Source organism: Callospermophilus lateralis, chromosome 8 (genome assembly GCF_048772815.1).
Source record: "Callospermophilus lateralis isolate mCalLat2 chromosome 8, mCalLat2.hap1, whole genome shotgun sequence".
Lineage (NCBI taxonomy): Eukaryota > Metazoa > Chordata > Mammalia > Rodentia > Sciuridae > Callospermophilus > Callospermophilus lateralis.
The window spans coordinates 108,044,140-108,111,486 of NC_135312.1; the positions used below are offsets into that span (position 1 = coordinate 108,044,140).

Consider the following 67,347-nt stretch of genomic DNA (forward strand, 5'->3'; position numbering starts at 1 on the left):
AGAGAGATTGAAGGAGGAAGTGAAAGATGGGAAAGGGGAGGAAGGTAATCGAGTAGGGAGGTACTGAAAAAGGGACAAGATGTGGACAATTTTTAGAACTAGCTGAAGAGTATTTAGTATTTAGTACTTTAAAAATTTCAAATCTAGGCTTGTTGTTCAAAATTTCAATGAATTCAAAATTTTGCAAAATAAAATTTGATATGGTTAAAAGAACACTTGGTGAGTTTGTAAAAGAGAAAGCCCAACCCTTCACTATCTCTGAGATGCCAATTTAGTAGGTCCTGGATCTGCTTGTGTGACAAGGACTATTATTCTATTGTTATGGTTTAGATTTGGAGTGTCCTTCAAATTCCAAGAGTTGAAGACTTTGGTTGCCAGTCTGTGGTATTACCGGGAGATGTAGGAATCTTTAGGAGGTGGTGCCTCATGGGAAGAAGTAGGGTTAATATGGGCATGCACTTGAAGGGGATGTTGGGGCCCTGGCCCCCTTTCTTTTCTTTCACAGCTATCCTCAGGCAAATAGCCCTCCTCTGCAGCTTACTACCATCTATATGTTGCCTGACCATAGGTTCAAAGTGGTGGAGCCAAGTGACCATGGACTGAAACTATGGAAAAAAAAAAAAAAAAACCCTCTTTACATCTCAGATATTTTGTCACAGCGCCAAAAAACTAACTAACACGTAAGATTAGTACCAAGAAGCTCACTTTTCTTTAGCTGTACTTCATGATGTGATTAAGAAGCCTTTGGAATTGGTTGCTGGGAGGAGTTTAAAAAGGTTTGCAGAAGCAGGATAGAGAAAGCCTAAAATGCTCCAAACAGAGCTTCAGGAGTGATCTGGTGGGAGCTCAGAATACCAGAATGCTGATAAGAATGTGGAGAGTAAAGACCAGGCACATGAGGTTTCTGGTGAAAATGAGACCTCTACTGGGAATTTTTTCCGGAGGCAATTCATATTATATTCTCACAGGGAACTTGTGTAAACTTTGTCTCTACCTGGACACTTTGTGGGAGGCTGAATTTAAAGGTGATGGACTAATTAATCGGGCAGGGGAAATTTTAAAGCGGTACAGTATTCAGGATGTGGCATGGGTATTAATGAGTATATCAGCCAGATTTAAAGTAAAAAATCTGGAGCAAAAAGCAGAGTGGAATAATTTGAAAAACTTGCAGTTTGTCCAGAAAAGGAACAAATTTGAAGTTTCAGTAAAGGAGGGTGCAGTTGTTGATTAGCACCATTAAAAAGAAGTCAAGTACTTTTCAAACTTATTGTTTGATAAGAAAGCGCAGGGTGCCTCACTCACACAGAGCCACCTAGGGAATTGTTTTGCCAGGAATTTTCTCTATTCAGGCACTTATAGTAGGGCAAAACAACTGTGGCCCAAAGTGATGGTGGTTTGTCAGGCATGTGTAATGCAAGAGTTGTCATGGAGGAATCACCAAGATTTTGCAGACCAGGCTATGTGTGACAGGGTCAGAGTCCCTGCAAACAGCTCCAAAAGGGTGATGCAATGAAGACCTCAAAAAGATCAAGATGCCCGGAAAGTGGAAGACCTGCCAAGGGAAACTGGGGGAAAAGAGTAGCTATGTAGATTGCAGCCAGCAAGGCCACAGGAATAAGACTTTCTATGCCTGTGAGGGCCCACATCTTGTCACTATTTACTCCAGATGCTAGAATGGGGCTGAAGTAGTTAGTGTTTTCCCTGCTGGATTTTGGTTTGATCCCTCTTTTCCATGCACTTTTTTTTTTTTTTTAAATTTCTATAGGGTCTCCCAACTAAGATTTTGCCTTGAGTTTAGGGAACACTTTCAACTTGGGCTTTCTAGCAATGTTGGAAATGTTCAGACTTTGGGGACTCTTGTAGATGGACCAAATAAATTTTGCTTTAAAAGGCAGACATGAGCATTTGGGGGACAGGGTTGGGATATTGAATTTTGAGTATGGAATCTTCTCCAAAGTCCCATGTGTCAAAGGCTTGATTGCTGACCTGTGGTACTAATGGTGGCTTTAGGAGGTAGTGTCTAGTAGGAGGAAGTCACCATTAGGGGCATACCTTTTTTTAAAAAATTTTTTATTTCTTTTAATTAGTTATGCATGACAGTAGAATGCATTTATGCACTTTGATAAATCATACATAGATGGAATATAATTTCTTAGTTTTCTGAGTGTACATGTTGCAGAATCATATTGGTCATGCAGTTACATATATAAATACAGCAATAATGACTGTTCCAATCTACTATCTTTCCATATCCTCTCCCATCACTTTCCTCTACCTAATCTAAGGTAATGCTATTCTTCCCTATTGCCCCTGCCTTATTGTGAATTAGCATCCACATATGAGAGAAAACATTCAGCCTTTGGTGCCGCAGTCTGGCTGGGCACCAATCACGAGCCACTGAAGCAGGAACAAACTTTATTTCTGAACTCCACCAGCACACTCCACACACGCTCCCCAGGGAACTCTCCCACCCGCCACGCAAACCAACAGCCTCCTCCAGGAACCAACAACCGGAAATCCCTCTTCCAGAAATCCTCCTCCCTCACTTCTCCAACCAATGGGAACTCTCTGGGAATCCCCAAGAGAACTCCAAAGTAGCAGGCCGAGGCGGATAGTAAAGGTCTAATATACAACCGAATCAATCCAGCATCGTCTTAATGGCTAGCCTCTCAACCAATACTATTGGCAAAATGCCAGGGGCCATTCAGACTCAGCTGTGGCTCTCAGCACTTTGGTTTTGTGGGATTGGCTTATTTCGCTTAGCATAATATTCTCCAACTCCAACCATTTACTGGAAAATGCCATAATTTTACTCTTCTTTAAAGCTGAGTAATATTTCATTGAGTATATATACCACATTTTATTTATCCATTCCTCTATTGAAGGGCATCTAGTTTTCTTTCACAGTTTAGCTATTCTGAATTGAGCTGCTATGAACATTGATGTGGTTGTGTTACTATAGTATGCTGATGTTAAGTCCTTTGGGTATAGACTGAGGAATGGGATAGCTGGGTCAAATGGTGGGTTCATTCGCAATTTTCTGAGGAATCTCCATACTGCTTTCCATGGTAGTTGCACCAATTTGCAGTCCCACCAGCTATGTATGAGTGTACCCTTTTCACCACATCCTCACCAACATTTATTGTTGCCTGTATTCTTGATGATTGCCATTCTGACAGGAGTGAGATGAAATCTTAGAGTAGTTTTGATTTGCATTTCTCTAATTGCTAGAGATGTTGAACACTTTTTCATATATTTGTTGATCAATTGTATTTCTTCTTCTGTGAAATGTCTGTTCACTTCCTTAGCCCATTTATTGATTAGGTTGGTCCAGTTTTTTTCTTCTCAGCTGTAATGAATTTAACAGATATCTTCCACCCTTCACTCTCCACCATGATATTCTGACCCATCACACACCCAAAAAGATAGGTCTGTGTGACCACAGACTGAAACTATGAGTTAAAATTTTACTCTTTAAAGTTTTTTAATCTCAATTGTCACACTGACAGAAAGCTGACTAAAACATCCGTGCAACATGGTTTTAGAAACATTGCATCTAATGTGCTTCATTTTTTTTTTTTAAATGAAGAAAAGCCCTTGTGCTTTCTAAGTTACCAGGGGGAGAGAGGGTCACAAAACATAAATTACATGAGTGAAGTAATTAAAAAGAAAAAGATAACATAAAGTAAGGTAAAGGATTCAAAAACCAAATATACTGCTTATAGAAGTAAATATAAATAGGGTAAACTCATTTATTAACTAAAAAGACTTATACAGATTTAAAACTCAACTGTGAACTGATTTTAATCAACAAATCCAAAGTTAAATTGAAGAAAGTATTACAAAAGGCAAAGAGTACAGTTTTATCAAGATAAAGTTTACTGTCTGTATTAAAGATCTAATTGTAATAAATCTGTTAAGCCTCAGAATTCAAGAAGCAAACTATAGGAAATACAAAAGCAAATTAATTAAAAATAATATTTTGAGGAAACATTAACTAGCAGATTAAAGTGAGGGAAAAATGGCTTAAAGGATGTGAAAAAGACAACAAAACTGTTTTAATGAGAATGTTCTAATTTCCATTAAGTATTTTCAGAAATAAATTCTACATTAGTGCACAAAAATTCTTTCATAAATTTTGATAAATATAAAGTATACAGATTATATAAACAAATGGAAAGTAGTTATTAAAAAGTAAAAATTCAAAAAACTAAACCACCTCAAAATTTAAAAGTGCAACATTAATTATTTTTGTGTAAAATCTGATACTAAAACAGTGCAGAATATCTGGAAAATTAACATAAACTATGAATACCCAAACTTATGTGACTTGTCTAAAAGTGTATTAATGAAAACATTAATGAACCTAAGTACTTATATTTACTAAAAGACATAGAATAAAATATTCTATTAAGTATTTAGGTAGATTAAATATAAAAGAAAATCTGAAGAATTCAAGAGAGAAAACTAATGCAAATGATGGTTGTTTTTTGGAAAAGATCAGTAATATGAATAAGCCTCAAACCAGGGTAAGAAAAGAGAGAGGATACAAATTATTAATATCATAAATGAAAGAGGAGATACTACTACAGATCTCATGGACATTGAAAGGATAATTAAAGAATACTATGAACAATACTATGTCTACAATTTGATAACCTAGATTTAATGGATCAATTCCTTGAAAGATACAATTTGCCAAACTCATACAAGAAGAAATATAGAGTCTCCATAGGCATATATATATAATAATATATATATATTTATATCTCACTTCAATCCAGGAAGCACTAGTTCCAGATGGTTTATATCAATTCTCTACAATCTTTTTTTTTAGAAGATAGAAACAGAGGGAATGTTTCCTAACATTATATGATGCTAGATATTGTATGATTTCAACATATTTTGATACCCTTGTATTAAAATAAAACAAAGATATTACAAGAAAAGGAAATCAGAAACTCATGAACATAAATGCAATAATCCTTTAAAATTTTAGCAAATTAAACACAAAAACATCTAAAAAGAAATTTTCTCCATCTATGCAAGGCTAGTTCAATGTTCAAAATTTCTTGTTTCCCTTTTGATTGGCACATTATAATTACATGTAAGAGTGGGATTTTTTATAATATATTCATATGTGCACACAATAAAACAGTATAATTTGATTAATTTCACTTCCCAGTCCTCCCCTTTCTTTCCCCTCCCTCCCCAGATCCCCTTCTTCTATTCTACTAGTCTCCCTTTATTTTTTTTAATTTGTTGTAATTAGTTATACATGACAGTAGAATGCATTTTGACACACTGTACACAAATGGAGTGAAACTTCTTGTTCCTCTAGCTACACATAATGTAGAGTCACACAAGTAGTGTAATCATACATAATGTAATTTATCACATTGAAGGCTAAAGAAGAAAAATCACGAGATAATATCAATAGATTCAGAGAAAGCATTTGACAAAATACAACACCAACTCATGATAAAAACTCTCAGTGTAAACCGGAAATAGAGGGGAACTTCCTCAAATTCATAAAAATGTATTTACCAAAAAACCCCTACAGTTAACATCATATTTAATGGCAAGAAACTAGAAACTTCCTCACTAAAATCATGAATCAGATAAGAATTCTCTCTCCTACTATTCCTTTTCAACATCAAAAGGAAGTTGATTAAAAGGAAAAATAAAACTGTCTCTGTTTGCAGATGAAATGATCATCTGCAGAAAATTTTTAAAATCAACAGAAAAAGCAAACATACCAAACCTTTCTGGAACAACAAAGTGATCAGAGCAATGTTACTTGATATAAGGTTAATAAAATAAAGTAAATCACTTTCTTACATGCCAGCAATGAGCAAGTTTTATTTGAAATTGAAATCATGGTACCATTATATTAGCACTCCACAAATGAAATATTTAGGTAAAAATCTAACAAAATAAACATAAGCTGGAAAATGAGAAATATTGGCAAAACAATACAATCAAATAGATCAGTAGAGCACAATACAAAGCCCATCAATAGTCCCATGCAAGCATACATATTTAATTGTATATAGACAACTGATATTTGATTTTTTAAAAAAGCAAAGGCATTATAATGGAAACAAAGTGGTCTTTTCAGCAGATGAAGCTAGAATAACTGGATATCCAAGTTAGAAGAAAAAATTTAAACATCCCTATGCTCTCCACAAAAAATTAACAAAAACATGGATTTTAGTCCTAAATAAAAAATACAAACTATGAAATTCTTAGAAGAAAATGTGTTAGAAAAATCTATATGGCCTAAGTCATAGTAATTACTTTTTATATGCAACATTAATGGCACAATCCATCAAAGAAATAGTTGCTAAGCTGGACTTCCTTAAAATTAAAAATTTCTATTCTGCAAAAGATATTGCAAAAAACTGAAAGAAAAGCCACAGACTGAGAGAAAATATTTATGATATACCTTCCAGACAAATGATAGTCATTAAAAAATATATTTACAGACTCTTAAAACTCAATAATGAGAAAGTAATCTATCTGATCAAGAAATAAGCAGAAGAGCTTAACAGATACCCAAACAAAGAAAATATGCAGGTAAAAAAAATAAGCACTTGAAAAGATATTCCAAGTCATATGTTATCAGATTAAAATTAAAACAATGAGAAACCCTAAAACAAGAGAAGTAAATCAAAATCAATAAATGAGATGACATCAAACTAAAAAACCTTCAGAGCAAAGAAAACAATCGAGTATGAAGAGAGAGCCTACAGAATGGGAGAAAATTTTTGCCACCTGCACCTCATGGTGTTAATTTCCAAGATATACAAAGAACTCAAAATAATAAATAACCCAATCAATAATTGGGCAAAGGAACTGAACAGGTACTTCACAGATGAAGAAATATGAATGGTCAAAAAATATTTGAAAAAACATTCAACATCTCTAGCAATTAGAGAAATGAAAATTAAAACTACACTGAGTGGGATGGTGGGAAGATGGTGGAATAGAGGGGTTAGTTCCCTGATGGCTCCATGATGTGAACCAAGAAAAACAGATAGGCAGCTTTTCAACAAGGTGGGTGAATGATCAAGAATTCGGGGGGGACTTTACTAGAATTTAATACAGGACACTCAAACCAGATCAGGAACTCAGGAGATATTGTATAATAAAATAAGAGGTAAAGATCCCCAGCCCCACAGCTGGGGTAGCAGCTGGATGTGCAAGTCAGAAAAGTCTCCACATGAATTCAGTAAAGCAATAAAGGAATTAAAGGAACCCCCATTCTCATGAAGACTGAGGTGTGTCAGGGTACAGAGAACTTAGAGATTAGAGACACTGCTTGAAAAAACAGTAAGCTGTGTAGCACAATATCCATGTATGGGAAGGAAGCTGCCATCTCTCTTGGCTGCATTTGAGGAGGACAGCAGAAGGAACCATTTTGCAGCTCAGGGGCCAACAACTGGGGAAGCTAACTACTGGAAGACTGAAGTCTGGTCCAAACATGAGCTGGACAAATCCATGCTGCAGATCAGAGAGTGTGCCTAAGTGACCAGGAAAAAATCAAGCATGGAGAGAGGTTCACACAGGGGAACACTGGTTGCAGAAACCCACCTAGCTTCCTCTTTCCCCATCCCCTCCAATCTGGCTGTTTGCAGAACTGGCTGAGAGAGAAGAGCCTGACTGGGAATTTGAAGGGGCAGGTGTGGGAGAGATAAGTTTGGAGGTGGAAATCAGAGACCAGAAATCATGGGGTATGCAGGTGAGGTAGTGGGCTAAGAACAGGCTCCTATACCACATGAGTGGAAACCAAAGGAGATTCCTGGGTGCAGTCTTTCAGTGTGGACAGGCAATTGCTGGGCTTTGGAGGTGCACTGACTTAAAATCTCCAGATTAATTGGCACCCAGCAAAAAGACCAGAGCATACACACTGCCTCCAGTAATTCTGACTCCTGGAATAACCCTCTCACCCTAGCAACCCCAATCATCCTGAGGGTGGAGGTAGTATCAAACTTCAGACAACTCCACCTAACTTCTGAAAAGGGAAGCTGAGAAACTTTGAACTCCAACCAAACCAATTGTTCAATTTTTCATTGAGATCCCCCCGCCTCTTTTTTCTTTTTTCTTTTTTTAACATTACTACCATTTTTAAAACCAAATATTTTTCATGCACCATTTTATTGAAGACTCAGATGTCTGAATAGTATATTAATGTTTTGCTGTGTATTCTTTTATTTTTCCTTTTACTTTTTTCTTTAAAATTTTTGTTTTTTATTTGTATTTTTCCTCTCACTTATCTGTTTCCCTAGATTCTCTTTCTCTCTTTTCTCTTGCTAAGAACCAACACATGTTAATTCCTCCCTCACTCTTTCTATAATTTTTTTACCTCTATATTCTCTCCTTCTTCATAAACATCACATCCTACACCACTTCTATTCTTTGTCCAACATTTGAAGTTGTAAACACTTTTGCAAACTTACTGTTTACATTGTAGACAATAATTGAACACACTGTTTCTTTTCATTGCAGCAAAACTGTAAATGTCTTAATAGGAGCTATTTGGTTTAAGGCTATATATTGTTTGCATTGAGTGCTCTTATAATTTGTCTGCCCTTTAAAATCAAGGTATTGGAAACCTTCAGGGACACTGTAAGTCCACAGGGTAGAAACTATAATGCCTCAGATCACTGCTGGATGGGCAGACACATAAACAACATGAAAAAACAAGGGAACAAAATGCTCCAAACAAACCAAGATCCTCTAATGATAGAATCCATTGACAATATGGTAGAAGAAATGTCAGAGAAGGAGTTTAGAAGGTATAGTTAGAATGGTCTTCAAAATAAAGGATGATATCAGAAAGAAAATACAGGAAGTGAAAGATCACTTCAATAAAGGGGTGAGATTATAAAAAGGGAATCAAGCAGAAATCCTCAAAATGACGGAAACAATAAAACAAATTAAAAATTCAGTGTAAAGTATCACTAACAGTCTAGACCACTTGGAAGATGGAACCTCAGGCAATGAAGATAAAAATATATAATCTTGAAAATAAAGTTGACCACACAGAGAAGATGTTAATAAACTATGAGCATGACTTCCAAGAATTATGGGATAACATGAAAAGACTAATTTAAGATTTATTGGGCTAGCAAAGGCACGAAGATACAAACCAAAGGAATGCACAATCTTTTCGATGAAATAATATAAAAAATTTCCCAAACCTCTTTAGGTTTGGGAAATTCTTTAATGAAATGGAAAATCAAATACAAGAGGCTTATAGGACCCCAAAATGTGCAAAATTAAAACAGATCCACACCAAGACACATTATAATGAAAATACCTAAAATACAGAATAAAGTTAGAATTTTAAAGGTTGTGAGAGAAAAATACCACATTACCTACAGGGGGAAAACAATTCAGATCTCAGCTGATTTCTCAATCCAGACCCTCAAAGGTAGGGGGTCCTAGAATAATATATACCAAGCTCTGAAAGAAAATGGATGCCAACCAAGAATTCTATATGCAGTAAAATTAAGCTTCAGATTTGAATATGGAATAAAAACCTTATATGAGAAACAAAAATTAAAAGAATTCACAACTAGAAAGACTGCACTACAGAACATTCTCAAAAAAAAAAAAAAAATCCGATGAAGATGAAATGAAAAAAAGTGGAAACCAGTCAAGAGAGGAACTGTACTAAGAGAGGAACTATACTAAGGGAATATTCAATCAAAAGAGAAAATAATTCAAATTAAAAACCAGAAATAAACCAAAATGACTTGGAATACAAATCACACCTCAATAATAATTTTTAAGATTAATGGCCTAAACTCATCAATCAAAAGACATAGACTGACAGATTGGATTAAAAACACAAACCAACAATATGCTATCTCCAAGACTCACTTCATAGATAGACATATACAGACTAAAGGTGAAAGGATGGAAAAAAAAACAAAAACAAAAACATATTACTCATATGAATTGCATAAACAAACAGGAATTTTTATCCTCATATCCGATAAAGTGGATTTCAAGCTAAAGTTAATCAAAAGGGACAAAGAGTGATATTTCATACTGCTTAAAGGAATTATTCATCAACAAGACATAATGATTGTAAATATTTATGCCCCAAACAATGGGACATCTACTATCATCAAACAAACCCTTCTCAATTTCAAGAAGCAAATATACAACAACACAATAACACTGAGTGACTTTAACACATATCTCTCACTACTGGATAGATTCTCCCAACAAAAAAATAAACAAATAATCTATAGAACTAAATAATATAATTATTTACAATAATAATAATTCAGACTTAATGGACATATGCAGAATACTTTATCCATCAACAAGTGAATATACTTCCTTATCAGCAGCACATAGATTCTTCTCTAAAATAGACCATATCTTATGCCACCAAGCAACTCAGCAAATACAAAAAAAAATAGATATAATATCCTGCATTCTATCAAATCATAATGGAATTAAATTAGATATCAATTATAAAATAAAAAATAAAAGATACTCTAATACCTGGAGACTAATTAATACACTATTGAATGATGAATGGATAGCAGAAGAAATCAGGGATGGAATAAAAAAATTCAGGTAAATGAGAACACTGATAAAACACACCAAAGTCTCTGGGACACTATGAAAGCAATACTAAGAGGAATATTTATTGCATTGAGCTCATTCATTAAAAGAATAAAAAGCCAACAAATAAATGACCTAAGATTGAATCACAAATCCCTAGAAAAAAGAAGAAATCAACACCCAAAGCAGTAGAAGATAGAAAATAATTAAAATCAGAGCTGAAATAAATGAAATTGAAACAACAACAACAACAACAAATTTCAAAAAAATTTACAAAATGAAAAATTGGTCCTTTGAAAAAAATAAATTGACAAACCCTTAACCATGCTAATGAAGAGAAAGTGAGAGAAAACTCAAATTACTAAAATTCATGATAAGAAAGGCAATATCATGATGGACACTATTGAAAGACAGAAGATAATCAAAAACTATTTTGAAAATTTATACTTCAATAAAATAGAAAATCTTGAGGACAATGACAAATTTCTAGAGACATATGACCCTACAAACTGAATCAGGAGGACATACATAATTTAAACACATCAATTTTAAGCAATGAAATGGAAAAACACCATCAATAGTCTACCAATTAAGAGAAACCCAGGACCAGATGGTTCTCAGCCAAGTTCTTACATGACCTTCAAAAAAGAATTAACACCAATGCTCCTCAAATTATACAATGAAATAGAAAAAGAGGGAACACTTTAAAGGTAGCATCACCCTGATACCAAAATCAGACAAAGACACATCAAGGAAAAAAAAAAAACCAAAAAACTTCAGACCAATATCCCTGATGAGCAAAGATGCAAAAATTTTCAATAAAGTTCTGGCAAATCATATACAAAGATCAAGTTAAAAAGATAGTGCACCATGATCAAGTGGGGTTCATCCCAAGGATGTAAGGTCGATTCAACATATGGAAATCAATAAATGTAATCCATCACATTAATAGACTTAAAGACAAGAATCACATGATTATCTAAATAGATGCAGAAAAATCATTGGGCAAAATACAGCACCCCTTCATGTTCAAAACACTAGAAAAACTAGGGATAGTAGGAACATATCTCAACATTTTAGAAGCTATATACACTAAACCCAAGGCTAACATCATTCTAAATGGAGAAAAACTCAAAGCATTCCCTCTATGAACTGGAATAAGACAAGGATGTCTCTTTCATTAGTTCTATCAATATCATCTTTGAAACTCTGAAACTCTAGCCAGAATGTCTTCTTTGATATAATGAGAGCAACTAAGAACAGAGCAGGGAGGAAGAGCAGGAGGAAAAGAATAACATTAAACAGAGACATGAGGTGGGAGGGAAAGGGAGAGAAAAGGGAAATTGCATGGAAATGGAAGGAGACCCTCATTGTTATACAAAATTACATATAAGAGGTTGTGAGGGGAACGGGGAAAAAACAAGGAGAGAAATGAATTACAGTAGATGGGGTAGAGAGAGAAGAGAGGGGAAGGGAGGGGGGATAATAGAGGCTAGGAAAGGTAGCAGAATACAACAGTCACTAATATGGCATCATGTAAAAATGTGGATGTGTAACTGATGTGATTCTGCAATCTGTATTTGGGATAAAAATGGGAGTTCATAACCCACTTGAATCAAATGTATGAAATATGATATGTCAAGAGTTTTGTAATGTTTTGAACAACCAATAAAAAAAATTGAAGTCACATTACCATGTGATAATTATTCAGATTGCTTTGTCCATAGGAATCACTGAAATGAATTGCTTTTTTTCTTTTTGAAATGAATTGCTTTTGAAAATACATACTCTTTTTTATGATGTTGCTACAAATGATCCAAAGATTTGGTGGTATGGCTTCATGGTGTTTTTTGTGGGGTTGGGGCATAAATGCTGCCAGGGCTCAAGGTGACCAGATCTCTTCTAGCAGGAAGACTCTCCCAGCCAGATGAGAAAATTCTTACCTCTGAACACTGAGGTCCTTGTATGCATTCCTCTAGCAGTGTTTGCCTCAAAGACAATAGTTTTGTCAGATTTTATTAACTTAAAAGACAAAAATACAATTTTATGATTATCAAGTAATCATGATATGTTGAGAACTGTGTTAAATATATTTTTAGATAACACCCTCATATTTCTGTTAGAAAACAATATTAAGAGATTTTTGAAATGTAGGGGGAAAGAAAATTCCTTTTTGTTTTCCTTTCTAGTGTAATCAAAGTTTACCTGTTGGGATCCGTGTCTTAATCATTGTCTTTGAGCTATTTTTAACTCTGAAAGGTGTAGATAATTGATAGCAATGCAAATAATTTTTATACTTTAAAATGCAAATAAATCATGTTTCTTGAAGATGTAATTAATTATTGTTCAGTGATTATTTTTTGCAATCAGTATTACTGAAGGACCACTTAGTGTTCTTTGAATTCTACCTTCATTCGGATGTCACATCTTACATGTTTCCTGGTTAACTAATGAGTTAAATAAAATAGAAGACACATTACTCAAAAAATGAGTATTAAAATGATTAAGGCAGAAATACAAAAATTAGATAAATAGTTGAATTGACAAATAAAACCAAGAATTGGTACTTGAATAAAACAATAATAGAATAGAAAACCATGTGGCAGTATAATGGCAGTATAATGAAAATGTTACAAAAGTGTGCAATAATATTGAGTCCTATTTAATAGGAAAAGTCAGTATTTTAAAGATATCAGTTATTGCTAAGTTAAATTTGCAAATTCAGATGTTCAATCAACAAGTATGTTTGTTCAGAATGTGATAGTCTTGTTCAAATTCCTCTGGAAAAGTAAACAAGACTAGCCTGGGTAACCTGAAATAGAAGAGTAATGATGTGGACCAACTAAAGACACTATCAAGAGAATAATTACAACTACTCACACACACACACACATACACAATGATCACCCAGAGTAGAAACTGATTTAAGTACCTATAGGAATCTGAAATATGTCAAAAGTATTTGGAAGGCAGTCGGTGTAGATCAGTGGGGAGCACTTGCCTAGCATGCCCCAGGCCCTGGATTCCATCAATACCCAGCTTTGCAACAAAACAAAATGAGGATTCTAAAAACACCGGAACTACTCACTGCCAGAACTATTACACTACAGGCAGAGAGATTATTCTTCTTAATATGCAAAGGAATCTTACAAATTATGTTTAAATCCCCAAACTTCCTAGAAAAAAAATGGTTGAGAGATATAAATAGGAAGAAATATTACAAAAGGGTAAATATAAGGAGCTGATACACAAAGAAAGAATCAATCAATTTTTAAAAAATTTTTTAGGTGTAGATGGACACAACACAATGCCTTTATTTTTATGTAGTGCTGAGAATGGAACCCAGGTCCTGCCCATGCTAGGTGAGCGCTCTACTGCTGAGCCACAATCCTAGCCCAGAATCAATCAATTCTGAATCCATCAATTTTGCTTATGAACTAACACACAGACACACATAGACTCTTAGATATCATTTTATTCACATCACATTGGGAAAGATTTAAAAAATAATTTTGACCAGTATGTTCAGAATCTGTTAGGGTAAAAGTTACAATGTTTTTTTTTTTTTGGTAGAGCATTATGGTATACTCAACTCTAAAATTTAATCGCATCTTTCTCATGATACGGTTATATTTCTTAGAATATGCCTTGTAAACATAGTTGCATAAGAACATAAAATAATATGCAAATATATTAATTATGTCTTTTTTTAGGTGGTACCAGGGATTGAACTCAGGAGCACTTGACCACTGAAGCATAGGTTATTATTTAGAGATAGGGTCTCGTCTTTGTTAAAGCTGGCTTTGCAACAGTGGTCCTCCTGCCTCAGCCTCCCGAGTTCCTGGGATTACAGCCATGTGCTGCCCTGCCTGGCTTAATGGTATCTTTTTTATTTTAGTAACAAAATATTGGAGACAATTTCTAAATTTCTGTGTGTATATATGAGTGTGTAAGGTAGAAATTGGAGAGACTGGGAAAGAATAGGAATATTGTTTAACTTTCAGTTAACATTTTTTTTTCATTATTTTTAAGATGAACTTGTTTTCTCAGTAAGCAATAAACAGATGTAATTAAAAAAAATCTATGTACATTCCAGAGAGAATTTAGGTGCAGACTAGAAGAAACATTAAAAGAGTCAGAATCCTGTTCTATAAATAATTTTCTTTTATTGTAATTTAAACTGCAACCAATATGAATAGCGATTTTATTGCTGTGCTTCTCTCTCTCATGGGTAAACAAATTGCCTAAGTATGGGCCATTTTGGCTCTGACAGATTTCTTGTAGCTTTTTCTGAAAAGTTTGCCTGAATGAAAAGTTTGCAGATGCAGAACCCAGGAAAATCATACAAAAACTGAGAAAGATTACATTTTCTCCTTTGATTTGTGATCTTGAAACATATTTTCAGACAGATAAATTAATCTCATAAAGCATAGATGTTAACAATGATTACACAAATTTGTAACAGCCATTGAAAAGAAAAGAGATACACATTTACATGAAATAGTACATCCTGTGTAATCTAGTAACTTCGAAGATCTCTTTTATCTGAAAGTGTCTAATACCAAATTGCCTTCCATTCCTTCACCAACCCCATAAAATGCACACAAATCTATTGGAATATATTGTGAAATTTAGATTTGTTTTCTTACCTCGTATTTAAGAAATATGTCACATTCTCATGTTAAAGTTTGTGATTTTATTGACAGGGCATATAAATGTAAGATGATTTTGAATTTCAGATATGAGAACTTTAATAAGAAGCACCAAGACTAAGGCAGCATAAATGAGGGGATAGGATTTGAACTGATTTTAAGTATATAAATTAAGAAGATTCTGGAAAACATTTTCAGCTTATGATTTGCATTTTTAGACACATCCAACTTTCCTGTTCCAATGGAGTTTGTATCATAGTGATTTTTTCACTAGGCATTTCAGCACTGAAATAAACATCAGGTTCATTTTACTACCTAGCTTATGTCAAATATTTACCTTCATCAAATTTAATCCATAACCAGAGAAAAGGAAAGGAAGATGTGCTGTTTTCAATTCAGTCTACTAGTGATGGTAAAACTTGTAGGAATTAATATTCATTGAACATTCAATTACAGCAAATGATTGACTTAATGAGCCTATTGGGAAAACATTTTGGCCTCTTAATTCCAAAAGGTCTTCCAAAATAACAGGGCAAATAGTCCCAGGTCTCTGTGACCTTAAGAATCTAATTAAGCCAAAGAATTATTAGTGCATCTTAGAGAAACCTGAGGCCACTCAGCTTACTGATTTAGTGGTGATGTTCTTGTCACTGGGTCAGAGAATAATGTGGCTTCTAGCTTGTTATTTGGCAACGTCATTAAGATTGGTGGCACTGTGAGAATTCTATGTACTGACTATTCTAGGACAAGAACATACTCTTCTGTTTAAATAACTCTAAAAATGAGCTTATTTTATGACATTTTTAACTTTTATGAAATTAAATACTAAAGTCCAAATAATAAAGTAATGAAAACTCAATGACTGAAATACAGGCATCACATTGAGAATTAGATTGATAGTATGTGAAGCATGACATATCCAATAGTTTTATAAAATAGGTAATAGCTTTCTTTTCTAGGTCAGATTTTAAAAAGCTATAAATGATATGGTCATTCAGTGGACAGATATAGGAAAGGGAGAAAGAATTTAAGAGCAAAAAGGTTGTAAGGACTATCACAATTAAACCTATACCTCCCTCTAGTGGTCAAATTAAAAAATGTATTTGTAGAGATGAATTGATTGAATGACTATTTGATAAATGTCAGTAACTAATGGTCAGACAACTAGATTTCCTCATATTGTGTGAATATTTTAACCAATTAATCTGACTACCTTTTCTCTCATTATTAAATTTGGATGACTCTTCCTTGTAGAGGTTTCAGTTCTCATAAACATTCCAGCCTATGACAAGGTCTATATGCCACTTGTACTGCATGATACTATTTATATACTTGGAATCTGGGTATTCATTTAAGTTGCAATTTATGAAAAATGAATAGGAAATAATATTTTTCTGGATGTCTACTAGTGATGGTAAAACCCATAGAGATTAGTATTCTTAAATTTTATACTCAAATTTTAAATATACTTAAATTTTAAGAAAATAGACTATGAGTTATTTGATGCCATATTTTGTCATGTATATTAAAATGGAAAATTTTAGGATCACTGTGACATACATTATTATTAGAATGTCAAAATTTAGAAGCTTAACCCAGAAACCAAGGATATTGTTTTCTTGGTACTGGGAATTGATGCCAGCGGGCGCTTAACACCTGAGCTACTTCCCCAGCCCTTTTTATTTTTTATTTTGAGACAAGATCTCTCTAACTTGCTTAGGGTCTCACTAAGTTGCTGAGGATGACCTTAAACTTGCAATCCTCCTGCCTCAGTGTCTGAGTTGCTGGTATTATAGGCATATGCCATCATGCCCAGCTGTCTAGTGTTTGGGGGTGGTTGCTGCATATAAATATTAATACATTTCATTGTACTTGTCCTTTTTATCATCATGTCTACAATGTAGAATTTGTTATAGCCTCAGCTTGGAATATTATTTTTTCTCTCTGGAGAAAATATAAACCTATATTTGGGTATTGGGTTTTTCTTCTTGACTGCTGAGTTTTAACATCATCTAAGATAATTTTACATCTAAGATATGTGTACTAATGTACTCCTTAAGCCTCAAAGAGAAAACAAAGAAAACTGTCTAATTTTATTTGGTACTCTTTTTATTCTAAAAATATTCTTTTAACTGAGGAAGATAGGACAAGAAATAAAAAATGTATACTTTTGCTCTGTGTGATAACTAATGAAGATAAAGTAGTTTTTCAATAATCATACCTTTCATGCTGGATATTAATTGGATTATGAAAAGACAACTACACCATGAAACTATATATTTTCTTGAAATTTTGCTGAAACTGCTTGTTTGATGTGAAACATAAACCAGAATATGAGGCAATTTTAGCATCAATGAAGCCTTTAGGATTTAGGTTACTTAAATTTGTTCAGTAAATATTCGCTATGCACCTATTTTACAAAAGCATGGTGTTGACTACTTGTTATGGGTGAGATATGGCTTGTCTTCCCAAAAGCTCATGTGTGAGAAAATGCAAGAAGGATTAGAAGTGAAATGATTGTGTTTTGAGGGCCTTAACCCAATTAACTGGATGGTATAACCATAGTCAGGTAGGGTGTGGCTGGAGGAGGTAGGTCATTGGGGATGTGCCTTTGTCCCTGGTGAGCGGATTCTCTCTTTCTCTGCTTCCTGGGCCATGTGCCCACTACTTTCCTCTGCCACACACTTCTGCCAGGATGCTCTGCTTCACCTGGGGCCAGAGGAATGAAGTCTGTTTATGGAGTAAGACCTCAGAAACTGTGAGCCCCCAAAGAAACTTTTTCTCCTCTAATTACTTTTTTTAGGTCTTTTGGTCACGGGAATGCAAAAGCTGACTAAAACATTACTTAAATTAGTAAGAGAAAAGCAAAAAAGTAAATCAGAAATACACTGTGAGATCAAGATGCTAGATGCTTCCTAGAGGGACAAGAGGGCTTAATGATGAGGAAGTTGTGAAGAAGGTGAAGAAATGTACCGTGAGGTAGGAGAGACTTTAGACCAGAGAAGGGGGAGCTTCTTCCATATGTCAAGGAATGACATCAAGCAGGCTATGCTGCTGAAATGCAAGCTGTCCTTTTCAGGCTAAGTTCATTGTCTCTTCAGGTCCCTGTTCTGTTCCTTAGCCTCACATGTGGTTGGAATCTAGTGACTATTAAATGATCGAGTAGAAAAGTTCTCAAAGTCGTGACTTCATCATGGGCTTGCATCATAGCCAAGGGATAGGAACTCTGATTTCCTGAGGCTCAGAGCCTTGATCTGTAAGGTAGATTTAAAGATGGATATCAGATGTCTTTATGCATGCGCAATACTTTCTTTATAATCAGGTGAGATGTGTTAAATTAAGGTAAGTGGTACTGAATGCAGGGTCTATGTGTAATGTGGATTCAGTCCATCATGAGCATAGTGAAAAGGTGGGTATTTTCAGTGTAGCATGTTGAAAATGAGATTTTTCCTATTTTTATTAGTGTTATGACCTCAGAAGGTTGTGAGTGCCACTCATACTTTAAGACTTAAAAAAAGTGTCAGAGTACCAAATCACTGAGTTCTCAAATCCTACCCTGTCATTCACTTCAGACATATGTAAGTTCATAAACTGATGCTGGGAGGAACCTGGGATCAATTCAGTGGCCTCTGGGAGCAGGAAGGTGTAGAATAAAGAGACCCCATGTACAACATGTAAAATGGGCTCTAAAAAGGTTTTTATAACCAAGAGGAATGGCCAAACCAAAGGGGTGGCGGGGTGGGGAGAAGGGACTAAATGTCTATTCTACTTGAGGGTGATGCTATGGAAATATATTGATGGACATGAAAATATGTTCACAACATATTCAATAACAAAATGATATTCCAAAATAATAAATGCAGTACAATTCAGTTCTTGCCACCTACATGTATTTATATATCTGAGTAGAAAAATTCTGGAAGGATTCATATCAATATATTACAGTCATCTTAGATGAGCTTCTTTGAATAGCAGTTTTAAATTTTTCTAACTTAAAATTTATTATTTTTATTCAGAAAATAAACTTAAAAAATAAAGAGGTATTAAATTATTTGCTGAAGTTTTCACTGATGGTTGAGTGTAGGTTTTTTCAACTCAACCCAGTGATTTTCCTATTGTTTGCTGATTACAGTATATTAGCTATTACAAAAATATCATGTTGCTTTTGAAACTGAGTTACATTAGAACATCCTGCTGCAGCTTGCTCTTGGGCATCTCTGATGCTTGTTCCTCGGGGTGAGTGAGTACACAGGTATTTGGCCAATGCCTGTAGGGGCTCCCAGAGTTATTCCTGTTAGATTAAAGACAAAACCATCTTAGTGAAGACAATTTGCTTGCACACTTAACATGTTGAGCACACTGCCTGGCACATGGTGAGTCTTCTGTGGATATTATTATACTATCCTAGGACTATTTTATAAAATAGGACCAATAATGGAGCTTGTCTCAAAGTTGCTAGGAGAATTCATTAAAAAAGAAAGCAATGTTCTTAACATGTCAAGTATCTAGCACATACTGAATAAATATGGTTATTATTGAATCCTATTTGGTTCTCATAACAGCCCTATGAAGAAGGTAACATTATATTCTACTTTTCATAGATGAGTAAGGCAAGGATAAGAGAGGACTCGCCCAATAAGTATGTAGAAAGAAAAAAAAATAATAAAATATTTTCCCATCTGCCTTTTCCCTGGCGCATTACTGGAGTCATTGACAGATTTCTACTCCATTCATTGGCTCTAATATAGAGATGAAGAAACTTCTGTGGATGTCTAAAAGGAATTCAAAACTAATTAAGAACTGTTTGCATGATTAGATCAACTTTCCATGTGTTCTTTGCCTGCCTTCTTTTTCTACATCAACAGAAATTTATAGTAGTTGTTGTTGAAGAAGTTTCACTTCAGCTTACATAAAATGGTGCTTTTCTACTCCATGTTTGATCAACATGCAAATTTCACAAAATGCATAAAATTTCATATAACATGTCTTAATATAGTGTTTCTCTCAAAATTTGTGAAAATTTATTTTGTTATAGTAAACATTTTATATACTTAAAATGCATTATGAATGAATTTACCACCAATGTCATAATACTGTGCCCAGTCAAGTAAATGCCTACTGACCTTTTTCATCTTTCAGGAAATACATATTATGTATGTTTCAGTTAAGAAACACATTATTGTATATGGAGAGAATGTTATTTCTTTTTTCAGACTGCACACAAATTTCTTAAAAAACATCTAACCAGTGTGTGTGTGTGTGTGTGTGTGTGTGTGTGTGTATACTGGGGATTGAACCCAGGGCCCTGCACGTGCTAAGCATGTTCTACCACCCAGTCACACCCAAGATATTTTATTTATTAGGCCCTTTTCCACCCATTCTTCTAGGTATCTTATATTGCTTTTGAGAAAAGGGAGCAAATTTCTACATAATGTCAGGTCAGGTGTGATTCAGAGAAAAACTTCCAAAGAATTAAACATTCCTTTCTTTGTTTATAATAACCATATTGTTTCTATTATTGGCTTAGACAGAAAAAATCCCCACAGAATAATATTAAAAAACAATGTATTCAAGTGTTTAAGCTCAGATTCTTTTTATGGTTCAACAAGTGAAGACTGTAAAATGGCTTACTATATGACTATTCACCACCAAGTTCTTGCAAACATTTGTAATAGAATAGAGAAGCTGATAAAGAAGATTCTTGGGATAGAGAAATATCTGCTAACTAAGAGCAATTACAAGAGAAGATCAGCATTTTCTTGTTTTATATGGAGTTTTTTTTAGCAGCTCTAGGGAGGCTAAGTTTACCCCAGCATCAATGTAAAAATGTAAATGAAAGATGGATGAGTTGTACACACATAATACTAGATTTAAAAAATTTTCACATTTTCTTGGGATCATTAAAATAGGAATGTAACTACATTCCAAAAAGGTAGCTGTGTTCAATAAGGAAAAAATTGACAAAAATGACCTGAGTTCCCATACACAGACTTTAATGGCGGAAAAAATTAAAAAACAAAAAACACTGAGTCCACTTGTATGTCCTATTTGCTAGAAAAATCTGATTTTCAATATTAGGAAACTTTTAAAAAAACCCACAGTATTTTTCTTATCTAATTTCAGCCACAGCTTTTTCTGCTCTGACATCTGCCTGAAATGTTTTACTCAAAATTCTAGGTCATCTAGTTTCTTTCTTTCTTAAAAATAAAAATAAAAATCATTTGACATCTGATTTTATTATAGAGAGTAAAAGAGTATGCCCCATCCTGTCCTCTTTAAAAATGCCCAGTTGTATTGAGACAAGAAAGTCATTTATTTGAAGTCTTTGTGACATGTAAGTTTTTATACCTATTGTTTGCTCTGCGGTGTCGCCACCGCCTTTGGCTCAGCATGAACTGCATGTGTGCACCTTATTTCATGCAGTGTCTTCTATGCTCACTGGATTGCAGGTGCCTCTGTTAGTTTCTTAGAGATGTCACAACCAATCTGCACAAATCTATCCTCTCATAGTTCTGGAGTCCAAGAGAAAAATAAATGTGTCAGCAAGGTCAGTCCCTTCTGTAGGCCTGAGGCAGAATCTATTCCATGCTTCTCTCCTTGGTTCTGGTAGCCTTAGCCATCCTTGGTGGTCCTTGGCTTTTGCTCTGTAACTCCAATTTCTGCCCCTATCTCTATATGTCCTTATCTGTCTCTCCAAGTGTTTCCAATCTCCTTTCTCTGATAGGGACATCAGCTACTGTATTTAGGGTCTACTGTAGATCCAGAGGTTCTAATCTCAAGACCCTTAATTACATCGGCAATGACCCTATTTCTAAATAAAGTCATATTCACAGGCACCAAGAGTTAGACCAGGGTATATTTTGGGAGGAGATATTATTCAACTTGCTATAATACCTACTTATTATTTTTGATGCTGTTGATGAGAATGTGACCAAAGAGAAGCTGGAATTAAAATATAGCAGAATGCTGATTTCAGGACTTCTGCTTTTTTGTTCAAGAATAATAATAGAAACCAGATGTCTTCTGTTACTTTGAAGAAATTTAAAAAATGAGTAATATAAACAGGATTTTACATTAATACATTTTATATAAGTACAAAAAGAAAGAACACAAACAGAGGTGATAAATCCACACGAGTTGAGAATTAGGGAAGGCCAAGGCAGGTAGGATACATAAATCCTGATACCGGTCTTAGAGATCAGGAATGGGTCCTTGTTCCCTGGTGTTGAAAATAAAACCCCAAGAAATGCTGAGGCAAGTATAGAAAGCAAGTTTTATTAAGGACAGAGACGGATTTATCTGGAGAAAAAAGGGCCCAGAGCTGGGTGTCTGTGGGAGAGGATGGGTCTTTCTCTTTTATAGACCCAAGAATCCCTCTTTTAATTATTGCATTCTCTTTCTTCCCCATATATGTTACCAAGGGCAGGGACAAGAAGCTAATTTTTAGCAACCCAGAGTGCCCAGGAGCATGATCATGGAGGTTAATAACCCATTGTTGTTGTCTTTGATAACCAGTCCTCAGTTTCTTTAGATCCCATCATTCATTACCTACTGTCTACTTGACCTTTGTATCTGCCTAGGCCAGGTGGGGCTGCAGGAAGATTGCTTTTTGACTAAGAAAGCCTGTAGGGGGTCAGTATGGTGGGACTGTTCTTTTTGGTACTGGGGATTGAACTCAAGGGCACCTCACCACTGAGTCACATCTCCAGCCCTATTTTTTATTTTATTTAGAGACAGGGTCTCACTGAGTTGCTGAGCGCCTCACTATTACTGAGCTGGCTTTGAACTCATGATCCTCCTGCCTCAGCCTCCTGAGTAGCTGGGATTACAGGCATGTGCCATGGTGCCCAGCACAGTGGGCCTATTTTATAGAGTTATTCTCTTAACCTTGTGTTCCCACCTTCCTCACCTATCTGTCCCCTTACAGAACTAGAGTGAGTGTGGGGCGAGGGAAGGAGAGAAAGGAGGGTGCAGAGACAGAGCTCCAGGGCTTTGCAGTGGGCTTCTCAAAATTTTAGTTGACTAATGACCAGCCATGTATGGGAGCAAAATGCTAGAGACTGGACAAACAACTCCCCAGGAAAGGAACAGATGGAAACAGTCCCCACAAAGTCCAAGAGCTTAGAAGAGTTCTGACTCATGATAGCAAAAGCAAAAAACCAAACCAAACCAAAACAAAAACCCCAAATTCAAAAAACCAAACAAACTCACTTATACTACCGAAGGCATCTGAGTTCCAGGGCACACAGCAGGCTAAGCCACAGTGGTGTCTATGGGGGGACGTGTCCTTGAAGAGGATGGTGAGACCCTGGCCCCACCCTCACTTTTGCTTCACCCTCATGACAGTTTAGCTCTGTCACAATCTCCCTGCAATTGCCATCTTGTACCCACAAATAGAGGTCTAAAAGCAATTGTCAACCTAATCATGAACTGGAACCTCTAAACTGTGAGCCAAAGTACCTTTTTCTCTTTATAAGTTAATTCTATCTGGTATTTGTATATAGTAATGGAAAGCCGACTAACGTAGTATCTCAATGAATGATGAAAACTTCACAACATGTAACACCCATTCATGATAAAAACTCAGTAAACTACAAACAGAAGACAATATCCTTCATCTGAATGGGGTCCCCATTGTCATTTTTATTTAAATAGCAGTGAAGGGCATTGATAGGGGAATAAAGCAAGAAAAAGAAATGAAAAACATCAGGATTAGAAAATATGAAGTGTCTTGTAATTTCTACTAGAAATATATTTTTTAGAACTATCAGAACTAGACTAAACAGCATAGCACAGACTCTGGGATGAGGGATGCCCTTTGGCTGTGTCACCTGATGGCAGGTGGCAGAAGGCTGTGGTGGGAATGTGTATTTGAGCAGATAGTCAGATCTTGAGCTGAAAAGCAGAGAGAAGAAGGCAGGGGCAGACTCATACTTTTATAATAGTCCTCTCGTGAGAACTACTGAGGGATCCCACCAGAACTACTCTGCATCCTCCATGATCTAAAGAGCTCCCGTTAGGCTCCACTTCTTAAATGTTCAGTTACCCCTCATCAGCTCCACTTTGGGGACCAATTTTCCAATACACGAACCTTTGGACAGGAAACAATTAAACCATAAACAAACTATAACAGATAATGATAAGATGTTCTTCGATGGAAAAACAAAGAAATAACAAAAAAATCCAATTTTTTTCCACTTTTCTCATGCACTGTGCTAGGTTTTGAGATATAAAGATGAATAAAACAACTTCTCTCAAGGAGTTCCCAAGTAATTCTAGCTCTCCTATACATATGGAATTGATATGATGCTCATATATTTTTGGGGAACAGGAAGATGATAGAGACTTTGTTGGAAAAAAATTGAATTTATACAATCAAAATTTTATAAGTGAAAGGGAAGTTTATAAAATCTTTAGTTATGTGAATTATGCCAAGTGATAATGGGTTTACAAGTACCTTGTAAACACAAAAACATGATCTGAGTCTCAGGAGAACCTATGAGGGTCTTGGACTCCCATGTGGATGCTGCAATCAGTCAGTGTCTGGCCCATCTTCTCCACCTAGGAATGAGTCTCACCTTCCCTTCTAGTGATTCATTTCTTTAGGTCTTATGGGAAAATCTCCATTTAGAAATTGGGATTTATGTTTGCTTTCATGAAATCTTGTCAATATGAACTGTGTTAGAAATCTTATAGCTTATAAATAAATATTAATTTCTCTTAAGGCCATGAAAACAGATCTAGCCACCAACCTTTTGGATATGATTTAGCATTGGCAAGTTAAGTGCTCTGAACCAAAAAAAAAAAAAAAAAAGGAGAAAGTTTAGTTATTATTATTATTATTATTATTATTATTATTATTTTGTACTGGGGATTGAATTTAGGGGCACTTGACCACTGAGCCATATCCTCAGCCCTATTTCGTATTTTATTTAGAGACAGGGTCTCACTGAGTTGCTTAGCGCCTTACTTTTGCTGAGGCTGACTTTGAACTCATGATCCTCCTGCCTCAGCCTCCCTAGCTGCTGGGATTACAGGTGTGTGCCACCGTACCTGGCTATAATTATTATTATTTTTTTTCTTGCCAAATGAAATCCACTTAAACAAAGATTAAAGTATTTCCTTTGACCTCCTTAAAAATTTGTAAAGTTCAATGAATTATCCATTCTTTTACTTTCTTTTTTTTTCCTCTAGGAATGTAATATAGAATATTGTCTAATTTCAAAATACAATATTCTCCTCTTATCAATAAGGAACATGTTCTAAGATTTCTGGAAGATGCCAGAAACCATGGGCAATACCCAACTTTACATACAGTATGTTTTTTCTTGTACATATATACCGTGACAAATTTTAATTTATTAATTAGGCACAATACGAGTAATATATGTATATTCTACTTTTAGCATAAGGATTTATATAAAGTATATATTATTTTGTTTATTGATAATTTACCTAAATGACATCATGGATCATGGTCCACCCACAGATCTATAGTATGGGATTCTTCACTTTACATGTTTTTCAATATTGACAAGAACAGGCTTAGTAGTCAGTAACTCTAGGTTATATCAGTACAATAGGAATAAAAGAAGGCTGGGTTGCTCAGGGGCTGCTACTTCTACTTAGTGTAGTACCGTCTGTATACACAACATGGCAGGGGCTCTATTATAAAGGTTACCATTTGAGATAAAGTAAGAAGACCAAGCTATAAAAAGTTCAACACAAGAATTTGGCTATACTGGTCAATGCAAAATAAATCCTCAAAACTGCAAGAGAGTTAGGCATTCACTTCCCTAGGTGAACAAACAGAGGGGATTTTGCAATTGTCCATTTAGACTAACTTCTAAACTGTAAGCCTTTTGGCTATCATTTTGAAAAGACTTGGGTTTTTTTTTTTTTTTTTTTTTTTTTTGGTATACAATTCTTATTAACACTACAGGTCTTGTATGGCAGCAGACAGTACAGCAGTATATAATAAATTGTCTTCTTTTCCACCCATTTTTCTTCTGCAATTATTTCATGCTTAAAATTTTGCATACAAGTTCACAATCTCAACTACAAAATAATTAAAACTGTCCAATAAAATTTTTTTTCAAATATATTTAAAGAATAAAAATAGTTTTTTATCATGTTAATTTATTTAAAAGTTATCAGCATAATTTAATGACAGGTTAAAATTAAAATGGGCTTAAGGAGTTAATAATCAAATATTTATTTATATTAGCAGTTCAATAATTATATAGGGACTCCAGTGTCCTTTTTCAAATGGAGGAACAAAAGGTAATTGGATGGAGGTTAATAAAGATAGTAGCTCTTAAAAGTTTTCCAATTTGTAGACATTTTCCCTTCAAATAACATTTAATAGCGAACAATTATATAGTGCTTGCCAAATACCAGGAACTCACAAACATTACAGATTGTAACTGTATACTAGTCATGTGAGACAGGTACTACCATTAACCCCACTTTGCAAATAAGGAATTTGATAACAATGAGCTTGGGAACTCGTCCAAAATCAAATGATTAAAATGAAGCAGATGTAGAATTTAAACTGGTGCAGGTTGTCTTCCGAGTTTATGCACTCATACAGAATGTTGTTCTGTTTCTCTAGCACACACAAAAAATAATGTGTTATCAGGTGGGAGCAGGTGAAATTTACATTTGAACAGTAGTTCTATTGTGTTAAGGGTTTGAAAACCATGTCAATGAACATTGTATTAGTAATTCTATTTCCATTTTCCTAAATAAATAAAACTATTGCCATATCATTTTCTTTCCAGTGGTCTATTGGAAACCACTAGTTTAAACAGGAATAAAACAGAAAGCCTCCATTTAAAATGATTTCAGATAAGTATATTTTAGAAAAAAAAATATTGTAAATGAGTGTTGGTCCCTTTAAATTTCCCCAATAAGCTAGAACCTTACTTTACCAACTCTAGAATTCCCCCATATTCATAACTGCACATATGCATAGGTGTGCAGTTAAAAAGGCATCTGTGTGTGTACTTATGTATACATGTGTTACATTTTGTACATATCCTCAATGGTGGAAAACTTTTGTTTTCTGAGGATGGATTTATTTGGAGATAATCAAGGTATTTTAAGCTAAGATGGGCGGATGATGTAGAGTTGAACAATATTAATTGGAAGTAAAAATAAGTTTTGAATCATTTTTTGGTTAAAAATAATTCAATGGCCTTTTAAACATGTAATTATCAACTGTGACATTTACTTTTGCTAGCAAAATATCCAAGTATCTTTGCAACTTAATTCCATATGGTAAGTCTTCTCCCTCCCCCTCCCCCACAGGTATTTATTTGTGTTTCTCTTCATTAGTAAGTTAGAAATTTGGATGGTAACTTCTTTGTATATGAACTCCATGCTGTTTTCTAGATTATGCAACACCAGGTATACTTTGTGTTAAAAGAAACAAAACAAACAAAAATCGGCACTGTTAGATGTAATGCTACATGAATGTACACGTTTCAGTCACCTCGTAAAGTCCTACCCTCATTAACAGTTCATCAGAAGAATTTTTCATTTTTATAGTAGACTGAAACATAATTTTCCTCCATTTTCACATTTATGAGGGGAAAAATCAGAAGTGGTTGAGATCCATTTGTTGCATGAAAGTGAAACTTTTCTCAGCATAATCCCTCTCTTGTCCAGTAAGGGAGTTCTCCTAACCACTGCTGCCATCTGCTGGTCTTGCGATGTTTAGATTTTAGAAAAAGCTGTGCATAAAGTTCCACTCAAGATGATGCAAAATGCAAGTATCATTAATAGGTAGTTTCGTAGACCCTGCAAAATAAAATAGAAGAACAGCAATGAAGAAACTGGAATCAAATGCACAGAAAAACCAGATTCTTTCAAGATTACTTAGTATCTTACTATCTGCTCTACACACCTGGTATTTTTTCCCCCTACCCTCTCCTAGTAATAATCCAAATTCTTTTGAAAATTTGCAGAAGTCTCACTAATTCACCCACAGTGAGCAGCAACTATGCATGCCCTAACCCAGTTAATCACATACTACAAGTGTCAGGGATTAATCAAGTAATTACCCAAAGGAATACTATAGCATGAAAGGGGTGTGCATATAGGAAACCATTGTGGTTGTCTGAGAGTGTGTTATAAGACTCTTTTAAAGCTGGTTTGGAAGGTGGGGAGTTAGACTTCTAATTATGAGTATCGATGGATTGCCCAGGAAAATAGGGCTGCAGTCAAGACTCCAAGTAGAAGGAATTTTATGTGCTGTTGTAAGAGAAAGCATGATACTTCCCAGTGACTAAAAGAACAGTCTACTGGAGCAAGGAGAGGTAAGTGGAGCTGATAAGGTGGAGGGCTATGGGTCTGCTTGAGCATTATGAACTTCTTATGCTTTGGGCTTATTATGCAATGGGAAGACATTGAAGGAATGGACAACTGTGGGTGCTGAAAAGATCAGGATTGTATTTTGTAAAGCTTACACTTTTTGAAGTATGGGGAACAGATCAGAGAGGGCCAGAATGGATGTAAGGGGACCAGTAAGGAGGCTCTTGCAGTCCTCCAGGGAAAGATGATGAAGAGTAGATGGAGAGATGGACACCAAACTAAAGCATGAGGAAGAAACGCAGACAGGTGTGAAGTATGATGAAGACTAACTTTCCTAGCCAGACATGGGGCACTGGTGTTAAAGATGGGAAACTCGGAGCACCACATCCCAGTGTAGCTCAGTCCATTTTTGGACTCATAAAGAAATATCTTCCTGTGTTAAGCCAAAGTATTTTATTTATCTCTAGGGGTACAGAACGATTGATTTTAATATCTCTCTCACAAGATAAACCCTCAAATAGTGAAAAATAACTATTTTATATCCCCGGAGGCATCTCTTTTCCTGGTCAATAGTTTAGCTCCTTTGAGCATTTTTCACAAGGAATGACTTCAAGCTTCCTCACTGTCCTGGCCATTCCCCTCTGAGTGATTGCTGGTTGGTATATATCATTCTACGGAGATGAACCCCAGTACTCTAAGGCCAAGATCGTCCAAAGTAAGACAGGGCTAATAACCTCTAATTTTAGACATGTGTTCTTAGATCATTTCCAAATCTTCTAATAATGAAATCACATAATTCTATTATTAGCTCCTCTTTAAAGGGAAAAATAACAGTTTATTTAATTGTGTCACATGGAGGACACACAGGGGTTCTGAGAGGAAAACAGAAAAGAGAGAAGAGGCAACTCTAAGCAGCCATGTACATACTGCTTAGAGTTGCAGAAAACGGGGCTGATGGCCTCCCTCTTGTGATAACCCTGGCCACTGGGGTCTGCCAGGCTAACAGTGTCAAGCTACACAGCCTTTGGGGAAGGCTGTGGGAATGGGGTGTTCTGTCGACTGACTTGTACAGGGAGTGGGTTCATAAAAGTAGTATCCTGGGGCCTGTCAGAGATTGATCCTCAGGGCTAAGCTGGACTCCTAAGCATCTCCACCAGTGCTATCCAAGTCATCAGTGAGGAGCATGCACCATTTGGGTTCCTGTGGACAGTCAGGCATGCACCACACAAAGGCCTAGGGAGATTGTTTGCCCTTGCAAAGATCCCAAGGGGTGCAGAGATTTTCTGTCTTGACTGCCCTTCTGTCAGATTTGCTTTGAGTTGACACCCAGAAAGGGCTAATTGGGCTCCTCCAGGAAATAGGGTCAGGGTGGAATAGGCCAGGCTGGCAATGTATGCATCACTTTGTTTCCTAGATGCCCAGGGGAACTGTCATGGCAAAGGGTGGCTTTTGTTTAGTCTCTACCTCCTTCACTGATCCTTAGAGGTCTTAAAATGCAGAGATCAGAGGTAAATGTGTGTACAGACATTAGACAAAGCAGAAATGATATCCAGGATGGGTCGGATGTGGACTGCCAAGGAAGCTCTTCTTTCATATTACTAGCTCTTAAAAAACCTAATGTCAAGTAATATATAACCCAAAACAACCAAAATTGTATGTACCTTTTTTTTCAACTTTATAAAGAATTGTGTCAGAAAAAAATTTTATAAATTCCCTCTGTTTCATGGTCAGAGATAGATCTTGCTAAGCTGGTTGAATCATCTGATTCTCTGTGAACATCTTCACTCCTTGAAGTCAGTTTAATCACAACTTATACAAGAGAAACAAAACCTTGCTAAGTACAGAGCTGCTAACAAATACACATCCACACTGGCCAGGCTCAGTGGCTCACACCTGTAATCCTAGCTACTCAGGAGGCTGAAGCAAGAGGACTGCAAGTTTGAGTCTAGTCTCAACAATTTAGTGAAACCCCATCTCAAAATACAAAATTGAAAGGGTTGGGTATGTACCTCAGTGGTAGACTGCCCCTAGGTTCAAGCCCTAGTACTAAAAAACCAAACCAAACCAAACCAAACAACCATACACACAAATCTTGCACTAAGGCAAGATATTTCCCAATATCTTTTTCTTAGCTTTCAGAACTTTAACCTTCTCCTAGATACTAATGCTGCAGCAGAATAGACACTCAATAAAAATTTGTTCAAAGAATGAATACATTCATATGGTTTGTAAATGTGGTTTGTGAATTAGAAATTGATGTGATTATTTAACTTAAAAAATGGGGCTTCAGTTATAAGCACTCTACAATTTAATTGTGTGAACACTTTGCTAAGCTCTGTTTTATTATCTATAGAGCTAGAAGAATAATGTTCTCAGGAAAAAAAAATCCCCTTCAAGATTAAGAATCAGAATCGGCCCAAACTGTCTAGTCACCTACAGAAAAAGTTGGGCAGCACCAAATTTTCCTTTATTGAAGTGAATATTAACTCCTGGAAAGTACACTCTAAGAACCAAGCTAAAAGCTTTTAACTTTGATTTCTGAAAGAGTTGCTAAATAATAGATCATCTCATTCTTCATCTGAGAGTAGCTACTAATGTATAAATTGTGGGAATAATTCTTTGCATTGGTATTACTGTAGACATACTGACTGAAGTGTTTTGGTAATAATGTGATCTATAACTTTCTTAACAATGTAATTGTCTGTTACTTCCCCCGAAGAGTAATGGAAATCAAGTACAAAAGAGCATCAGAAGTGCAGAAAAGTCCAACTGATGGCTTTAAACTAAACCAAATCATTAAAACTCTTTTACATAAAAGGTGCTCTGACGGCAACCTAAAGTCCTGGCAGGTGTAGGTTGTGGAATTTTAAATATTTCCTAAGGACTACTTCAAGATACACATCTGGCAGGATCTAAAAGCCATAAAGATAAAGGTTTTGCTTTTGGTTTCTTTTACAGTTTAAATAGTTTCATCTTGTTTCTAACAAAAATACTTAAAAAAAAAAAACTTGGGAGGATTTTGGGTCTAGTGTGTAGTGTTTATTTTTCCTAAATTGCATGTAAAGTATTTAAAAATTTAAATATCTGTTGAGAAGTAATTAGACATCTGCACTTAATGACAAATGCCACTAGACAGCCCTTAAAAAATGCTGTTTTTAGGGAGACTTATAAGTTTTTTTTTTTTTTAACCCAAGAAATGTCAATAATCTCCTCTTTGCTTTTGGCTTGGTTCTCTCTTCCTTTTAATATCTGTAATTTTTATGTTAATCATTTTTCTATAAATAGAAAAGAGCAGAGAGTCATTTCTATATTTAAAAATCCTCATTTTTATAAGAAAATTGTCCTAGCTAATCTAAATTGCATATGTTTTAAAATATGGAATGTGCACTGTCATTTTTCTAATTTTTATTTTTTGCTTATTTTTATATACATAATAGACCAAACTTTAAAACCTACTCTGGAAATTGAAGACAGGGCTCCACTGGGACTTTATAGGAATCACGCTGTATGGAATTAAAAAGAACTGCCTAATTATAACCATGAATTGTCCTATCAGGAATATGTCAAGTCTCCCATTTACTCTGATTATCTACGACCTATAGTAAATTTCTGTAGTAACGTAAAATCCTTTATATATCTGGCACATTTCCTGTTATTTTTCTTAGATTTTTGTGGGTTTTTTTTTTTGTAGTTATTAATGATGTTAATTTTCTTCTTTTTAATTGGTAAGGGGTAGTATATTAGAAAACTATTGATATTTTTCTATCATAAACCTTATCAAGTGATCTTGTTGAATCTTTAGATTTCAGCTCATTCTTTTAATTTTTTAAAAAATTATATAATCTGCTTGTGATAAAATTTTCCTTTCCTTTTCTGTATCTATTCTTTTATTTCCGATCCTTGTCTTAACAAACTGTCTAGAAAATGCTGAATAATCCTTGTAGTAGAGAATATTTGACTTTCAACTTACAGTAGAGTGGGTAGAGAGAGAAGAGGGGAGGGGAGGGGGGAGGGGGGATAGTAGAGGATAGAAAAGGCAGCAGAATACAACAGACACTAGTATGGCAATATGTAAATCAATGGATGTGCAACTGATGTGATTCTGCAATCTGTATACGGGGTAAAAATGGGAGTTCATATCCCACTGAATCAAAGTGTGAAATATGCTATATCAAGAACTATGTAATGTTTTGAACAAACAACAATAAAAATTAATTAAAAAAAAAAGAACCTCTTTTTTTCACCTTAGACATATATTTTCTGTTGTTTATGGTGCTGGGAATCAAACCCCAGGCCTTGTGGATGCAGGTAAGTGCTATACCACTGAGCTACACCTTTAGCCATGTTGTGGTTCTTTAATGGAATCCTATACTAATTAAAGTTTCTGTCTCTCTCTAGGTTATTAGGAGGTTAATGTAGTACATATCATCCCATCTTTTCTCTGCTTATCTGGTATTATAGTAAATAACATTAATGATTTATATATCATAAGCTTTCCTTGCATTCCTAAAGTGAACACTAATTGGTCATGGTACAATGGTCTTAAAAGTTACTTCTCTATACAGTCTGAGGTATATTTTTGAAGATGCTTTTAGTATTGTTATAGGCAATGAATTCTTGGATAAGATGCTGAAAGCATGGGAAACAAAACGAGAACTGACAAATGGGATTACATTAAATTAAAAATATAGGAAACAATTGACAGAGAGAAGAAAGAACCTACACAATGGGAGAAAATATTTGAAAGCTGTTATCTGACAGAGAATTAATATTCAGTATATATAAAGAACTCAAAAAACTTAAAAACAAGTAATCTAATAAAAATGGATAAATGATCTGGACACTTTTTAAAAGAAGAAATGCAAATATCCAATAAATATATGAAAAAATGCTCAATAACTTTAGCCATCAGGGAAATATGAGTCAAAGTTGAATTGAGATCCCATCCCACCCCAGTTAGAATGACTATTATTAAACAAAACAAAACAAAACCAATAAAAAAATAACAAGAATTGGCAAGAATGCAAAGAATTTTTATTTACATAATAAGCCATACACAATGTGACCTTTAAAATGAAAAAAATTTCATTTAGAATGATCAAAGTGCTTTAAATATAAAACTGAATAATCATTTTAAAGATCAGCTAAGAATACTAAATTTACTTTATGATTCCCAGAGAATAGCAACATCAAATCTTAGTAGCAGGATACTATATATTAAACAGAAAATATTGTTTATGATGCCTTGGCAGAAATTCTTTGGATTTATATTATCTTTAGTTAAAAAACATTATACAATTTTATTATCATATAGTCCTCAACTGAAGATTGTTTCCACTAATAAAGGTAAATGAGAAAAGTTCTAAATTATTTTGTAATGAAGCACACACACACATTTACTAGAACTATTTGATGAATGTAATTTATAATTCCCACTATCACATTTGAAATGGGAATAGTGGCCATCTGTTACCAAACTGCTTTCCTAAAAAGTTACTGGTTTGAACAGCTTATGGACCAACATAAAAACGCAAGACCAAATTCCATTTTCCTCAAGAGACTTTTTTTTTAGAATTTTCTTTAATTTAAATATTTTATTAGTTGTTGATGGACCTTTACTTATTTATATGTGTTGCTGAGAATCAAACCCAGTGCCCCACACATGCCAGGCAAGTGCTTTACCACTGAGCCATAAACCTAGCCCCCAAGAGACATTTTAACCTTTGATATAAGAAAACTTTCATGTTATTTATCTATATTATTTTACACTAAACAAATTTCTCTCTATTATGTTTTATTAGGTTATTTAACTATAATCCCCTTCAGGGAAATTGAAGCCAACTAAAGTGGAAAGAGACCTGATAAATCATAATAATTATTACACACCTAGTATTTTCTTTCCTATTTAGATATTAGAACATTTTAAACATTGGTCTGTCAATCCATCCATGTATTGTCTACCTTAGGCCTTGAAGTCACATATAGTTTTCAGAAAATAACACAAACACAATATTAAATACCCTTCTTACCTGGCCATAATCCAGACATGCTCTTATACATACCTGTATTTCCTTAAAAATGAAAACACCCCACAATGCAGCTATAAATCCTGGTCCCTTAAATAAAAATAAGAACTTTAATTAAGTTGAATATTTTTCTTACAAGTGTGCTCTATGTAAATATAGTAAGTTTGAGATAATATATAAATATTTTCATGGAAAACTACCCATAATCTCAACCATAACTTTATATTAAACTAAACATCAAGTAACATTAAGTAAAAAAAGAAGTCTTTTTCTTTATTTTTTTTTAAATTTTTATTATTTTGATGATGCTATAATATTTTTTACCATAGAATATTTTTCTTTAATGTGATACAATTATAATAAGTTATTTTCCTATGCAAACAGCTTATTCTTATTTTTTTCCTATTGAGAAATAGACAGTAGAAATGGGATTAACAAGATAAAGTGCACCAACAAACTTCTTTCTTTGGCATAAAAGTCTTATAACTGAAGAAATTTCAGCATGTTCTTTGGGCCTCGCAAGCAATGTGCACATGAAAGAAAGCAGCAGGTACTTAAAAAAAAAAGTTACTTCTGCAGAGATTCGAGAATGCCTAACACTAATCATAAATAAGTGCTGAATATGGTTACATGGAAAGATTAAAAATATATATAATGAAAAAGAATATAAAAGGAGGACAGAACATTAACCAGGAGACAAAGACAAAAATGAAATAATTTAGAAGGAAGAAAATGGGATGAAGAAAAAGAATGATTCTGCAATATGAAAACTTGAAGTTTTGATTTAATTTGTTTTCAGTCAACAAGGAATAGAACAAAAGAGGAATTGGGGTTAACCATGGTCTTTGTGGAGAAGATGTGTCACATTGGCATGTTTATGATCGTTTTGGAACACAGCAGGAGCTCTAGAAGAGTTTCAAAATAAATGATTCTGAAAAGTCTTCCCCCATTACTCCTCCACCTGTCTAAGTGACTGTGTCAACAAAGTTTGATTCCACTCTGGCACAGGAGTGAAGCCATAAAAATATTTTACTCTGTGTTTATCAGCATCTGCAAAGTCAACATCAAAAGGGCTAGAGAAATAGGTCAAAGGGACTGTCTTTTATCAGTGATGCAAAATTCTGAGCCTCCAAATCCAAACCAAATGAGAAGCATATGGGTCTTTCAGGCAACTTCATGCTGACTAGAGACAGGATGGAGGAAACAGTAGAAGAGATAAAACATTATTGCTATGCCAGTTGCTCAATAATTTGCATCCCCTTTGTTCCCCAAATTCATTTCCCTTCAGAGAATATGGTAGAAGACAATACCACCAGTGTCACTGCCCTTTGAAGCTTTCTGTCTGATGATTTTCTAAATATAAGTTCAGACATGGCCTGAGCATTCCTGTAAGGAGTAGCGTGCTTTGTTGAAAGCAGGGCAAGTATAGATCAAAGTCAGTACACACTCTGCTTCTGGCAAAGGACAACCAGTTGTATTTTCTACCTGAGAGCATCTTAATTGAACATATGACTATTGTGAAAATTGGCATTGTATCTTTTCCTTTTAGAAATTAATACAAATTAAATTTCAATCAGCCTTTGAGAACAAGGTGTGTTTGATTCTATTTTAAGAAGTTGGACCTTCTGGATAAACTGATGCAGTTTTTATCAAACAAGATTTAGAGCACAAGTCCTTGTCTTTGCTAGATGTGTTTCCCTCCTTCCCTCTTTCCTTTTTAATTGAATATTACTTGCTAATAAACAAAAGAGATGCCACTATCAAGAAACTTACAATCTAGTCCCCACAGGAGGCATGGATACAGAAATGGATACATGGAAATGCCTCTACCTGAGATGCTGGGATTTTAAAAGTATATTCTTGACTAAGTAATACTGACTGTATTCATAACTGTTGAAGCTGTGTGTTGGTGTATTTTTGAAATACTACTTTTAAAAAGTTTTTAAAAATCCAGCTTTACCAAAACAAAACAGAACAACAACAACAACAACAACAAAAAACCAAAACTAAAATCAGCCAAACAACAAAACCAAAGAATATAAACTCCTTAAGGGTAGGAACTGAGCCTTTTCTGCATGCAAATAAGGCTGTCCTTGAATAGAGTTGGAAAGGTGGAACAAGGAGGAAACTAGAAGCAATAGAAAATGGAGATCTAGTCCTTCCTCTGCCCCACATCCTGTTTCAATGTTTTAAAAATATTCAGTTTTACAGGTTTTCACAGGTGTGCTACTAAAACATTTTTGCAAATTGTTTGCCATGATGACTTAGTAAGCAGAGAAGGCAAGAAGATAACTGGCAAGCAATCTAAGATGTCTAGAGGACACACTAACGCATTCCTGTGGATCTATCAGTCCTAGTACCACAGTGGATCTGGACTGGATTCCACACTGCCAGCAGATAGTAGCACTGTATACCTGAAACTCTGTACTTAGACATATTCAGATTTCCACTAGTCATATGACTTGGATAATGCTCTTAGTTATTTTTTTTTAAAGAGAGAGAGAGACACACACAGAGAGAGAGAGAGAGAGAGAGAGAGAGAGAGAGAGAGAGACAGAGAGAGAGACAGAGAGAGAGAGAAATTTTTTAGTATTTATTTTTCAGTTTTTGGCAGACACAACATCTTTGTATGTGGTGCTGAGGATGGAACCCGGGCCACACGCATGCCAGGCGAGCGCGCTACCGCTTGAGCCACATCCCCAGCCCAATGCTCTTAGTTATTGCCTCAGTTTTCTCATCTTTAAAATGAGGATCATTCTATTAATACTTATCCTGATTATGCCTAAGGAAACATTTTTTGTATCAAATTATGTTTTACATAAATGACACCTAGAAAATCAGAGGAAGCAAATTGTCTTAAGTATGCTATGATAAATGGCATCATTCAGGGATAATACTTTGCCTCAGTATTTTCTGAAATTTGTCCTTTATAACAGTGGAACACCATATCAAGAAGTGTCTGATACTTTTAGTTTCAAGGACATCAGGAGATTTAAATGGGATAATATGCATACAACCATTTGCTATAAACTGTTTTACTAAGATTGATATTATAAATAGCAAATCATGATTTATCTAAGATAATAGGCAAAATGATCAAACAAAAATAGCAAGAATATTAAAGATTAAACATAAGTTAGCAAACCTGTTAAAATGAGATTATAAATGTTCCTTAACAATCAAGGACATGAAGATTAGAGAGAGCTTGTTGTAGATAAACAGATTCTGAATCTGGACAGTTTATTCCTAAAGAGATCAAATACTATGACAGGCTTTAATGATTTGCTAAGAGTGCTCAGAAAAAATAGATTTGATTTGAAAAACAAAAATTTGGACAAACAATTTTTGTACTTACAGAAGTGATTATTGGAAAACTGACCACAGCACTTAGAGAATGATTAGCGATGAACCAGCAGCAGGTAGCTATGGCCCAAAGCACTCCTGACAGGAACCCTGAAACACACACAGACAACCCTCATTTGCAAGCTGTGCTCTGCTCCTGAAAAATTCACTCTTCCAACACCACAGGAGCATCAAAGTGCACAAACAATGCATTCCTATCAACATTGTTGACCAATATGGGTTCTTGAACTGTGTTTTATGGGTCAATTTAGAAACCAAATTATTTCTCTGCTCTTGACTGCTTTCTCTTTGTTGATAATAAATAAAGTACCCAAAGTGGAGTTCAGGTAGAAATTGGGTAGTAGAGAGAGGCCTAGGGAAGTACTGGATCTTATCATTTCCTGCAAAACCATTTACTCTGAACCATAAACATAAAGAAGAGGTGAAATTTAGAATGATGCTAGAGCTAAGGGGAAAAATTCATAGCATTTAAGTGAAAATACTGGCTGAATTCTCACAGTACTTTGGGTATTCAGTAAATATTCTACCATTTTCTAGAAGGTGATATACTTCAGCAAAAATGAATCAGGACTTCAAAATAAACCTGTAATTTTATTAAAAATATTTTATTAAAATTTTTACTTGTGGTCCTATATCTCCAATTGAATTACAGTAAACTCTTAAGTGAGAAATTATTATTTTAACTATCAGTGCCTAATGGTTTAAGAATGAAAGCATATGTATTTTAAATACACATTTTTTGAACTCTAACAATTATTCAAGCTAAATGAATAGAGGATGATAGTTTCACAGAGTAATGAGATTTTCCATAGTTATATTCTTACCTGGCAAGACTGCCTCAGGATATAGTTTGGGACTATTTTTCATGACTACACAGTAGGCCAGAAAGTAGACTGTACTTGTAAGAAAGATGCCACTGAAGTGTGCAAAAACATAGTCTAAATCTGAAAATACACATCATAAAACTCTTACACATCATTTTAATCACCCCAAGTACACTTAGCCTGAAAATAAAACAAACTCACCAAAGTTAACCTTAAAAGTAAAGGAACCATTAATTATATTTGCTCATCCTCAGATTTTACATGTGTTTGTATAGAATATTAAGAAACATATTCATAAATAGAAATATTAAAAAGTAAATTAGTTACTATAATCAAATCTAAACAGCAAATTTTTAAAAATTATTTTCTTGGAAAGCTAAATAAGACACAATGAACATTATGTGATCGTGATGTTAACATTTCCCTTTAAAAAATATTTTTTGTAGTTGTTAGTGGACAGAATACCTTTATTTTATTTGTTCATTTATATGTGGTGCTAGGGATTGAACCCAGTGCCTCACACATGCTAGGCAAGCACTCTGCTACTGAGCTATAGCCCCAGCCCAACGCTTCCTTTTTAAGAGTAGGTATTCATACCTCATTTTACTAATGACTGGCGATTGTAGCAAATCTTCACCTCAACTGTAGAGGAGGTATGGATAAAAACATCTGGGAGGTGCAAATTTTATATGGTCTATTAATCAATCTTGAGATCAGCAGCTCCACTGTGGATGACAACTATACAGAACGATATGCCAGAAGTTGTTTCAAAGAGAGTCTTATTTAATTGTTTACTATAAATGGAGCTACACAAAGGAAAGGAGTAATAATCCCTGATGGTGCCGATCTCTGAGAAACCCTAATTCTACTGACAGGTTAAGCAGATGGCACTCTGGCCACACAGATGGGTTCACTACAGGTTTTTGGTTGGCAAAGTCACTTTGGATTCAATGTTTCTGTCACCTAAAATTTTGACATAGATGAGTGGGCTTTCTTGTGGATGAATGCTGAAGGACAGAGAGTTTGTCTAATTCTTCTTAATCTTAAATTATACTTCTGGGTCATACAAGAATGATACTTCTGTATATAGACCTCCACAAAAGAAATAACATAAAATAGCAATTAAAAGTACTGACTACCTGATGGAAATCCTCTTTCTGCACTTAATGTGAGACTTGGGCAAATCACCGGATGTCTCTCTGACTTCATTTTATCAGTTGTAAAATGAGGATAACAATGGTATCAATTGCTATCAGGGCTAACAGAGTATTTGCAAAGATCTTACAACAGATGATACATATGTGTTTGTTAAATAAATAAAATAAAAATAATGCCCCTTAGAATTATTTTTAATAAAGTGGCATACAGTGTGTTCCCATCAGATTACATGCAGAATTGTGGTAAGGAAGGTCTCTAAGAACCCGCTGTTCTATTTGTGTAAAGACATTATTGAGGCATTGTTTATTATGTCCCGGTACCAAGAACAACTTTACTCCTGAACAATTTGTTCTTTTTATATTGTGTTCACTGAATCCTAGGCCTGATCTAATTTCCCTCATGGTTACAAGAAATCCGAGAGCCAAATTTATGCTCATTTCTTGCAAGTGTGTAAGTGCAGTAGAAAGTTTTTAGACTTATTCCTGGTTCCCTTTATTTCCTCCCTCTTGCTTTTCCCTTCTCTTTTAATTTATCCTATGTTATCCTATTTTTATTAGTTTTCATCCTTCAAAAATGAAAAGAATACAAATATGAAAAAGTATTTGTAGCAAGAAAGACAGAAGTCAATAAAACGGCTGAGTACTGTATATGAGGCTAAATATAAAAAGGAAGAAGGAAACGGTGGCATCTACCCAAAGTCTGTGTGCTCTGTTCAAGTCAAGTTCAAATCGCTGCTTCTTCATTAACCTTTCCCTCATGACTTGTGCTCTCCAAACTTCTCCCTTATCTGAACACAGGTCATGTTAATTTTCTGTACCATATGATCTAGAATTTTATTTCACTTGTGTTTTAATTCCCTTATCATTTCATGGGCGTAAGGCATGTTTCAGTATGATTACAGAATCCCAGAGTAGATCCTCTTTCCTCTGCTCCTGACCCTATTGAAGGCTATGGCATACAGTGTTGAGTTTACCCCTGAGAGATTAATTTTATCATTAAGTAGTGAGATATTATCAGGAAGCATTATGTTGAGCCTTTCCATGTACCACCCTGTGCTTGAAAAAATAATATCTTCTGACTCAATAGACTGTACTTTGACCTTTACTTGATTTAAAAGTATTATGTACCACACTTTAGCCTTTTCTAAAACAAGCAAAAGAATACACATTTTCCCAGCGATCATCTAAATGGAAAATATCACCAAATCTTGCTGGAAAGCCAAAAATGATGTGCTAAGATCCCAATAGTTGAAATGAAGCCTGACTACAGCTGATTCTATTTGTATGTTAAAGATCACATGAAAATACTCTCAGCCCTTTATTACTTTTAGTCTTCAGGACTTTTCTAAATCACCATTCACAAGTGAAAAAGTAAGGGGCTGGGGTCGAGTGCTTGCGTGGCACATGTTGTGGCTCAGGGGTCGAGTGCTTGCTTGGCACATGTGAGGCACCGGGTTCGATTCTCAGCACCACATAAAAATAAATATATGAAATAAAGGTATTGTGTCCAACTACAACTAAAAAATGTTAAAAAAAGTGAAAAAATAAGATCAAATATACATATCAACATATACTATATCACATTGCTTTTCATATTCTTAAGACAAGTAGGTATCAATGAGTTTGTTTATAAAGTAAAATAATATTTTATTCTCACCATACTGGCTTGCCCCTGCATATATGCTGTCATTTCTTTTGCTGTGGTCCTTAATATAAATGATTGGCACAAATGTAGACCCATAGAGTATTCCAGATATCACTGCAAGACTGCAGCCCCTTCGGAAACAAAGATAATTCACCATGAATCTCAGCCCAGAGAAGTATTGCTGACAAACACACAAATTGAATCATAAGTAAAGCAAGCTTCAAAATGCAGATCACAAGGTCTTTAGCAGAAATCACCCATCTATCTCAAGCTCTGTGATTGGCAGAAGTCAAAGGAGTATCCTGCAGTATTAAGTGGCATGAGCACCAGGACAGGCACAGTCTGCTGTCAATTTTGGAAGTACATGAATTGCCAAAGTCAGAGTGGATTATTGCTATAAGCTGTCATTACACACCATAAGATGGGAAGAATTTTGCTTCCATTGTATTGTACAGTCTACATAAATAAAGTTGACTCTTCAATTAAATTATGAGCCATTTATGGACAGACACTATGTCTGATGCATCTTTTTAAAACACAGTATAATATCCAGCACAGAACTATGATAGACAAAGTACTAAGTACATTTTTGTTGAAAACAACTCTTGAGACCCACAGACTTGTTTATGCATTCTTTGACTATGGCATGGTCAAGGGGAAGTGCTGACTTAATTCAATAATCTGGATATTTCAGGTAAAATATTCCCTTTTTATAAGGAGAAAATGTTTCATATTAAGCACTGGAGTCATGCTGATTTCTCAGAATTGGGCCTTGTTTCCACAAAGCAGAGATTGCCAGTGATTTTGGGGGAGAGGTGATTATTATTTTGCAATAATCCCTTTAACTTAATATAAACGGTAATAACATGAAACAGGAAATTTAGGCAAAAATGATTCCCTCCTAAGCCTAAAATCAAATTCTTATTCAATTTTAATACTTCTTAATTAAGGAATCAATATAATTCATCTCCTTAAGGTAGAGGAAAAAAACAAACCAAAACAAAAAATCATTAAGGATTTTTTTCTCACATTGGAAATCCCTGAGCCATGTGAGAAATGGTTTTCATGTCCCCAAAACAAACAAGACATAAACCAGGCCTGCTTAGTTATAAGACAATTAAAAATCTTATTTCTTTAACAAATATCCCCTTAAGTGGGGGAAGATGATTCATGAAAAACAAAAATAAAAACAAAAAATCAAACATTTGAAAATATTTGAAAAAATGTTTATTTGAAGATTTCATACTGTGGCAAAAATAGCAACATATTTATTTCTTTTACAGCTTGCTTATTTGTTCATTCTTTTACTCATTTAATTTTTTAACTGTTTATTTCTCTGCTTATTTTCACTATAAAGATAGTATATATACAATTAAAAGCAAAGCTTTAGACTGGGGATGGAGCTTGGTGTGAGAGTGCTTGCCTAGCACGAACAAGGCCCTGAGTTTGATGCCCAGCATCACACACACACACACACACACACATACACACATCTATTTATATATACATATATAAACAAATATATATGTACATACACACATATCACACATGAATATATACATATATAGTTTTTTTCTTTTGGTAAAAGGGATTGAACCCAGGGGCACCAAACTACAAAGCCACATTTTATTTTTTATTTTGAGACAGGGTTTTGCTGATTTGCTTAGGGCCTTGCTACATTGCTGAGGCTGGCTTTGAACTTGTGGTCCTCCTGCCTCAGCCTTTTCAAGCCACTGGAATTACATGCAGAAGCCAGTGTACCCAGAGGCTTTATATTCTGGAGGCCAAAAAAGAAAAAAAAAAGGTGTCACCACACAAAGTTTGAAGCAGCCATGAATTGTAAAACGCAAGCTGTATATTGTTACGTATTTTCATATGTTTTTGTCAGTCCAAAAATTAAGAAAAAAACAAGCAAACATAAATCTCATAAAACCTTACACCTAAAATAAAACCGTTTTATGTGGAACCTAATTCTCTGAGTCCTTGTGATCAACACAGTGAGGGTAGGACTCACATAGACACAAAATATCACATTATAATTGACAACAATATCTTGGTATTTTGAAACTGTCTAACACCCGACTGTGGGGTGGGCATCCTGGGCACTGCTGTACTAGAGAAGTGTATTGCCCTAACTTGATCATCATTACTGAGAATGCAATTGATATATTGCACCATTACACTATCCTGTTTTAACTTTTGGTGCATAGTCTTGACACATGAGGTGGACTTTGTCACCTGCTTATCATGTGGACTTTGTCACCTGCAATGGCAATATTCCCTGAAGCAGCTGAGCTCATGGGCCTCTGTACCTAAGATCCAGCAGGGGACAAAGAAAACCTCACTCCAAGGAACTAGAAGTCAAAGCTTGTGTTATCTCCTTCTAGAACTCAGAGGAATCTCTCTTCACTCTGGCTCCCCTGCTTTAACCAGATATGAGACAGAATAATAAAGAAGTAACCTCTCCTTACACTATGCGGTGGTATACTGTAGGAAGTTTATCCACCCAGGAATAATCAGGACAGGGATCTTGAGCTGTGTTGATCGCCTATTGAAAACATTGGCAGAAACCAAATCAAAAGAACATTCAAGTCATAATTGCTCTGGTGACAAAAAGATTTCCAGTGATTTCCTTTCCTCTCTCAAACATACCTTAAAATATGAACATGCTATCCACACATTTTGATAGCTTGAGTTCATTTCTTTCTGATTCTGTCCCCTCTTTCATTCAGAATGGTTTGGCAGTTGGCAAGTTCTCCACTGACATTTTTCACAGGATAATGTGTGGCTATTTTGATACAGCTATTGAAACTAACAAAGGTCATTAACTCTTGTGGTTCATTTGTATATTTCAACAACCTGTAAAGAAACAGGAGCCAAGAAAAACTTAGACTCCTAATATGGAATGCCTAAACTCAGTAAGTTTGTTTATTTCAATTTTAGGAACTGAATCAGTTAATAAAATATTTCAAGGAATGTTTCACAATTAGTCTTGTATTCTAAAACAGGAAAAACTATGAGCAAATTCATAATAATACTTCTACTATTGACTGTAATTTTTTGTCTTTCTTAAACTCAAAGTGTCCTTGATGTTGTATCTACACTTTTGTATGAGATAAGAAACTAGGTTTGAATTCTTTGTCATGAGCTAACAAAGTTTTGCTTTCTGACTGAAAGGGCTCAGAACTCATGGCTGCCTACTAACCCATTCTGCTCATTATGTGTCTTTAGACTTAGCGCTTGTTCATATCCTTCCTCCTTGTCTAGGAAAATCTACTTAGCCTTCTATGTATCTTTAGCAACTTCTATTTCTATTACTGCATTACTTTCTTCCTCTGTTTGAAGGTTGGTTGGTTGGTTGGTTATCAGGGTCCTTAAAATGGGCAATGAACACTAGGAACCTCCCATATTAAGTCGTCCATTCCCCCTGAAACACATCCCTGATTACAGATACCTACAGATTAATAAACCTCTTCTCTCTTATGCTTAAGCAAATTATTAGTCAACTTTAGTGCCATACCAGTCATTTTAGTTGATAAATGTTTAACAGGAGATTAAGGAGAGAAGAAAAGATTTATTTTGAAGTAAGGAATAGAAGTAGCACCTTGTAGGGAAGCTGTGGGCCACTGGACTCTGGGCCAATGGCAGGAAATCCTTGAGACACAGGAGGTTAGTTTCCAGGTTCATGGCTGGGCTTGGCCCTAAAATAACTTCTTTAATATATAGCCAGTGACACATACGCATCAAGTCTCTTAAAAAGGATGTTCCTGTTTGATTCAGATTTGCTCTTCCAGACTAATTTAGATTTGTCAATTTCAGAAGAGTGACTTCTTATATATTTTGTCTCTGCCTTTATGTAGAACCAGATAATAGAAGAGAAATGGGAAGAATAAGTGTCATTTCTCCTTTCACATGATACTGTTGACTTGTTCATTGGTTTCCTCTGCTCTATTCCTTCTTCAAGACCTCCTCCACCCCGCTGCTTTTCTTTTCCTCTTTTTTAATGTGTTATTTTTAGATATATCTGACAGTAGAGTGTATTTTAACATATCATACATATGTGGAGTATAACGAGCCATTCTTACGATTGTACAAGATGTGGAGTTATGCTGGTCATGTGTTCATATAAGAACAGAGGAAAGTTATGCCTGATTCATTCAACCTTTTTTCCTATTCTCCTTCCCTTCATTCCCCTTTGTCTACTCTATTGAACTTCTATTCTTCCCTCCCACCTCTTGCTTATTGTGTGTTAGCATCCACATTATTAGAAAGAACATTTGGCCTTTGGTTTTTTGGGATTGGCTTATTTCACTTAGCATGATAGTAGCCAGTTCTATCCATTTACTGGAAAATGTCATAATTTCATTCTCCTTGGAGACTGAGTAATATATCATTGTGTATATATACCACATTTTCTTTATCTAAATTAGTTCCATAGCTTGGCTATTGTGAATTGTGCTCCTTTAAATATTAATGTGGCCACATCACTAAAGTATGCTGATTTTAAGTCTGTGGTATATGCCGAGGAGTGGAATAACTGGACTAATGGTGGTTCCATTCCAAATTTCCTGAGGAATCTCCATATTGCTTTCCGTAGGGATTTCACCAGTTTGCAGTCCCACCAGCAATGTGTGAATGTACATTTTTCCCCACATCTTCACCAACATTTATTGTTTCTTATTTTCTTTATGATTGCCATTCTGACTGGAATGAGATGGAAATTCAATGTAGTTTTAATTTGTATTTCTCTAATTGCTAGAGATGTTGAAGATTTTTTATTTTTATTTTTTTGGTACTGGGGATTGAACTCAGGGACACTTCCAAGCTACATCCCCATCCCTATTTTGTATTTTATTTAGAGACAGAGTCTTACTGAGTTGTTTTATGTTTTTTATTGTTTTCTTCCTATCTTGATTTCACTTTTACTGAGGCGTGCTTTGAACTCGCGATCCTCCTGTCTCAGCCTTCCTAGCTGCTGGGATTACAGATGTGTGCCACTGTGCCCAGCTTGAACACAAACATTTGAAAATAATTGAAATATATTATATTTTTTGACCATTCATGTTTCGTCTTCTGTGAAGTACCTGTTTGATTTCTTTGCCCATTTATTGATTGGGTTATTATTATTAATAATCATCATATTGGTGTTAAGTTTTTTTGAGTTCTTTGTATATCCTGGAGATTAATGCTCTATCTGAGGTGCAAGTGGAAAAGATTTTCTCTCATTCTGTAGGTCTCTATTCACACTCAATTATTTCCTTTGCACTGGAGCTTTTTAGTTTGAATCCATCCACTTATTGATTCTTGATTTTACTTCTTTTGCTTTAGGAGTCTTGTTGAGGAATTTAGTTCCTAAGCCAATATGATACAGATTTGGGCATACTTTTTCTTCTAGCAGGTGTGGGGTCTCTGGTCTAATGAATAGTTCCTTGATCTGCTTTGAGATAAGGATTCAATTTCATTCTGCTACATATGGATTCCAAGTTTTCCCAGCACCATTTGTTGAAGAGGCTACCTTTTATCCAATGTATATTTATAGCACCTTTGTTTAGTATGAGATAATTGTATTTATGTAAGGTTTGTCTCTATGTCTTCTATTTTGTAAAATTGGTCTTCATGTCTGTTTTGGTGCCAATACCATGCTGTTTTTGTAACTATAGTTCTGTAGTATAATTTAAGGTCTGGTATTGTGATGCCTCTGCCATCACTTTTCTTGCCATAGATTGCTTTGCCTATTCTGTACCTCTTATTTTTTCCAAGTGAATTTCATGTTTGCTTTTTCTATTTCTACTAGAAACATCATTGGAATTTTAATACGAATTGCATTAAATCTACCCTACTGCTTTTTAAAGTTTTATTTACATTCTTCTGCAGAATTTAGGGCTTCCTTATTGTACAAGTTCATAAATCATCCTAAAATATGGGGATGCATGCATACATCTCCTAGTAGGCATTTAACATTCATAAAATAAATAAACCTCTGTGCTTACTGAGGAGCTTTACTGTGCAAATATTGATTGCCTGCTGCACAGACCTAGTCACAATAAGTAAGCTCTTTCATGCAACCATGAGTGAAAAGAAAACTCTACCTCCTCATCTGTATTTCAAATTTGCTGTTTTCCTTCTATCTTGATTTCATGTTTCAAATCAGCTGTCTCTATTGAGACTCACCTGCTCTGTCATTAGTGGGGTGGTGTCCATGGAACATGTGCCATTTGATATTTCACTTTTGATGAATAAGAATATGAAGGCGCTGTAAAGAAAACACATTTAGTTATATTTATCATAACATGTGTCCGCATTAAGCTGCCTTTTAAGCAAAAAAAAAAAAAAACCACACTTTAAATCTTTAACTACCTATGATATGAACATAACTTCCAAATTGCCGTTTCTTTAGAACTGCCTTTCTATCTGATGTCTCTCCTTTCACGTCCCTATCATAATGCACTCTCTACCCACATCTAGTATTTTTATAGCAAATGCCTGACTTAGTATTAAACTGTACTCAATAAGCATTTATTAATCATCTATTATGTTTAAAACATGTTTTGGAAAAGTCTGATGATGATGTGAAAGGGTTGTTGTACATGGATAATAATGGATCTTGCTTCTTTCAGGATCTCATAGTTCAACATGCTGATGGGAGGCATGTGGCTAGAATTAAAAGATGCACAAGGTCATTGTGCTTTTGTGGCAGCTCCAGTGGTTTCCAGCAAGTGCTAGCTCAAGGCAGAGGCAATTGATCCAGCAATGCCTGTTGGGCTGTGCTCTCCTTCCCTGTTTTGCTCCATAGGGTCAACAATACCTTCTATCGAATCCTCTGTTATTTAAAATTCCTAGTGTGGCTGGATGCAATGGTGCATGCTTATGATTCTAGTGGCTCTGGAGACTGAGGCAGGAGGATTTCAAGTTCAAATCCAGCCTTAGCAACTTAGCAAGGCCCTAAACAACTCAGTGAGAGTCTGTCTCTAAATAAAATACAAAAAAAGGGGATGTGGCTCTGTGGTTAAGTGCCTCTGGGTTTAATCCTTTGTACCATAATAAATAAATAAATAAATAAAAATACCTAGTGTGGTATTTGGTTATACAGGTTGTCACAGAGGGAAAATGTAAAGCTAGGAGTTATCTATCCAATCTTTTAAAGAATGAATTGTACAGAGGATTGAAACAGTTGTTTTAATTTTAAATAGAAAAGCAACACCCTAAACCAGTGAAACCATATTCCAAGTTTCTTTACACACCTCATGAAGCTCTAAGTTTATCCAATGAATGTTCTTCAGAAAAAAACTGATTTCAATGAGTTAAAGTAATGAAATGACAGATTCTTAAAATTCCTCCCTGAAGAGAAACATAGTTGGGGTCCTAGAGACCCCACAGGAAGAGATCATTGCATGGATTCAGATCTGAGCCAAGCTGCAAGAGTTCTCAAGTACATTGTCTAGTTTAACATAAATTTGATCAGAGTAATGCTACAATTAGGCTTTTTCCCCCCTCTGCAGTACTGGGGATTAAACCTGTGGTGCTTTATCACTAAACTTTTTATTTTTAATTTTTTTAAAAAATTTGAGACAGGGTCTTACTAAGTTGCTGAGACTGGTCTAGAACTTGTGACTCTCCTGCCTCAGTCTCTTGAGTTGCTGGGATTACAGCCATGCACCATTGTGCCAGGCTATAGTTAAGATATTAAATGTTTCCCAGAAGCCCATGTGTCATTGGCTTGGTCCCTAGCCTGTGGTAGGGGAGGTGGTGGAGGAAGTTAGCTCATTGGAGGCTTCCCTGGAAGGAGACTTTGGGAACTGGTCCGTTCTTTTCTCTCTTGGGCCATGAGGTGAGCACCTTTGCTCCCCACCAAGTTACTTTGCCTCACCACAAACCCCAAAGCAACAGGGCCAATTAACCATGGATTGAAACCTCCAAATTCATGGGCCAAAATAAACTTTCTCTTTCCAAGCTGATAATCTCAAGTATTATTTGTTTAAGTAACAGAAAGCTAACACAATTATTAAAAAATAGTGATCAAAATGAAAACTGCCTAACATAAATGAGCATTAACTATGGTACCTAATATTTTCAAAACATTTAGCATATTTTATTTCATTTAATCCTCAAAATGTCTCATAAGATTGGTTTTATTATTATTATTATTATTATTATTATTATTATTATTGATGATGAAGAAACCAAGACTTGGAGAAATGAAATGATTTGGCCAAGGTCACACAGGAAGAGTGGTAAAACATAAATAATTAATTTGTGATCTTAGAAAATGCACTCTTTCTACAGGAAAAAGAAACATTGAGAGAACAATCCTTAATAGACTTGGGTAAACTAGGCTTAGATTACCATTCAGTTAAAACTAAGGCATGCTACATTACAATTTTAGGGTGCAAAAAAATTGCTTTTGAGAGAGCTATTCAAATGTAGAATATTTTAAGTCGTACAAAATACATAAAATAGCCTCTAACCAAAAAGTGTTCAGAATATACTACTTTAGAATAATCTACATTATTTCTCCTCTAGTTGCCCTAGGACTACTCTCTAAGGCAACATTTCAATGACAAAGAGATTGTTCCTGAATGTGGCTGGGGAAAAGCCATCATTGCTGGTGGAAGGGAAATATACTGTTCTTTCCCTGAAGACTAAAAATGTACTAAAATCTTTCTAGGCTGTGCTATTCATTTTGTGAAGACTGACAGGGAATATAAATGGAGTCTGGAGAGGATGGGGACTGAATTTAAGGTGACCTAATTCCTGTTAGAATTTTATTGAACAAACATCACCATGTAGAGATTCAAATTCATTTTTATCCTCACTCATATAGTGTGTATGACTAGACACAGATACATCCCAAAATAGGTATCCCAAAGAGCATGGGTTTTCACAGAAGAGACAGTGATTATCTAGTTAGGTTAAGAAGAATGAGTGAGAAGTCAGAAATAGACACTGGCAACAGAGTGAGTACTGTAGGGCCCTTTATCAGAGGTTTTGTTTTCCAAAGTTTCATTTACTTGTGGTCAACCCTGGTCTGAAAATATTAAATGGAAACTTCCAGAAACAAACAACTCATAACCTTTAAATTGTGCATAATTCTGAGTAGCATGATAAAATCTCATGTCATATCATCATGTCAAGCTTGGGGCATAAACCATCCCTTTGTCAATGTATCCATGCTGTATATGCTACTCACCAATTGGTCACTTAGTAGTTGTCTTGGTTATCAAACTGAATATCAAGATATTGCAGTGCTTTATTCAAGTATCCCCTTTTTTTGCTTAGTAATGGCCCCAAAAAACAAAGTACTGGTGTGGGCAAAGCAGATATGCCAAAGAGAAACTGTAAGTTGCTTCCTTTAAGTATAAAGGCAAAAGCTCTCAACTTTGAAAGGAAATAAAAATCATTGTGAGCTGAAGTTGCTAAGATCCATGGTAAGAGACTGTGAAGAAGAGAAATTTATGATAGTTTTTCTGTCGCACCTCAAATTGCAAAAGAATTGTCACAGTGTGTGATAAATGCATAGTTAAGATGGAGAAGGCATTAAATTATAGGGTTTGGTACTATCTGCAGTTTTAGGCATCCATTTGGACTTTGGGACATATTTCCCTTGAATGTATTAGGACTATATAATAAACAGAAGAGAGAATCAATGACTATTTCAGGGCAGCAGAAAGCCAGCATTTATTTATATAGCATGTTTGAGTTAGCAGTATACTTCAATATACCTTTTTTTTAAAAAAATATTTATTTATTTATTTTTAGTTCTCGGCAAACACAACATCTTCGTTGGTATGTGGTGCTGAGGATCGAACCCGGGCCGCATGCATGCCAGGCGAGCGCGCTACCGCTTGAGCCACATCCCCAGCCCCCTTTAATATACCTTGATTGTAATTTATGAGTTATGTATTCTGATTTTCTACAAATTATAGATAACAGAACTGAGCTTCAAATAACTTAAATGACTTTCTCAGTGTCTCCACTACTGATAGCTACTGATGGTGTTCCTGAATCCAGATCTAGTATTTTTGTACTCTAAAACTGGTTTATCATTATAAATAAAGAATATGAAGGAAAAAATCCTGAAGATTTTATAAAATGTAGGCTCAAAAAAAGTAAACATATCAGGATCCTTAAAAAGCAGTTCAAACATTTGGAAGAATAGCTAAAACATTAGAAATGGCTATGTACCTTACTATTGAGAGCCCAGCTCCAATATAATTTAGCAGAGGTTTTGGTACTTCTTCTGCATCCATTCCAAACCAGCCAAACCTGGAAATTCAGAGAGTCATATCAAATTAGATTTTTGTTGACATGTTGTACCATATTGTTTAAGGGCATAGATGTGGGGCCAGATCCTGGGTTCAAACTCTAGCCCTTATTCTTACTAACTCTAACTTTGGACAATTTTCCATGTTAAAAGTGGGGAAACAATCATACTTATAGGGTTGTTATAAACATTAAATGGGTTACCATATGTAAAAGTACTACTTGTAAGTGTCCCTTTTCTATTAAAACTTAAGAAGGAGAAAAAAATAGTTCAAGTGAATAACTGAATACTAATTAATTGGCTGCAATTTTGTATAGTATTTAGTTTTTTTTTTTGCATACTGAATATTGAACCAAGGGTTTTGAGCATGCTAGGCAAGTGCTCTACCACTGAGCTACACCCATGCCCTTGTATAATGTTAGAAATATATTTTTAAATAACTTGGTTAAAAAACTTCTATTCTTTGTAATCACTTTAAATTTTTCTTTTTCTTTTTCCCCTCATGCCTTGACACTATGGTGATCATCACCAAGAATTACTGAGAACCATATAGAGGCAAGGGATAAAGAGGCAAGAAGAAGCAGAAAGTAGTTATTTGTAAAAAGTTCAGGTGGTAATGGGAAAGAACAAGAAAGAATGTACCCAGTGGAGGTTAGTAAATTAGTTTGCTTTCCTGGTTTGAGGTGGTAATAATGCTTTTGACTGCAATGGGAGCCCACATTGTAAGGTGAGAGCAATATTCTTCATTCTGCTCATTTCCCAAAATTTGTCTTGAGTGTGCACATTAATGTAGACCAAGGGCAGTTAGACTGGTCCATGCACGCTATATGATAGGGAAGCCACCGGCCATCCATGACTACTGAGCACTTGAAATGTGGCTAGTACAATTGAGAAATTTAATGGTTGCTTTTCTCAATGTTTAACTCATTGCCTGTGGATTCAATAAAAATAGACTGTAGGTTGTGGCTACTCTGTTGGACAGCACTATTCTAGAACTAGGGTTTGCAAACTTTTTCTTAAAGGGCCAGAGTTAGAGTTTCAGATTTCCTAGGTTTGAGGTTCTCTTGATTTGCAAGCAGCCATAGAGACAGAAGCTGTGGCCCATGCCTGTAATCCTAGCAGCTATGGAGCCTGAGGCAGCAGGATCACAAGTTCAAAGCCAACCTCAGCAACTCAGCAAACCCCTAAGCAACTTAGTGAGACCCTGTCTCAAAAACAAACAAACAAACAAAAAACAAAACAACAACAACAAAAATGAGGCTGGGTTAAGCGCCCCTGGGTTCAATCCCTGGTACCAAAAAAACCAAAAACCAAAAGCCAAACAAACAAACAAACAAAAAACAAAGAAAACTAGCCACAGTTAATATTTAAATGGATGGGTATGGAAGAGCAGGAGACCAATTCACAGATTGCAGATGCTGCTGTAAGGGAAGAATATGTGGGTTTAGAATTGGAAGGCTGGGTTTGAATCCTGGCTTACTAGTCTGTGACCTGCATGACTCAACCTCTTTGAGGATCAGCTCTCTTATAGCACTTAACTTGCATAATTATGAAAATAAAATGAGGATGATGCACATAATACATTTTTAGTTAATTGTCAGGTAACAGGAAGAGGAAATAAACATTCAGTTTTCCTTCTCTCCTCCCACTTTTTTCCTAGATATAATTCTTTCAATATTTTTGTTTTAATTTTTTTTGCTACATCTTGATAAAGTATCTAGATAATTTACTAAGAACTTAGAAAAATAATTAAATGTGACATTTTATTTCTGTGAGAATAAGAATCATATGCTATTCTCCTCAGCAAGCCCAACTCTTAGCACTTGTCTTAAATTAGGTATGGGTGCAGGAAATCTTAGTTGAAAAATTGACTTGTATTACCTTGAGCTTGCCCAGCCAGTTATAGCATTAAATGATCCCCAGATTAGGATTCCGAGGCCTAAACCAATGGTTTTGATAATTGGGACCACAGCAATGTTCCCTGTAGATGCAATACACAGAAAAAAAAATTGTTATTTTCAATATATAAAATAAATTTATAAATTAATGTTTATTTATATTTAAAATTAGTGTTTATTTCAACTTCAACTGAAGTGCATGGGGTTTATATAAATTTAGTAAAGGATATTTCTTCATTTTAAAATAAGATAACTACTTTTTTAGCATTAAATTTATAATTATGATTGCTCAAAGAACTAGACTTAGGGAAAAATCCCATGAAGACATTGAATTGGCTTCTTGCCTAACTGTACAGATGTTCTTCATCCTTAACAAGGGTTTCTATTTCAGGGCTCTTTGTAAAAGATGTAAATGATAAAACTATAGTTCTCCTTGAATCAATCTGGGGCCAACCACTGGAGAAGCCTTGACTCAAATATAGCCTCAGAATCTACCCTTCTACCTTCATGGACTTGTCTTCCAGGTTTCCACATTCACCTTCATTGACTTTTCTTCTAAATCTCTCAATTTAATACCTTGTGCTCTTAAGGGTCAATCAGGGCCAAATCCATGATTGCTTTTTACCAGTTCTTAACCCCTCATTAGCATGGCCTCAGCCTTGCAGTCTAGCCTCCTTCTTACAAGATTTCCTTTCTGGATATCCAAGATTCCTTCAATTCCTGGTTAGTCTCCTGTATCTCTCTAGTTCTTTCCAGCTGTTCTTTCTCATCATGCCTTCTGGATTAAATGCCTCCTGCAGATTTCACTTGGAACATGCTCTTCTTGCTATATCTATATTCTTCATTGGGTACTGCACCTAATTTCATGATTTCAGCTGTCAACCAGAGATACATACTCCCAGCATGACAGCTCCGGCCTATACCTGCTTGAGTGTGAAGTGTTATGCTGATAAGAAGTTTGCAGCTAGATGTTCTATTGATGAAACGTTAGGATTTTCAAATTCAGAGGTTCCAAGTTAACTCCATTATTTTCCCTTCCAAATATTTCTTTCTGTTTCCTCATGTATCAATAACAGCATCCTCCTAATCAACTATAATAAAGCCCTACATCATCAATTCCTCCCTTTTCTCTGTGGTCCATATCCTATCAGTTGCTATGATCCCAATCTGTACTATCCCAATCTGTAACATATCCCCAAATTTGGCTCTTCCCCACTGACTCCCAGTGGAATCTGCTGAGTGAATATAAACACTACTGAGGTTGTAAAAATCTGTAGGTTGGATGGATGCTTGCTTATGAGCACATAAGATAATAGATAAGATTTGCTTAAAAAGATTGAAATATTTGAAATAATAATTTTCTATCAAGAACTTAAAAATCATTGAAAGGAACAAATCAGGAAATGTTCACAAAAATGTATTGAATATTTAAAAGGAAGAAATTACATAGTTAATTTATATTATCTATGACTAAGTATTATAGAGAATTTCTGTTTGTGCTCTTTCTTCTCTTTGTGAGTTTGAGACGTGTTTTGATCATTATTAAATGATTATACAAAAGGTTACAACATACAGTACCTGTTGCCCAGATGCAGCCCCCAAGCATTGCAAAAGGCCAAAACTTAGGGCATCGTAATATCAGGTTGACCACCAAAGCAACCAACCAAATGGCAGCACAAAGAACCCACTGAAGAAACATTCCTGGAAACAAAAGAACTTGGTGTTAATGCTCCAAAATGATTTGAGTGAATTTTTGCTTAGGAATATGGATGAGACAACACAGTAGGCATGGACACAGTTTACTAAAGGTCTGTGCAGTAGGCACTTTGCACACTTCATTTTTACAAGTTTTCTGCATTGTAATTAACACTAACTTAAAGAGAAAATAAATCCCAGATTAAACAATTTGTCCAAATAGCTGCTAGTTTGTAGATCTGAAATTTAAACGCAGGTTGTTTGATGCTAAGCCTATACTCAGTGCATTCTGGCTTAATTCTTCTTTTTTTTTTTCACCTATCAAACAAATCAGGAATTCTCAGTTACAGAATGCTGGCCAGACCAAGTCTGTAATTCCATTCAGATGTTACAAGAGCCATCCACCCAAAACGTGGCATTAAGACTTTAGAGTAGCATACAGTGACTTAAAACTTTTTAGGAATGATTTGTGCCAACTCTGGGATAAAAATAAAGTCTTTTATGGCCCCAAACTGGTCTCATCTAGAGTCTAATGCCTGTGATAAGCCAGAAATTACAAATCTGAGAATAAGCCTTCTAGATCAGGACGGCTCTCCTTTGTAATGTTTTTAGCTCCTATTTGCTGATGATCTGAAGATCACCTGATGATATGAGATGTATCTGTACCTCTCTAAAGCTGCTGCACCATCAAGGATTTAGGAATTAAAAAGATAAAGAAATAGTTGACATTGAAAGAAAAAGTCAGTTATAACTCAACCTGTCACTTTTGACTTTGAGGATGATTTTTGCTTATTTCTATTTACTCTCCCAGTGGAGGAGAGGAAAAAAATTGGCTTCTAAGACAACAAAGTAATATCACCAGATGAAAAGGAACTTCATTTTATAAATTCTTCACTTTATAAGTGAGAAACTAAAAACGAAAGATCTGAGAAAATTTGCCCAGTGCTGGGAGTGTGTATAGCTCAATGGTAGAGCATGTGTCTTGTGTGAGGCCCTGGGTTCAATCTACAAAGCCCAAATAACTAACTAAATCACTAAATTAACTAATTAAATTTAAAGAAGTAGACTTGCCCAGAAGCACAAAGCTAATTGCAAGAAACCTAAAATCCAGATCTCTACTCTTCTCCCCCGCTTTTTTTTCTTTCTTTTTTAAGTAGTTTCCATTCCTGTTTCAAGTCCAAATAAAAAGAGAAGAAAGACTATGGAGGAAAAAGATTTGTAATCCTATGGTCTAGGCAGTATGAAGACATAAGAAATTAGGGAGATAAATGCTAACAGAAAGTTTCTTCCTAATAGATGTTCCTCATTCCAATATCTTCAATTCCTTCTGGCTTCCATATGGAGAGTATTAAATAAAAATAACTCTGACTTTTCATTCTCTAAAATAAACATCACAGGCAGTTTTAAGATGACATGTGCATTACTAAATATCACTGCAAAGCCTTCAAAACTATGCAAAAACCATGCAATACAAACCACAAAGCTTTTAGGGAAAACGGGTTTTGGGGAAAGAACACTGGAAAACTTCATCAGCGATGTATCAAAAAAGAGTAGACCTAATGAGAATGACAGTTGGTTTTAACTGGTTAAATACATGAATGCTGCAATAAATATAGCACTCGGAATTGAAAAAGACTGGAAGTTAGCTATAGAAGTAGCACTGGAAGATAAAATTACTGTGAAGTTGGTGAATAGAAGATTTTGCCTTAAGATGCATGTATGATGCATAACACATGGGGTGAACTGAGGAAGCTTAGGGGTTTGAAAAGTGTGTGTGTGTTTGTCTACATGTGCATGCATTTTGTCTACTACTACACATCTGTATTCATCTTGATGCAGTTTTCTTTGTTCACCTAGTGTTTTCTCAGAGACAAAATTGCATATGAGCTAGCATAAAACTCCTGTTAGGCTCAACACTGTTCTGTAATACATCAATCATGTCGGAAATGTGTGTTTTCAAAACAAGTGTTATTAGAATTTACTGTGACTTTCTTCTTATGTAAACATAGCAGATACTGTCTGAAAAGCTTTCCTGATAGTACCTAGTTCTGCTGTTTTACCATAAAATCTTTAAGGGTGATACTATACTAACTCTCAGATAAACAGGTATGGATACTGTCAAATGATTTATGTTAATGCTTTTCATTACTTTTTTAGGTATAATTTTTTTAAAAAGACACAAAAGATTTAAAAATAATTTTAGGTTAATAATGAAGAGAAAATAATTACCATCACCAGTATCATATTTTTTAAGTGGTACAAAGTTTGAGCCAAACAAAAGTACCGCTACAGAAGAGGAGAGGTAGCCAATGGCTAGATCTGTTCCATTATTGGTCATGGTTCCAGGAGTGCAAGAGAGGGCTGGTTCACTTTTGGCTCTATATGCTTTTCAAGAGTTTCTGAAATAAAAGAAATAAAAATGAAAGAATCAAGAAGTGTTGAATCTCTGAACAAATTGTAATTAATACACAATATCATCAATCAAAAGTATGGACTCTAAAATAACTTCTTGAAGATGCTTAGAACATTATGCAGTTATATAATGTTCACATGCCACATGTTCATTCATTAATTTTTTTCATTTATTCTTACAACAAGTATGTTTTATCACTAACTTACAAGTTTAAAAATCCAACATTTTTTTTGCAATTTAACTTCTTCCAAGATCTGGATCCAATTTTTATTACATTACATAAAAGATTCTCCTCTATAGGTAGACTAGTATAAGGGAAAGATTTGGGGGCTGGAACTTGGTTTACTTCAGTTGGTTGTTGTGACAATCAAATGCAAAAACACCTGCAAGGACTTCTAGAAAGCCTAAGTGCTTTCTTAAGCAAAAGCTTTTGTTTCTTTTCAACATCAGCTTCAGGGCACTTTAGGTTGTACTGCTGCAACAAACTCAGAATTCCCTAGGGGAAAAGGTACTTTTCTTTTCATGAGTAATACACCCATTGTGAGTTTTAGTCTAAATAGTTCATGAATCTCAGTGGGTGTATAATAGAGGTAGACTCTGTGCTGAGCATTTGGGAGGCAATGAGTTCCATCCCAGCACCGAAATATATATATATATGTCGTTCATGAACCTCTGTATCATTATGACCTTTAAAAAAAATAAACAGAAGACATGCTTCAAAAATCTTGTAAAGTGAAAGCTCAGCAGTGGTGTGTTGTGCAATAATATCAACCAGTTGAAGTGTATGAGTCAGCTACTTAGCTGTCTGTGTTGTGCAATCCAGGAGCCATTAGGCACATACAAATAGCTAAATTTTCATTAAAATGAATTAAATCAAATAAAAGAGTGAGAAATTCAGTTCCTCAGCCACATCAACTACATTTCAAGTGCTTAATAACCAAATGTGACCATTAGCTACCCTACTGCACAGTGCAAGTTACAGAACTCTTCTATAACTGAAAAAAGTTCTAGTGGACAGCAGTGGTTCTCCTATGAAGAAGAGGACCCAAACTGCAAGAAACCAAGAGCCATTTTTTAAAAATAAGAAAACATTAGGAAAAGACCACTAAATACAATTCACCTTATTCAGCTGCATGAACTTCATGAAACACACACAACACACACACACACACGCACACACACACACACACACACATTTTTATCAGTTTTCCACAGTACCATTTTGTATTTGTATTCATATATTGACCCTTTGGAAAAACCTTGTGGAATACAATTCAAGATAATCCAGTTTTTCTTTTTTCTTCACATTTAATGTTGCAGTGATAACATCTTGTTGATATATATTGAATAAAAAAAATCTGAAATCAACTTTCCTTGTTATTTTATTTTTTAAAATAATAAATATTTAAAGATTCATGTAATAGTTTTACTGACAGGCTCCAAGAAAGTTTAAGCCCTCGAAATGGTTCACTTGCACTAAAGTTCAAGGGCCAAATAGGCAGAGCTGCCAAGATATGATATCAGAGCTAAGAAGGGTCAGAGAGATGAGAATTATCTGGGAAAGCTATCATGGGACTAGGATCAGATGTTAGATAAGAATCTTTTTTTTCCCCATTTTAATTAAAAAGAAGCAAAGGAAAACAAAATCTTTGTAAGTACATTGATAAAAACAGATGACTAAACTTCAAAGACTGCAGATGATTTTATTGTCAGACAGCCTTTTACACCTCAGATTTCACCCTGAATTGGTGCATGAACTGCATTTGACTGCTGTATGACCATTAATCAGTTATAACCCATATAAAATAAAGTTTATTACATACAGCATGTGATCTAATTTCAATGTGTGTTGGTAATAACATACTGTCTTTAAGAAAGAGTCTACCTCTTTCTAAATCAGGTTTTGTGGAAAAGAAAAGCACCATCACTTTTTTTTTTTATAGCATATTGCTCTCAATTGCTTTGAGTCCAAATCTGTTAAGTCTCAAACTATATTATTTTGGTGCTGGATGGAATTTCTCTTTGTAATTTTATGTTTACTTTTTTCCTTTTTAAGATTTTTATCATTTTATTTTCTAACTGGCACAAAACATAAAAATTATACATATTAATGGGGTATAAGGTGATACCCCATTGTATTCATGTATTCATTGTGTAATCTTAAATCACACTAAAGATCTTTCTTCAAACATTTATCATTTCTCCATGATAAAAACTTTTAAAATTTTTCCTTTTGTTTGAAATTTTTAGTGAAACCAACATAATTTTGTAATGTTTACTTTTAACTGTCTACTTTATGTTTTATTAAACTGTATTCTTTTTTTTAAATCTTACTACTTCATCTCACTTATTAGTAAATATTTTTCCCCTACGTTTTCCCTACCAATTTAAACTTCTAATCATCCCCCCTCCTTCTTTGTTAAGTCAGTATTTGGTGGGTTCTGATCTATACTGCTTGTTCTACTTCACAAGGATTTCATTCTTAGTTTCATGCTAATTTCCTCAAATCTCCCGCAAGCCTTTACTGCTCTCTCGGTTAAAGTTAACAGTGCTTGCACGTATCTATTCTGAGCCTGGAGTTTTCTTTTAGCCACCCGTCTGTTTTTTGAAAAGTCATTCCCGCCCCCGACAACGCCACCCGGTCTCTGTACTCACCGCGTGGTGTCCCGGCTGCGCAGGGACCGAGTACTACTGGGCGCCCTGAACTCGACCCCTCCCTGGCCCAACCAACTCTCGGGGAGCTACTTCCTGCTCTCACAGTTCCCTTCCCACCCCCGGCTGAATCGGGACTTCCAGCACCTGCCTAGGGAGGCTTTCACTGGGCTGCAGGTTGGGACCGCCTTTTTTCCAGTGTGGGACTGGAGCGAACTGTCAGGTGACAGTTGAGGACTCGTCAAGCCCTTTGTCAATCAACCAGCAAACCAGAGGAGTATTGAGTATAAAGATGTGATTGTTCAGAGAAGGCTGGGCATGTCACCCAAAGCTCACAGTGTTATTTGTGGTGTTTATGAATAAAACAAAAGACTGGGAATTTCACATTGTGGGTAATACTGTAAAATATTAAACATCAAAACATCAAAACATTCATCTAAACTATTGAGGTCACTAACATCTCCTGTGACACAAATTTCACTTGTAATCACTAATCCTTTCTAAATGCACAAACCGTTGATTTATATATTTATTTAATGTGTACTGAGTGATAGATGAGTATAGGACTTTCTAGGCTTCTTAAGCTTGGTGGCAGAATATTGCAATGACCAGGGAGGTGGTGGTGGTGTGTGTGTGTGTGTGTGTGTGTGTGTGTGTGTGTGTGTGTTTCTTCTTCTTTTAATAGGAATCTCATACCAGACCAACTAAAATAGAATCTCTAGGGGCGTGGCTCCAGAATCATTTCCTTTTAAAACTTCCTTCAGATGACATTAATGTGAAGCCAGGCTTGAGGATTATATTCTATATTTATATTATGTTCTATATTTCATTGCCTGTAAATTGCCTGAAGAATGGTTGAAAATGTTGACATCTCTACATAGATTTTTAAGAAACATTGCTTTACTTCTCTATTGTCCAATATTTAAGTAGCCACTAGCAACATGTGGTTATTATTTAAATTAGAAAAAAAGTAGAATAAAAAAATCCAGTAATTCACTTGCATTGGACACTTCAACTGCTAAAGCCATATATGCAGATTATAGGACATTTCAATCTTGCAAAAGTTCTACTGGAAAGCATCGTTTTACACAGCCCTGGGAGTGTGTAGACAAAGTCCTAACTTCACATAGGTTCCAGTTCAACAAAGGACACAGACATGAACTTCAAGTTCAAAAAGGGGAAGTACTAAGTTCTATCCCAGTCTGAGTTTAAGGAAGTCCTCTTTGAAATTAAGTGATATTTAACTGAGACCATCCAGTGGTTGTTGATGGTTATGCAGTTCACAAAAAGAAAAAAAAAAAAAAAACCAAAAAAACATTAAGGACCATTCAAAGATGAGGTATCCTGGAGATTTTGTTTTCAATATTGTTCACAGTCATAAACTACAGTGTCATAAACTAAGCAGATGGGAAGTCAAAGTATTATTTCATTTTAGGGATTTAAAGAAGCTAAGACTTTTCCCTTAAAGGAAAGGATTAATTTAGCAGTTCAGAAAAATTTTTGAAAAAATAACATCCCTTTAGCATGCGGACATACTTACTTAGCACATCTCTTGTTTATTGTGCTTTTGACTTTATTGTGCTTTGCAGATATTGTATATTTTCACAAATGGAAGTTTTGTTAAGCAAGTCTGTTGATGCCATTTCCCCAAAATTATGTGCTCATTTTGTTTCTCTGAATCACATTTTGGTAATTATCATAGTATTTCAAACTTTTTTCTTTTTCTTTTGTACTGGGGATTGAAGCCAGGGGCACTTAACCACTGAGCTACATTCCCAGACCTTATTTTGTTTTTTATTTTAAGACAGGGTCTCCCTAAGTTGCTTAGGGCCTCACTAAGTTGCTGAGGCTGGCTTTGAACTTGTGATCCTTCTGCCTCAGTCTCCTGAGCCACTGGGATTCCTGGCATGTGCCATTGTGCCCAGCAAACTTCAAATTTTTTCATTATTCTTGTATCTGTTATGAGATCACTGATCTGTGATCAGTGATCTTTGATGTAACTATTGTAATTGTTTTGGGGTACTATGAACTGCAACCATAGAACACAGGAAGATTAATTGATAAATGTGTGTATTCTGACTGCTCCAGCATCTGACAGTTTCTCTCTTTGGACCTTTCTATTCCCCCGAGTCACAACAATATTGAAATTAAAGCACTTAATAACCCTGTAATTGTCTTCAAGTGTTCAAGCAAAAATAAGAGTCACATGCCTCTCATTAAACAACAAACAAACAAAAAACAAGAAGAAAAAACTAGAAGTAATTAACCTTAGTGAGGAAGGCTGGTTGAAAGATCAGATAGGCTGAAAGCTGGGCCTATTGTGTCATACAGTAGAAAGTGAATGCAAAGGAAAAATAGTTGAAGGAAATTAGATGGGCTACTCCATTTGCATTTCTTCCTTTGAGAAGTGTTTCTTCAGATCTTTTGCCAATTTTTAATTGAATTACTTCTCTTCTTATTGTGAAGTTTCATGAGTTCTTTATATGTTCTGGATTTTTAACATCTTTCAGATTAATAGTTGGAAAATATTTCCTCCCATTCTGTAGGTTGTTTCTATATTCTTTTATGTTCTTAGTTGTGCAGAAGCTTTTTAATTCAATGAAACCCCATTTGTCAAGTTTTGCTTCTGTTTCTTGTGCCTTTGGGGTCATCTCCAGTAAAACATTGCACTGAGGAAAAATTATTGTCTTGAAATATTTTCCCTGTCTTTTTCTAGTAGTTTCAGAATTTCAAGTTTTGCATTTAGATCTTCCATCTATTCTGAGTTGAATTTTATAAAAAAAAGTTCTCAGTATCTTTAAGTCATTGGAGAAATGCAAATCAACACTACAATGATATTTTATCTCATCCCAGTTAGAATGGTCTTTATAAAAAAAGAAAATGCTGCCAAGAATGTGGAGAAAAAAGGACTTTTATATGCAGTTGGGGGGAATATAAATGAATACAGCCACAGTGGATAATAGTATGGAGTTTACTCATAAAATTAAAAATAGAACTGCCATATGATCCAGGAATACCACTCCCAGGTATATATCTAAAGGAAATGAAATCAGCATACCAAAGAGATACCTGCATGTTCCTATTTATTACAACACTATTCACAATAGCTAAGATAGGGATTCAGCCTTGTGCCCCTCAAGAGATGAATGAATAAAGAAAATGTGGTTTGTGTACCCAATGAAGTATTATTCAGCCACAGAGAAGAATCAAATCATGTCATTTGCAGGAAAATAAGTGGAACTGGAAGCCATCATGTTAAGTGAAATAACCCAGACACAGAAAGACAAGTACTACATGTTTTCTTTCATATATGGAAGCTAAAACAAAGTTGGCCTTAAAGTACACTAGTGACTACTAGGAATTGGGAAGGGTGGAAGGGGGAGGGACTAGAGATAAGGATTTGATCAGTTCATGCTATATGCATGTAGGAAATACCACACTGAATCCCATCCCAAAAAGAAAATTTAAAAAGTGCTGTTCCAGTGAAAAATAGAATGGTAAAATGAAACAGCTTTACTGCTGATATGGAGACATTTTAGCCTCCATATTTTTAAGTCTTATTATTTTTAGTGGTCTAAAAATTCTAATAATTTTAGCTTTCTAAAATTCTAAAATTTCTGGATTAATAATTTCAGCTTTCAGATCTTATTATTTCAAGTCTTATTATTTTTAGTGGTCTAAAAATTCCCACAAGCCAAAGCCTAATTCAGAGAAAAGCTCTAACTCTCTTCAAGTCCTTGAAGGCTGAGAAAGTTGAAAAGGTTGCAGAAGAAACATTGGAAGTTAGGAGAGGTTGGTTCCTGAAGTTTAACAAGTTATCTCCATTAAAAAATAATTTGCAAGATGAGCAGAAGGGCTGAGGCACAAGCTGCACCAAGTTATCCGGAAAACCTAGCTAAGAAAATCAATGAAGTTGGTTACACTAAATAACAGATTTTCAATGAAGACAAAACAGCCTTATCTTGGAAGAACGTGCCACCTAGAACTTTCATAGCTAGAGAGGAGAAGTCAATGCCTGGTTTCAGAGCTTCAGATGACAGGCTGGCAATCTCATGGGGGGTTAATGCAGCTGGTGACTTCAGGTTGAAGCCAAAACTCATTTACCCTTTGGAAAATCCTAGGACAGTTAGTGTATTGATTTGCTCTGCCTGTGCTCTAAAAATGGAAAAGCGAGTCTGGATGACAGATGTCTGTTTAAACATAGTTTATTGGATATTTTAAGCTGACAGTTGGGACTATAGCTCAGGAAAAAAAATCTTTACAAAATGTTACTACTCATTTACAATGCTTGTTGTCATTTAAGAGCTTTGACAGAAATGTAAAATGAGATTGTTTTCATGTCTGCTAACATAGCATCCCTTCTGTAGTCCATGGGTCAAGGAATAATTTCAGCTTTCAAGTCTTATTATTTAAGAAATATATTTCATAAAACTATAGCTACTATAACTCATCATTTCTCTGATGGATTTGAACAAAGTGAATTGAAAACTTTCTGGAAAGTATTCACCATTCAAGATGCCATTAAGAACATTTGTGACTCACGGGAGGAGGAGGTAGAAATATGAACATCAAAAGAGATCCGAAGAAGTTGATTCCAACCTGCATGGATGACTTTGAGGGTTCAAGACTTTAGTGGAGGAAGTAACTGCATATATGGTGAAACTAGCAAGATAATGATGAGGAGTCACTGGTTTGGGATGAATAAAGAAAGGGATTTCTTGAGATGGAATCTACTCCTGGTGAAGATGCCAGGAATACTGGTGAAATGACAACAAAAAAATTAAGAAGATTACACAAAGCTTTGTGATAAAGCAGTGAGTGGCAAATTTTGAGAAGAATGAAATAAATTCAAAATTGCTAAAATGCTAAAACACAGAGAATGCTACTGAGATATTGGTGAGAAAAGTACCAACTGATGAGGCAAATACCATTGCCACCTTATTTTAAGAAATTTCCAGAGCCTGCTAACCTTCAGCAGCCACCACCCTGATCAGTCAGCAGACACTGGCATTGAGGTGAGACCCTCCAATAGCAAAACAACAATTACTACTCACTGAAGGCTCAGAGGATCATTAGTATTCTTAACAATAAAGTATTTTTAGTTAAAATAGGTAAGTATTTTTTTTTTAGAGATAATACTATTGAATACTTAATAGGCTGCAGTAGAGGATAAGTATAAACTTAATGTGCACTGGGAAATTAAATAGTTCATGAGACTCACTTATTTGCAATATTTGCCTGATTATGGTGGTCTGGAACTGAAAACTCAAAAACTCTGGCGTATGCGTATAGATACACACATATAACAACATGCTTCCACAGATAAAGGGCCTTAAATCTAACCTAGAATTGTTTCACTCTGTGAACAGAAAAGGCCTCAAAGATCATGTGATTCATTATTGCTTCTGACTCACATTGAAAAAACAGATTTCTACTGTTGAGAATTTCCTAAAATCTGAAAGTGAGTTGGGGTTGTGGCAGATCTGGGAATATTTATTATTTAATATCCCAGTCCAGTGCTTTGTACATTATGCCACAGAGGAATCCAAATATGAATAACATTGCTTAAATTTTTTTCTTTCAAATTTTTTTCATATGCATTAATGAATAAACATAAATGTCTCTATATTAGAAGAGTCCTAGAATGCACTAAAGGATCCGGGTTCTAATTTGGGCTTTATCTACTAACAATATTTCTATATAAAAGTAATTTAATTTCCTTAAACCTCAGTTTTCTTATATTACCATATTAAATATAAGAAATATATATGATTAAATCATTAGGACTTATGGTTTCTCATCTGACATTTAAAGAGCTTGAAAGTCAAGTCTTCACTCCCATCATGACAAACCAAATCAACAACTTCTTAGAGAGGTGAGGTTATGCCTTGAACCACCTTCCTGAAAAGTGAGGAGATAAATGAATACAGAGAACCACAGCTTATCAGAGAAGCAAAAGATGCTGGAGCCAGTAATAGGGCTGGGGAACATAAAAAATAATCATTAAAATGTGCAGGCAGACTGTGGACAAACTAAGAGTTAAAAACTCTGAGAGGGTAGGGTCCGGCCTTAGTCTCACTTTCAGAAACCCCATCAGATTCTGAAACTGAAGATAGGAGAAAAATTTCTTCCTTCTGCTACTAGAAAGAAACAATGAACCATTTGAAATACATCCACAGTGTTTTGCTTTCTGAAACAAAAGCTTACCTGCAAGGCAAACTTCACCAGAACTTTACTGCAATTATAAAAAGGGCAATTAGACAAAGCAATCCTTAGTAAGAAGAGTGAATCAGGTGGCATCACAATACCTGACCTTAAACTATACTACAGAGCAATAGTAACACAAATGGCATGGTATTAGTACCAAAATAGATTTGTAGACCAATGGTATAGAATAGAGAACACCGAGACAAACCCACATAAAGTACAGTTATTTCATACAAGAGAAAGGTGCCCAAAACATGTATTGGAGAAAAGATAGCCTCTTCAACAAATGATGATGGGAAAACTGGGAATCTGTATGTAGCAAATTAAGAGGTTTTATCAGAAGATTATAAAAATATTATCCATTCCTCAATATCTTATGACTACATCAACAGTACTCAAGTATAATGATTGAGAGAGCCTTAAGGCACAGACTCTATTTAAGGACAAGTTTGTAAGAAAACTCAAAGACAACAGGAGAGAACAAAGGGAAATTAGAGGAAATTTAAAATATAGACCTGAAAAGATGCAGCAAGTATAAATAACATGCCTAACTTTCATCCAGGTAAACATAAAATATAAAAGTCTATTTACTTTATTTCCTATTATGGAATGGCTGGCTATCATGGCTGGCTTTCAACAAACAGTTG

General features: G+C 35.1%; 1 protein-coding gene across 2 annotated transcripts; it reads right to left on the reverse strand.

Annotated features, from left to right (window-relative positions):
• Window positions 1–26,403: 26,403 nt before the first annotated feature.
• On the reverse strand, window positions 26,404–60,622 carry Tmem144 (transmembrane protein 144). 2 transcript variants are annotated; one of them, XM_076864164.2, is made up of 12 exons: window positions 60,497–60,622; window positions 57,658–57,827; window positions 55,312–55,434; window positions 53,717–53,816; window positions 51,757–51,837; window positions 47,746–47,827; window positions 44,046–44,122; window positions 41,587–41,705; window positions 38,773–38,892; window positions 37,941–38,038; window positions 34,622–34,675; window positions 26,404–28,046 (listed from the first exon to the last, which is right to left on the reverse strand). In XM_076864164.2, exons 2-12 carry the CDS (start codon window positions 57,764–57,766, stop codon window positions 27,963–27,965), a joined length of 1,047 nt encoding a protein of 348 aa, XP_076720279.1. In that variant the 5' UTR covers window positions 57,767–57,827; window positions 60,497–60,622; the 3' UTR covers window positions 26,404–27,962. The 2 variants fall into 2 exon arrangements, with proteins under 2 accessions (XP_076720279.1, XP_076720280.1); XM_076864165.2 differs by lacking the exon at window positions 38,773–38,892.
• Between the last annotated feature and the right edge of the window lie 6,725 nt (window positions 60,623–67,347).

Bases quoted from the DNA above. Each gene is read 5' to 3' on its own strand.
- Tmem144 (XM_076864164.2), bottom strand. From the start codon at position 57,766: ATGACCAATAATGGAACAGATCTAGCCATTGGCTACCTCTCCTCTTCT. The intron at 47,828-51,756 runs GTACATAGCCAT...TTTTCTTTACAG, and splicing joins GCTGGGCTCTCAATAGTAAG to CGCCTTCATATTCTTATTCA. The intron at 34,676-37,940 runs GTAAGTACAAAA...TTTTTATTTAAG, and splicing joins GTTTTCCAATAATCACTTCT to GGACCAGGATTTATAGCTGC.